Raw genomic sequence first — 72,089 nt, 5'->3', positions numbered from 1 at the left:
TATTGAACTTCTGAAGTATTAAATAGAACAGTTAAGTGATGACTGGAACACTATAAATATGTTAATTGAACTGGATAATAACAGAGACTCATACACTGCTAGTGTTTTTTTTTTGACAGAATCCACAACATGCTACTAGAACCACAAACTATACATTTGACTTTGTAAGAGGTGGACAGCAAATGAGAGCATATCGTGTTTTATATTGTGTTTTAAAGAGGATGAAAAAGTTCTGTTAAATATTGTCGATTCTTCATTTGCTCAGTGTGTCCTTGTGACCATATAATTGAATTCAATGGTGTAAATGACAAAATTAATAAATACATATATTTATTTATCATTATTATTAGTCTTAATATTCTTGTGAGGAGAAAAGAGTGCGTAGGACATTTATTTGACTGTTGTGTAAATATTATCATATACTGTACGTTTGGCACAGTAACACACTGGGTAACACTGTTGCCGGGGGTCCTAGGTTTATATCCGTCGCACTATGGAGTTCCATGTTGTTTCCATGTTAGTGTGGGTTTTCTCTAGGTTCTTCAGAGTCTTTCTACAGTCCAAAGACATGATGTCCGGGTTACATGTTTTTTTTATAAATTGCCCTCTGTACTGTATTTGTTTATGAGTAAATGTTTGTGTGTCCTACAATGGACTGACATCCCATCCAGGGTGTTGTCCTGTCTTGTGACCTCTGTATGCTGAATTAGGCTCCATCTCACTGCAACTTGACATCATTTTGCATTCAATCATATAAAAAGCAAAATATATATTTTTCATATCTAGTACACTTTTGTGCTGAGATGATCCAACACAGTAGTCCAATGTTTTTCAGATCACCTTTTTTTTAAAAAAAAAGAATTTCCATGCAATTGCAACTTAAATTTATCTAGAAAGTAATGACATCATATTTAATGTGAATCCATCTCATTTACCACCCAGTGGGACAATTGAACTGTGTCTCACAATAGCAAACTATAAATCAGTGGCCCACAGGTCAGAGTGATTGCTCCACACCCCTCTACTGTACCAGTACCAGTTTAACATGTATTGACAATCCTTTTCCCCAATGACTTCAATAACACAGATATCTTTAAAAACTGTTGCAGCTAAGTCTTAGTTATTATGAAATAGTAAGCATTGAGGAATGTATTGAATGTGGCAACACAGAACACAGGCAGCAGTATTATCCCAAAGAATGAGAGCTGTGAGGTCTTATTTTTTAAATCTAAGATTAGTTATTGATTTATAGTTTTGCCCCAGGGTAAGTCACTTTACTTCCCCTGTAAAACTGAAAACTAGATATAAAAGACATTTTAAGGACCCTGTATTTCAGCCAAGCAGTTGCTGTTTTCAAAATATAAATGCACCCATTTTATCAAAGAATGATTTTTCTTTGTCCACTCTTTCAGACATACTGTAAAAGGTGGATAGTAACATTTGTTTATCCCATTTTTATCCATAAGGGCAGTAATATGAAGATAATTAAAATAAAATGCAACATAAAATTCAAAATTCTATTACCTCACCCTTTTCATATTCCTTATAAACTATTCACCTATTTTCTTTTATTCAACTATCGGCAACAACTGAATTGTTTTTCCCTCTCTTGTGTCTTGTGTTTGAGTCCATATTTGAAAATTAAAGTTTTAACATTTCTCGTGGAAAATATGCTAATCACATTAAATGCTTTGGTATAAAATATGCTTTAGTTGTTATTGTTATCCCTAAACCTCTTTACAGCCAATTTAAAAGGCCCCTGAATGAGAAAAATAAAGTGCCCTACCTAAATCACAAATTATTTGGCATACAGTAATTATATTTAGAACAAACCCAAAATAACTAGAGTACAAGGAGATGATAAAAGTGGTCTGTGACAATTTGGCCTTACATGAATTTGCCCCAGAACACATTGCTACTCCTACAATAATCCCACCAAACCCCTCACAACTGGTAGCCATGAATATGTAAAATATTGTAAAGTGAAAACACAGCACTGATTTGTGTATACTTACATGATTAGTAAAGCATCTTATACAATACCTTAGCTCTGTCTATATCTATAGCTAGTGATATTTTCTTCATCTAATATTCTGAGCAGGGTTTGCCTTGCCTGATGAACTCTGAGTAGAGGTGTCCTTTGAGCCCTAGAGGTTTTCTTTACCTCTAGCCTTTGAAAATACAGCCTATTATAGTTTTCATAGTTGGCTTTTCCACCCTTTTAACAGAAAGGAACCTTCCAGATCATTCAAACCTGGGTTCCTCAGGGGTTTTGCAGTATTTCAATGAAGACAGAACTCTAACTGCCCACCAGGGCACTCTCACCTCCTTCCCTCTAGAGAAAACTGGCTCCCTACAGAGAGAGTGCGCTGTTGGTAGCTATTCCTCTTCTTTGTCTAAAACTCAAGGAAGCGAATCACAGTCCCTTAAACACTCAAAGTCTTAAAATTCTAATCTTAAGTTTTTTCTCTAAGGCACTAAAAAACCTTCATTTAAGATTTGCTGGCAAAACTAAATATTTTAACCTCACCCAAGAGAACCTATAAACTCAAAGTGAAATCTTAACTGAGTCTCCTGAAAGACTAAACCTACTTACAGCATGTTTGCATATAGAGATCCTCCATCTCAAACCATGGTTTATATAAGGAAAACCATAAACAACTGCATTGCATTCAGCTATTTAAATGTACCTTCCATATGGATGCACACATTTAATGGTCCCTTGGTAGTGCTGGAATCTCAGATGCTAAAGAAACAGTCCTGCCACAACCTCTTGGTAGCACAAGCACTTTATCAATACTTGGTTGCCTGACTATAATCAACAGTATTACCTGCTACAGATGTTAATTTTTTTAATTTTAAGAATGAAGTGTGCACATACTGTAGTTACTCTAATTACTTCTATTTTTCACATTATCTTGCATACATTACCATGTGTTCAGCATGTCTAAAATGCACTTAGTTTTTTACACAAGTGTATGATTTTTGAATACAGCATTATTTATTACAACACCAATTATTTTTATCTCACCTCAAATTAATCCATTTGTTCTTATTCCTGGTCCTATAGGACCCCTGTGTTCCTTGTTGTATTAATTTTTGCTTATTAATTAATTTCTGTTTTGAGCCATTTATTTATTTTTTATTTCTTAATCAACCCTGTCCAAATTCAATAGTTTCTGTACTGTATTCCTCTCATTCAATCATTAGTTTAAAAGTGATCAAATGGACTCATGCAAAAGGAGAAAACATTGTTTGTAAGAGTGTCTGATATTGTCATTTCTACCTACAGTATGTCTGTACATTATAAACTGGTTACCTATTAAGAGCATTTTAGTCAGATATTCTGAAGTGTCAATTCTAAATTAGTTAATTAAAGTTGAGTGTATGAAGTTCAGTATGCCAAGGTTGTTGGGAAAAAAAGTGTTCTAAATATGGCATTTCTTTTTTTGCAGAAAAAAAATCTAAACAAGGATGCAAATAAGATAAAGCACCAATTAGCACCAGTGATTAAGAGCCCAGTTGGAATGACAAACAACAGGGTTTGTTTTGCAAACCAATTAAAAACACTGGTGCATGAGAATAGTTTACAACTGAAACCCTAAAATATAAATGGACTGGATACAAATAAAAAATAAAAGCTCAAAGAAATACTGGAAAAATGAATTCCACAAGATGAAAAATAACCAAAATTACTTCGAATATCAAAGATATCAAAATAAAATTGTTTGCAGGATTTAATTGGAAGGGGTTAGTCTGACAGAAATTTATGAAAACATTTTAGCAATTCATCTGTGGTTCAATAAAGGTTGAAAATAATAATTTTGATGACAGTCCTCAAGGTGTTTACATTTAGTTTTGATGTCGGCTGCTGACAAAAATATTTCATGCTACATTAAATAAGTTATCATAAAAATACATTTCATCCACAGTTGTAAAATATATTCGTTCAAACTACAACATGTTCAATACACTTATGCTGAAACATGGTATACATCAAAACAAATGCATTTTGTTTCCTGAGAATGAACCATGAAAAACAAGATCCTGTCACTTAATTACAAATGCAATGCCTTGCAAAAGTATTTGGTCACTTGCAGTGTTTGGTCACTACACTTTGGAGTAGCAATTCATATTTGTTATATACACAAGGTACTCCACATACTGTATTATATTTAAAAAAAAGATGGAAAAATAACAGGAAAACAGAAAAATCATGATTGTATAAGAATTTAAACCCTTGGCTGTGGTAAACCTAAATTAATTTAGGAGCACACATTACTAATTACCTTAATGAATGACCATATGTAGTTAAGTGATCTCTGTCTGTGTGCAATAATAGAGGTCTCATGATTTCAGAATAAAAACACCTGTCTGTAAGGCTAGTTTTTTAGGTAGTGAAGTTTGAGAACATTCAGTTGCAAAGAGAAAAGAGCTTTCAAAAACAAATTAAGAATAAAGTTGTATAAAGAGATAGAAGAGGAGAAGGGTGTAAAAATATTTCAAAGAACCTTAGTAACTTTTTTTAGCCATTTAAAATAAATCGATAAGTGAAAGGCATTCAGACATTGCCTAGACCATCCTCTCCATACTGAGAAGCCAGGAGAAAACAGGTTGGGGATACCATTGTGAGGTCAAGGCACCTTTAAAAGAATTAGAGTTTAGTGGCAGAGATTGAAGAAAATACCTATGGGGTCAACGATATCCCAGTCCCTCCACAAAGAGGGCTTATATGGAACTGAAAAAATACCAAATTTAGCATGCTGTTTGCAAACAAAAAAACACCTAAATGATAACACACTGTGAAAATGTAATGAAAACCTTTGTGGTCAGACGGGACAAAATAGGAACATTTTGATCTACTGTAGATGCAGTGTTTTGCAACAGATGCCAACCCCATATTGTGTGTTGCTTAGCCAGCACTATTCCTACAAATGATGCTTTTTAATGACTGGAGCATAAATGGAGCAAGGTACTGATATATTTTAGAGAAATCCCTGTTTCTGAGGTAAGGTGTGGATAACATTCACCTTTCTGTGAGAAAATGATCCAAAGAATAAGACCAAAAGCTACATTTAAGTGGCTTAAGAATATGAAAAATCCTTGTGTAACCCAAAATCCAAACAATACAAATGAGCATCTGTGGAGAGAAACTACTATTCATTGGTGATTCCCCAGGAATTTGAGGGAGCTTGAGCAAATCTGCACCGAGACTGTTTGTAAAATTGGTAGAGACTTACTCAAAAAGATGCAATCCTCTAATTGCTGTCAAAGGTGCTTCCACCAAATATTGAGTTCAAGCATGTGAATACTTACATCTGAAGAAGGCTCCTTGGCCGAAACCTTGTGTTTTCTTTCTTCTTTTATTCGGCATGGAATAAACCTTTACTTGTTCCTTTGCAGCCTATGCATGCTGACGCAGCTACCCACCTGAACTACTACATAATATAATAGTATCAACCTAATAAATATGACGTAATATGCTTATGATATATATAGTATACCATTGTAAATGCACAATACATTTATTATTTTTTCAAGGGTTATAACGTGCAGACCATGCATTTACTTTCCTTTCTCACTGGGTCACAGTTTTAATGTGATTTTGTTATACTTTCCATATTCTTCACTGAGCATAGAGTCCTGTTTTGGGGATGGCAGTCATCTATTTCTGTAGAACATCCAAAGGAAACCTATCCAGTCAATAACACTAGTTATATACCTCAGTGTTGACATTAGTTTAATGAGAAATGACATAAGAAGTGGGGAATTTCTGGTAAAAGTCTGACAAAGTGATAACTATAACTAGTCTAAACTAAAAAACAATCATACATCAGTCCTTAAGTATGAAAAAACACAATGTTATGGCTGTTTTTAGATTTTGTCTGGTGTAATAAATGTAGAAGGCTTAACAACCAAAAAAGTTTGGATCTGCAATTCACTCTTAACTTGTTTCTTTGCAAGCAATGCACACTGATGCAGCTTTCCATTAGAACTAAGTGTGACTCTTAATAACTGATGGTAGTTATGCTTAGTTACTTAAAATGAATTTTGTGTGTAACGGAATCTAAAGGAAACACCTCTAGCATGGGGGAAAAAAAGCTTTAATTCCATGTGTATAGCCAATCATGTCATATAGCCACTAGGAGCTTATGACATTGTGTATTGCTGATCACAGGAAAGAGGTCAGTAAATTCAGGAAATTGAATGGTAGGGTGCCTCAATTTTCACAGTACATGAAAATATTTTTTTAATAACTAAGGTTTTAGGTTTATGGCTAAAATACCTGTAATATAATGAATATAATAGCATAACAGAACACAAACAGGATATTTATAAGAACTGTATTAGGCAGAAACTTTCACTGGAAACTTTGACTGGACTAAGAATTGGATTTGCAAATATGACCATACCCAGAACCAGACTAAAGAGTGAATGCAGTAAGATGTATAAATAGCTATTACCAAAAAGAAGGTGTGTTTCATTATTTTGCACATCTCTTTTTCTCATTGCAGGGTACAGTATATTACTGTTAATCTATTATATCAGTACAGTATATCACGCTAATCCACATTCAATGTAAAGTTTCACACAATATTTAATAAGTAAGAGATTCTTAAAGTTGAATTCTTGTACAAATAATATAGATATGTAATAATGTTATTAGATTATTCCTTTTAATCACAGCCCATGTTTCGGCTGAGTAATATTTCTCTTTTTATTTCCTGACATTAATAAGATTACACCAAAGGGAGAAAGACATTAGGTGAACTCATGTATTTGTTTGGATTATTTACAGCTGAAATATTTAATACTGATTAAGTTTATCTGAAGAGGTTATTTTTGTTCCCCTATTATTTTGTATAGTACACATTTAAAATAATACTTGACACAAAATATCAGGAAAAACTGGAGATGCTGAGACTAATATGTATGACACTATTAGTTGCTTAGTTTTGTGCACGGCTTCTGTTGAAAATTCCACATGATTAAATGAAATGTAGTCTGCATGCATTGTATAAATATTTGTGTCTAATTAATCTACTTTGATCTGGAATTCATCATTTTAAAGTTTCCAGTTAAATAAAACATCAACCTATATTACTGTATGTTCTAAAGTTATAGACTTATTATATGTCAAGTTATGAAATTTGTGAATGTTTTCTACAGGATCACTGTTTATTCTGCAGATTGTGTAGATCTTTAAATGTTGATTCATTCAGAATACATGATTAAGGCAATGAAAATTGCTGCCTGCATGCCTTTTTTCCCATATAAAATTAAATTAATGTAAGCTTTGAACTAAAATTCTCAAATTCACCCTTTTGGCAATCCCTAAATCAATTTCTTTTGTAAGATAAAATTTACCATTGATTCAATTATTAATATACAATACTATATACATTTACAAGATGTGTATTTGTTGTGTTTTGCTGCAAAAACACAATAAAAGCAGTGAAATTAAATCAAAACAACCTACATGGATTTTCAATAAAACTCAACTTGAAGTAAACATATTTCCAGATATATAACATATTACATACTATATATAAATATACTTTGAATTTTATTTTAATATAATTTTAATATTTTTTTCCAATAAATTACTTATATACTTACTAAGTTTCCTTTGAGGAATCACTGTTTATGCTGTAAACTGTTGTGATGCCATGTGGGGATGTGACTTGAGAGGTGTGGTTTTCTTTGTCATGCCTCTTTTTTCAGCTTCCCCCTGTCCAAGATGCTAACATGCATCTCACAGTAATTGCTGGAGGAATCATCAGCTGCGCATCCTACTCCAATCAGAATAGAGTGTCGAATGAGGAATGAGGAAGTAGATGGTGATGACCAGGAGACCAAGGACGAACTCTGCCAGATCGCTCCAGCCTCTGCACAATCTAAGTCCATCTCCCTGGCTGAACAATCTTAATGTTTTCCAGCATGATAGCTGGAAAATCTTTTTCCTGCTGCAGTGATGACAAAATATTTTAATTACCTTGCCAAAAAAATACAATCCAAAACTCAGAATCCTAAACCAGTCCTTATTCCACAAAAAATACCAAATGACGCTAACCAGTCCCAATATGCACAAAAGTACAAACACCAAAATTCTGCAACCCAAAACAACCTCGGATGTGCCCCCCAAAATGTTACGACCCCAAGTGTCTAGGGGTAAAGAAGTGTAACATTTAGGATAATTTTGGGATGCAGGTGGGTTCTGGTGAGGGACTAGGAAGCATGATAACAAGGTTCACTGCAAAAGTGATGATTTTAAGGTAAATAAGTGACTGGTTCAAAATAGGACACAATAACACAGGGGTAAGGAACTAGAGTGGTGTCAAAGAAAAGAAAATAACAAACAAATGGAGCTGGCTAGGAAAGTGAGGGAAAGCTAACCTGACTACAAAAGAAAACCCGAAACACACAGTCTTTGGCATCTTCAACACCCTAGCTAACCTCTACTGACTACCCAAAACCATACAAAACAAACGGCACTCACCCGTACTAAACTAGTGTGACTAATACAAGAATTAACTACGTGTGTGCAAAATGTACCCAACAACCTAAACTAACTCTATACACAAAAGTTCACACAAATACATAAGTGAACTACAAATACAAATGAGAGTAGATAAGTAACAAGGTACAAAAGAACACAAAGGTTGATACAATAATAAGTTTGGGCAAGGTAATGGCGAAATGAGGATAAAAACAAACAAAAGTACGAAGAGACGAACAGAAACCGACAAAAGCCAACGCTATATGAAATTACACAAGCGAAACAAAGCGAAAACCAAAGCCAAGCGGGACCGAAGTCAAACGAAAGGCCTCTTCCTTCTGAAAACCTCCATGTTTTATACTGAATAAGATGAGTTGTGATTGTTCGAGAAGCTTATTGAAGATGATGTCACACAGAAACAATAGTGTAATGGTGGGCCAATGGGGGAGGAAGAAAAAGTCAGAAGTGTGGAACATAACAACAAAAACACATAGACCACACACTGGGACATAACACCCAGCTAAACAGCTTAACGAGCTGTATTATGCTATAATGAAAGGTTTTTTTTTCTCCCTAGCATTTAGCTGGGTTTACTGCTATAGTCTCAGCCTAGGCTGAAGAGCAGCTCTGCTAATAAACTCTGGTATTCTGCTATAATTAGGCTGTTTGTTTTCCAGTTTGAGAACGGGAAACCCCATTTTGTACTGCAGCAATGGCAGATATTTCCCCAGCTAGGAAGCCGGAGAGCTATTTTTTTTCTGTCTGAGCTTAGGTTGTTTGTTTCCTGGCTAAAAGCTGGAAGGGTTGTTTACTTTTCTCCTCAGCAACCAGCCAGAACAGACATTTTTCTGCCACAGTGCACGGACGTTTTTTTTCCTTCTGAAGAGCTGTTTTTAACCACAGCATAAGGCTGCCTATTCAGTCTCAGTGTTCAAGCTGGAAGATACCCTTTTTTTTCTGTCACACGTATGGCTCTTCTGTAAATAAAGTAGTATTTCACCTTAAATCTTCTGTGTGGGGTGTGTCTGTGCTCAAGGCCCATCCTAGAACCAGTGACCCTATTGCAGGATTACAATCTTTACTCTCACAATACTATCAGACAATCATTTAGGACAAGCGAAACAGATTATCAGTTAACTTGAATATCGGAAAAGACTGCAACAGGACATTATCCATAATTGAGATGATAAAGCTTTCTTTTCTTTTACTTTACAGCCAGTAAAGTCACTTCTTAAGTCAACAATAGCATTGTCTTCAATTAAACAAGTCCTCATTTCGAGATTGTATTTATATTAGAAATCTGCTACACATATTACCGTATGTATTTTGAAATATTATACACCTTAATTTACCATATAACACCAAATTAGGAATTTATTTTTTCATACAAAATGTTTCATAAGACTGTTTTTTTTACAAAAAGCATATTATTGGATCAGTCCTAAAAATATAAAGTGTTGGACCATCTTATTCCTGGTTAAAAAAAAACATTCAGACAGGTCAGGCTCACATGGTAGCTACAGTAAATAAAGAGCTCAAGCATCTATTAAAATAATTTTCCAACAGTTCTAACCTAGTATTTTAGACATATTCACTACAGGTGTGATATTTATATTTATTTTTTCAGTAGGATGTTTTCAGAGTTTGAATTTGAGCTTGAATGATCTCCTTTAAAATTCCCAATGCTGTTAAATTCCAGATGTTGTGAATCTAGGGAAAACAGTGAGCAGGTATTTCTTTAAATCAGCCCACAGTCGATTTTCCATGTTCCTAGTTAGGAAGCTTGTGCTCTGTTCTTCTTAGCTGAAATTATTTGTCCAGGTGGTGAAAAGTTAGGTTCCTTCCTTGACTCTCCAGCAAGAACTGTTGTAGATCTCGGTCATGAATAGTAAATCAGCGCTCAGGGATTTTCCAGTTACCTTTTAAAAAAGATAAAAAAGTTATTTTAGATGTCAGTTATGTATGCCAAATCATAATAATTTAATATATAATATTATTATTATTAATTATTTTGTTATTTTTGGGTGCTTTAAGCAAGTGATCGATTTAATATTTGATTCAGACCAAATTTAGAGAATGAAAGAGGTGTTAAAGACAAACAAAAACAAATTTTAAAAGACAGTACAGATTTCTAATGTGACTGTTTTTTTTAACCTGAAGATTGTTTCATTTTGTTACAATCTATTTTTTGTTAATGCAAAGAGAGATGTAGTTCAGTTTTACATAATGCAAGTAAGCTATCATGGAATTATCAGTTATCAGTATTTCTGATCACGTAAGTCCATTTTCTCTCCACAAGCTTTGAATTACTGCCAAAAACAAAACTGAGTGTAGTGTCTGTTGAAAACATTTGTATATTGATCAATAAATGCTTTCATTTGCAGTAAAGCCCATTTTCCATGATAGCTCTTTTTCCTTTAACCATCTGCACAAAATTATCATTAAGATGCATTTTGGGTCCCATTGAATGAGCTTTATACTCCAGGAAATAAACTGCGCAAATTATGCTTCATAGATTTTGTTCAAACCTCTTAATAAACCATTATCTCCTAGGTTACAACAAATAAGGCATTTCAAGCTTTTTCAAACATTTTAATTCACCTTATTCCAAATGTTCAACTGGCAACACAAGCAGTTGCTCAGCTGGCAGGGCATTTCTCTGTTTAATACTCCATTACGATAATCGCCTTTGCATGAAGGTGGTAGCATCTAGGACTGGCAGTGGAGTCGGATCATGGTAAGATTGAGGAAGCCATACAAAAAGAGGATTATTATAGTAGTCCACAGAGACAAGCTTTTCCATCTGCACTGTGTCTGATTGCTTTCCTGGGGCTTTCTCTGAATTACCACATTTTACACATTTAATGCCATATTTACAGTCTTCAACATACAGTATGTAACATTCATTCTTTTCTTTCTTTTTAAATGAGCTCCAAAGTATTAATTTTGGGACCGAAAGCAGACAGACAGTATTGGAACCTAAGTGGCCAAGTATAATTCATTGTCACAAGGACACTTTTTTTTATTACAAACACTTCATGCTTTTATATTAGCCTTTTCCTATCTATATTTTTTATATAAAAATGCATTTTATGCTGTACATTCTCTGAGAAAAGTTTTTGATCACTCATACATATCACGTGAAGAGACTCTTAAGCAAAAATATTTATGTCGCATATTGTGGCCTAAACATGTGTTGTTAAAAATAATATATCATTCACATCTTCACTTCATTACGACTTAAAAGAAATATGTGCAACATTTTTGCACAAATGTGTGAAAGAAGAAGAATCCTGCCACTTTTTTTCTGTACTCTTATGCTGTTTGCCAAAGATTCTGGATGCATTTTCTGAGAACAATGATAACACTGTAGGTATATTAACTGGCTTTCTGCATCAACTACAGACAACTGGATCCTTTAATTTGACTGTTAGAGGTGTTGAGTTTAAATATTCTAGCATGAATATTAATATTCTAGAGTGTAGCAGGAATTGGTTGCAGGAATCCCAATTTAAAAACTCAGGATATTATAATCTAGACCACCATGTACCAACTGGACCTGTTGGTGATGCTAAAAGAGGCACATGATTCTTTTAGCATATTAGAGTCAGGATGTAAGCAGTCCAGAATCGTTCTGGATGAAAATGAAGGCTGGCTGAACGATATTCAGAAATGAGAGGAGCTGGCGAGGAAAGTTCATATTCTTATTCTCTCCACCCCACTGACACTTCACAAAAAATGATTCTGTTCGGGAACTCTTACTCTGTTGATGGTTTGGAAATCCGTTTTTATATTCTCTTCTCTGATTATATCAATTTGTGTTTTATTCGCCAGATGTTCTACTGAAGTTTCCTGAGGGTTTATTCATCAGTTGTTTTACTGAGGTCTCTCAGGTTCCAGTATGGTTCTGAGATGTTTGCTTTTATGCTGCCCCATCTTGTTTTAATTGTTGTTATGCAGTGTTTATTCAGTATATTAGGATGTTTTTTTCCGATCATGGAATATTGGAATTGGAAACATTGGAATATTGCATCATTCTTATATGATCTCGTTAGGACTTGACCCCCACCTCCCTCATCTTTTATAATGTCTTTGCAAGCAGAGCCTTAGATTTATTAACTGTTGTAATAACATATAGTTAAAATATTATTTGGTTATGTAACAATGACCAGAACCTTTAGAATTGTGAGAAATAGGTATTGGCTTTAAAAATAACCCATGGTCTTACCTCTTTAGACCAGACATATTTACAAAAACTAACCTTTTAGAAGTCCATGAATTTGCATTGGTGTCATTGCATGGGCATCGAAGGTGACCTGTAATTAGAAAATCAATACTTATTACTGGAAAAATATCCACCTTAAAAAGGAAAAAAAAGCAAAACCTCAGTAACGTTATCTAAAAAAATCTGTTATGCTAGATTTAATATCAGTTATGCACTTAAAGTGAATCTTGCTTTGAAATAAAACACATAATTCTTTTCACTTAAACAAAAATCTTTAAACAATGTCTTATAATAACTTTATTTTATATATAAGTACATATTACATCTATTTATGATTCTTTTTACAGTGGTTTAATGATATACATCTAATTATCACCCAACACAACCCCTCTACCCCCTTTAATCTCAGGATATAAACATTTTAGAAAAATTTAGAAACCTTAATATTTGAAGGCAAAAGCAAAATAACTCTGTTAGTAAACTATTTTTGTTGTTTTGTATTTTTTAATTTTTTGTTAAGGTATATTAAGTGAGGTTAAAATGGTTACTTGCTTTATTTACCTTGGCAAATGGAGACCCTTTTAACGGCTACAGCCATCCTCTTTCAGGTGAGATCAGCGTCATTTAGTCAGATTCTCTTTAATGCACAGGGCAAGGAGGGGGTTGTTTAGGTACTGTGAAATTCTCACCCAACCAAAGGAAAATAAAAAACAAAACAAAAACTCCAAAGTTGCACTACTGGAAAAAATCATTAATAACATAAAATGCTACTTACAGTCTTCACAAGAATGAGTGTTATTTTAATACTGTACTGTAATATGTATTTCGGTGTACTCTTTTTACATTTTATAATTAGATTTAGACTGCTGGAAACAAATTCTGGTATGCAATCTAATCAAAGTTTTGTCTATGCATAGAAAGCTTGAATCAGCTTTACTTTTCAGTCAAAAGTCCCCCACACAGTAATACACCTAAAACTTAAGGAGACCAACTCACTGAGTTGCACACAATTCTGTCCTTAAAAAATAAAATAATATAGTACTTAGCAAGATATGAAAAGAATATTTGATTTTATGTGTTTTAATATACAAAATGAACCAAGACAGTTAAGTGTTTTTTAGGACTACTGGAAAATTAATTTCTTGTAACAGTAATACAAAAATAATAAGAATTGTGCAATGAAAATCAACAGGATTTTTAAAGTTATTTGACCTATTTTAAGAGACTGAGTTACAAAGGCTTCACATTTTAGGCGGTATTATAGTGAATAATAAGAATGAAATTTATATAAGAATATATATAATTTATATAAAGGTTGATTTATTAAGGTGATTTAATGAAAAATCCCAAGACTAGAAATTATTTGTTTTGGGAGATTTAATTTCAATCAAATAATGATTTTATTTTTTCAGGTTATTTATTTTAATCTTAACATGTTCTGCGAAGTTAGAAAGAATAGCGCGCTTAAATTAGAAAATATTGTGTCCTCATAATTATGTAATGCTATTTTTATGCATAGAAGTTTTCACAGAACAATATTCCAGCAGTTATAGGATAAATAATCTCATAATTATTAAGTCAAATTATTTAATTGTTGTAATGTACAATTTAATCACATCCTAACGATTATTAAATATTTTTGGTTTGTTAGTTTAGCTTTATGGCATTTTAATGCAAACCACATACTGTACAATTATTGCTTCAAACACACATTGCTTTCTTTCAAAAAGTTTATTTAGCATCAAGCAGAGAAAAAAATCTTTGCTTAACACTACAGAACTTTGATTACTTTCAGTTACAAAAAAAAGAATACAACAATATTTGCATCTTGAGGTTGATTTTTTTTTCTTTGCCCTGTTCAGGAAGATTTACAAGAGACAAAACTATACCCAAACGCCTTTTAACACCCTTTTCCCACCACCTCCACTCCACCAAATATTAGAGAAAAATCCAAACTAAATCGCTATTGTTTTACACAGTCCTGCAAGGTTAAAGAAAACTACATTAGAAGTTAAAAGTAACATTTTATTAGAAAGAAACTACAACTAACATATCTGTCTTTTCATCCATTAATACTAGTTAATAAGGAATGGTTAGTTTACCTAGTTTACTTTGAGATATTTCTTTTTCTGGAAACATTTTCGCTACAGCTGTTATTGGGTTTTTTTTTCTCGATGGCTTCGTGGCTATGTTCAGTCGAACGAGAATAAGTCGTTATTCTGTTTTCCAACATTTCTGGTGTCACTGTTGCTGTTGATAATCTTTTAGTAAAAAGAAGGGATTGTTCATAGAAAAACCCATTACTTGGAACAGCATATGGGACTTGGTGGCGACCGTTTGAATTCAGAGTTCAGTATCTGGAGTACGGCTGTTCTCTGTACACTCCCTTGGCTGTTCTTGCAGGTGGTGCTTTGTGTCTGTTGTTAGTCCATTCTTCCTGACCTGTTAAAAGTATGAGGAATGGAAAAATTAAGATTTATCATTGGATCCCAATTTTTATTAAATGTTTTACTCAATTACCATATACATGTTTCTACATTATACTATACTTAACTCTATGCAATTAAAGGTCTATATACTGTATGCAAACTTTTATATACAGTACATATGTATATACACACTAATGGAATGATAAAGTAGGTTACAATAAACAGTGTGTAAAGCATTTCTGACTCATAATATTAATAATGTTGGAAGAAATATTTTTAGTTTTTATTGTATACTCTATATACTCATAGTTATAATATAAAATGCATAACCGAATCTGATGGGAAATGTGTGTGTAAATTAAACTTAATTTAATTTAATTAAACAATAATAACTTGTATTTGTGTTACAAAACACAAAACCCCTAAAAAATGCATTTTATGGGTGAAATCCTGTTCATGCTAAACTTACAAAAAAACTAAGATCTTTCTTGCTAGGAAAACTTTAAAATATATTTTTTTAAGATTTTGAAATAATAGCAAGATGACAGCAACTGCATACTTCAGCAATAATTTAATTTCTTCACCCCCTGCTGTTTAGATTAAATAACCCAACAGAAAATGCATAGTCAAAACCTAAATGAGATTTAGGTTTGCATTTTTAATGCTGCAAATTTGAATTGATTTAATTAAGAAACACAGGTCTAACGTGTTTCCATTTTTAACAAATAAAATGTCATAGTGTTTTATTGTAAAAGTATTTGCTATTTTATTGTTTTAAAAGTATAGGACATTCTAGAATAAATACAACCATTATTATGTTTTATTATTTATATAGATTATATAAATCTGTAATGGAAGATTTTAAAAATTAGCATTGTGGGACTATAGCCCAACTATTACTGTAGCCAGTACTGTATGTCATGCTTACAGGAGTGAAATAGCCCATCAAGGGAATTTGAAAAGATGCCACTTGGTTTCTTTTGGTCAGGTGCAAGAATCACCATTAACTGAAATCGGCATTCATTCAGCCTCATCACTGTCATTTACAAGTGCATTTACTGACGGAAGCTTTTGTCCTTACTGATCATATGCCAGCACTTAACAATTTGATACAGTTCTTTAGCTCCATTACATAGTAGAATAGAACTCTTATGAATTTCTCTGCAAGAAAAAATCATTAACCTTTCACAACTGTTTGAGTTATCCTAAATACAATATAATTACCTCTATAATCTCCATGCTACCATCATAGTCATACAAAGGATGATTCAGGATTAAAGACACCATATGCTACCCACAATCTGATGAGTATGCCTTGTTATATAAGGGGTAAAATATATTGAGTCACCTACAGGTACATAATGTATCTGAAGCACAATTAAAACCATAACAATAATCAACTATGGATTAATAAAAGCATGTGTTTATCATCTGAAATGTAGATGAAGCAGAAGCTAGAATATCACTAGAATTCTGTATGACATATGCATATAGTCTAGGGATTCAGTCACACTGCGTTTAAAATAAAACAAATGAAGTTCAACAGTATAGGAGACACTTCTTGATGCCTATGGTGGTGGGTGTATGGATCATACTACTCAGCCATCGTGCTGAAGTCAATACCCTGGCTTCTTTCAAGAACTGGCTAGAGCTGATTTTTAGATTAATTAACCACTACCTGGAATTAATTAACCTACTAACAATTGTCCCCTATTAGAGAATTCCCCCTTCTCACTTACTTATTATTCTTATCATTTTAATTTTTATGTTCTTATTAATATTGGATAGTCTTCCATTATTGTCAATAATCCTTAATGTCCCCCAGAGAATGCAAAAATTTCCAATTTACTATGGCCACCTTAAAAGTAAACATGGTTCCAGCAGGGTATAAAAATTAAGATTATGTATACTACATATTATATTTATGTATAAAGAACCCTCTCATGAGCCATCTGTGAGGCAAACAAAAGAGTTTAGGCCACATAATTAAGATAAACAGAAACACACTGCTAGGTTAACATGATCAGCAAAGACAGCAGTAGGAAAACTCTGAAAGAGAGTACAACACCATCCTGACACAAGCGATTCCACAGTACGTCTCGCCATATCCAAAGGAACTACAAAGTCACAACTCTGAGAACCGATATAACACAGATGGAGACAACTCAGAAACCTTTGTTGAAATTAGGAAAAGGTCAAAAACATCTCAAATGGGCATTATACCATATGCACATAGCACAAAACACATTCTTGCATTGGAAAGTCTTGGGAAAAGCTAGTTTTTAAAAGTAGTGCGTTGCAGTTATATATTACAAAGTAATTCAATTTTGAAATTCATCATGTTAGGGTAAAATAATTTTAATCACATACAGTGATATATATGGTTTGAGTATAACTACTATATAAAGTAATAAATCAACTCTTAAAAGCAAATACCCGCAACTTTGTATTAAGTTAAAAAAATATTCCCCTTCACAAACAACTGTAATGAATTTTTTAAATGGACAGTAACTTTTCCCAACCTTACTAGTTGGTCTCATGACAGCATAGGAACAGATTTAATTGGCGACCAGGGGCTTTATTTACCTTACAAGTGTTTTCAGTAAAAGTTTGATCAAAACATATCATGTGTTGCATCTTCTTTTAAACAGTGAGAAAATCATAATACAAATTAATCATTTAGGCTGTTTGTTCCAGTAGCCCCATCGTTCCGAATGCCCCGATATACCACATGTATGCTGAACGAAAGCAAAAGCAAAGAGCTGCCTTTGGAGTATATGCATGTCATGTCATTACATCACATTACATTATTCTGTATCACTTTAATGTACTGTGCTAATTTAACTGTCACTTACAATATATGTCTCCTAATACCGCCCACACTATGGAGATCAGACATTGCTTTATAATGCTGCCCATGTTTAAAATTAACCTCATTAATCTTATAATCACATTTTGTGACTTTGAAATTAGATTAATTTCATTGGGATTTTTTTCAAAATAAAACATTTATATGATACTTAGAAGCACCCACTGTGTTATCCACTCAAAATTGTTGTGCGTTTCATCTATGTTTTGTTTAACAACATGGCCATCTTTTCTTTAACTTTTCTTCTTAAATTTGAAATGAAACTAAAATACAACAAATACAAGCTATATCTTGTATGGGGGTCTGGAAACTGAAAACTATTAATGCATAGTTTGCATTAAAAAGCATTTTTGTCTTTCCACAGAAGAACATGTGAATGATTCACCTTACATATGATGATTTTGGATATTTTTTTTTTCATGTAAACATCAGTCAGTTACAGAACAAAGGACTGTAATATTATTAACTGGATCCAATACATACTGTATATCCTTCAGAACAGGAAAAAAGCCAATATATGAGCATATAATCTGTCCATCCATTTTTAGTCCAAGTTTCCTGGTGAGGGGTATGATATAATGCAAATAACATAAATTAAAGAGATTTATGTTATAAAATAAAATGTGCTGTAATACAAACTAAGCACATTGTGAGAGAATACCTACCAACATTCATCTACATTATCCTTCATTTTCCACCTAGAGCGCTCAGTAATTCATAAGTTGCACTAGAACATAATTGTACATAAAGTTTTCATGCAGATACATAAAGGAGAAAAAGTATATTAAGTGGGAGTTATTTGTAAATGGTTAAAAAATTTACAGCTGACATGTATTTAAGGGAAGTTATCCCAGTGAGTTACCCAATGACAAAACTTCACGTATTACCTAAGCAATAAACTTGAAGTACTGAGACAAAATAAATGAGGAATGCAGGAAGAAAAGAATTGTAATGTCAACTGAGCACAGATCCAACACTTTAACCTGGAGAATGGTAGAATGAGTAGAATGACTTCCATAAAGACATTCCCCTCAGCATTAGATGCATGGGCAGTTCATTTAAATGCAGCACTTCAGCTCCAGTTGACAAACAAAACAAAGCATCTTTAACAGAAGTTAACATTAAAGTACAATTATAACACACTTTGAAAAAAGGATTTTGTAAATGTAATAATTAATTCAGATGTTTTGATCACATAGAAAAGTGGTTAAGGCTCTGGATTCATAAAGACTAGATGGTTATGGTTTCAAATCCCAGGTGGAGCACTGGTATTGTGCCTTGAGCTGTATGTACTCAGTGCTTCAGTAAAATGGATACAAATGTAACTCAATTTAGATGAACATTTCATTCAAATAAATAAACTCCTCAAAATCAATCTTCTAAGTCCTAACATCTATAAACGAACCCTTGCTGTGGTAGAAAGCTAGAAAAACACAACACAACAATTCTGCATTTAACTGACATGCAGTGGATGTTAATGGTGACAAATAAATAAATGTAAACGTAAAGTGTGCATTTTCAACAAATCCATAACTGCATTCAAACTACAAGTATTTAGTAAATTCTTATATTCACTTATTTCTGTGCAAAATTTTAACTCACCGTATGAATCGTACGAATCTTCACTTATTCCATGTCCATATTCATAGTAATCACCTGAGCTGTGGATGAACAAGGAGAGACAATCAAAACGATGTGTTTCCAGGTGTTGATAGCAGTAATAAATAAATCACAAAAAATCAAAAAACAAAACAATAGTGAACAAGGGGTTTGCTTCCAGGTGATGTGTTGATGTGAGTCAAAACTGAAAAATACATGACAGATAGACTGTAAAGAAAAAAAGTATTACCCAGAACTGAAATAGTTGTATATTTTTAATGCTTTTCTACTTTTGCTTAACTGTTATGTTATGCTTAATCGCTGACTCCCTTAGCTGGGCTTAAACATTTTATTATAATATTATGACTTTAGAATTAAAAAATAATCAAATATCTAGTTGTAACACTTACTGACTTAATTAAGAATACAGTGGGTTTACAAGGAAAGTATGAATCACATTTAAAAATATATAGCCACTGCCCATTGTAACATTCAACTTACACAAATGTGACTTTACAGAAAATGACTGTAAAATAATTTTAAAATGCTATAAGTTTGTACATATACAGTACATGCAGTATAGGGTTCATAAATTAAAACTACTTATGGCTGTATGGGATTTAAATACCTCAAATACCTCTTCCTTAAATTACATCCATTACTTAATTAATCGATGAGTTGTTATATTTTTTGTATCGAGTCTATATTACTATTTTATATTATATAACTATTTAAAAAGAAAAGTGTTTTTTCATTTCATTGCAGAATATGCAATTACATTACATTATTGTATTCATTACATTATGGTTTAAGGAGCAAAACATTTTCGTCGAGGACTATCTGTATTGTATTTGCAATTATAAATTGTTTTAAAAAACAAAAATCATCCTGCTGTTTTGTTAATATCATACAGTAGTTGTTTTGTTTCTATGGAAAACAATCCACATGTTTACAGCAATTAAAAATAATCAAGTTAGTAATTTTAAGAAAGAAACATTTCATCTGAACAGTTTAACATCCAATGTTGAACTCCTAATATATGTTTTAAAAATAATTACTCAGCTTAATTAAAATTATATGGCATGTCATAACTGAAATAAATCAATCATCTGTCAGTGTTGGAGTGGCATTTGCAGGTTCCATTCTGATCAAGCTCATTTTATCTTTCAAGGCCAGATATTGTTTTGAAGACAAACTTTAATGAGTACAAGGGTTTTCAGGATTCAAACAACATCTTCTACATTATATCCTGCTTCTTGCAACTCATCAACCAAGTTTCATTTAATAAAATGTTGCTCATTATAAGTCATGTTGATATACATATCTGAAGCAAGCATGTTTAATGCAGTGTGACCAACACACATTTATTAGCTTTTCCTAGCTTCTTGCTACTTTATTTTAGAGATGGATAGCTCATTTTAGAGAAAAGATAATTGTTATGAATGAGAGTAGACATTTTTGAAGAAAATCCAAGCTGAGCTTCCTTAATACTACTCAGCATTTCTATGTTTACAAAGAATATTGATAGATAATCAGTTACCATGGAGAAAATGTTGGACTAAATCATTTCTAAAGAAGAGATTTTATAAATGAAACATCCATGAAGTATGTAGATCTCCATAGTACATTTTTATTCCTAGTGATATGTATTATCCACTGAAACCTACCTCAACTAAAAAAGTAAACATTTGGTGGATAAGAGAGTTCATCAAAAATAAAAAGAGGTCAGCTGTTTTTTGGTCCTCAATGCTTCGGTGACAAACAATTTTGAACTGACATCTGCCATCATTCAGGACAGAGTCTGATAATTTATTGGAAGACTGTCATCATGCCTGGAAGACCTATTGCAGCTGAGCCCACTTCCTGTGCCTGTCAATCTTTTGTGTGACAGAAAGGTTTTTCCTCTTTTAGAACATGAATCCAGAAGAAAACACTGAAAGTGCAGTAGTTACAGGCAGTTACAATATGAAAAATAAGATTACGTCTGTGCTCCAAAGCTATTCTGAGTAGCTTTGGCTTTTTAGTTATGGCTTTTTGTCTGAAAAGCCATATTTTTGGTACTACACAGAGAACCTATCATTATATGAATGTAAACAGATATTATAATATATCACAGGGAAAGAAAAGGCATGGATTTTAGCAAAGAGAAAAAAATCTGTTTAGGATTACAAACACAGTGTATTTGAATGTAATGCTGCAGTTATAAAAATGCAGACATAGAGCTATGAATAATCATTAATTAAGAAATATCAAATCAGTATCCAATATCACATCTTGAAAGCAGCTTTCTATAAAAATAAACATAAACAATAAAAATTAACATAAACAATAATTACAACCTGCATATGTACTCTTGTTTTCATCAGCACAGCTTAGTAATTAAAAAAAACATGTTTAATTTATTACATTTAATTACACAAATATATACCACACTTGCTATACATAGATATTTGTCATTTGTAATTAGTAGTGTAATAATAATTATTGTATTCAAAAACAGAGTTCTCCCTTAAAGTGAGACACAAATCACCTTGAAAGGCCAAAGAGGGAATGTTTGTCCTACTAAATAGGGATACTGCTCAAGTCTCATAAAATGAATACAAAATGAATGAGAACCTATTCCACTTTTCAAAACAATGCATCACTAAACAATGAGATATTTCTCTAACCAGTGGATTCCGCAAATATGAAATCATTATTTTTCACAAATATGTAAGAGAACAAATTTCTTTACTTAAGAATACAGTATACTTCCAATACTTACATTACCAAGATAGATTCTTGTTTATTTCTAGAATGTCTCCCTCATTGCTTATATACTATCTTATGTACTCTCCTTAAGACTTCCTTCATATTTTCTTTTAATCTCACCTCTTAAAATCTGGCCTTTAAAGGCCTGCTTTATTCTATGTCCAATCCTCATGAAAGCTGGGTTAATGACCTCTCTCATAATTATCCTATTACCATTTAATATTGAAGATATTATCAGATAAAAGGACAGTGTAAACAAATAGTTAACACACACCGTGTATCATCCTTTTTAAAATAAGGTAGTTTTCATGGTTACCTCATTCACTTTCCATAAACAGAACAATAAAGTTCTCCTTCAAGTTAATAACTTTGTAATAAATATTCAGGAGACAATTAAAAAAAAACTTTAGTAGCAAACACACAAAAAAAAATACAACATTACAGGCATACCACAGTTACTGTAGAGCTGCAATGCCCTTTTCAGTACGGTGTGATGAAGGTCCATATCAAGAAAGAAGAGAGTCCAGTGATGTCAGAGAAAGGAATGTGTAGGCCTCTAGCTCTAAGCAAGCATCATCTTGAGAGCTCTAACATCAATCAGTCAGATCCACCTCTGCTCCACTGATAAACTAGGGATGAATTGTCATTCAACAAAAGACTCACTGGAGAACAATGAATATTCCTCACAGAACAGTAAATTATCTTGAAGAAACCTGCCCCAAGGACAAAGTCACATCTGAATGTTACCAAATAATGTCGACAAAGGAGCCTCTTACACACTGAAGGCATATACCGTAATTCTTTGAGACCTATTATGAAACGTCAGCGAGCATTCAAATAAGAACTATGAACAAAATAAAAAACTGATAACCAGTTAAAACAACTGAGCACCTCAACAGATGAGTAACATGTGATTACATCAATCCTCTTTTTCTCTATCTTATGTTTAACAATTTATGTAAGAGATTAAAGAGAAACTCTGTGCCAACAGGAACCCCTTAAACTTGTTTTATGATCATAAAAAGACCCCAGTAAATTAGAGTGATTGGAGATCCAAGATATCCAAAGACAGTTGTCTTTCATGACATGTGACAGAAAGTGATTTACCAGATCAGTCTTCTGCAGATGCTAAAGCATAGTTTTTGAAAAGTTAAATTTTGAAAAATAGACAAATGCAAATACATTCACACCAGTATAGTGCTCTACATAATATTGTAATCCCCTTATTTTCTCCTTATGTTTTACAACAAAACACCAGTATCAGCGATAATACAAACTATGTACAGTATGTGTGCTATCTAGATGTCTGAAAATAAGGCTTGAAGTTTGGTAAAGATAATTCACCTTTTCCAAGAATTTCTTTGTTATGATGCAGCTAGCGTCATAGGTGGCCTGGGGGTAGGACAGAGAATGACCGAGATTGAGAGAGTAAAATGGCATCGGTAATCAGGACTGATCAAATTGCAAAGTGGGAAACTGTTAGAGAACTTGGAGTGACTGGTCAGGTACTCAGCAGGAGAAAGTCTTTAGGCGGACTCGGACAGAGTAGACCTCAGTGGCACAGGTTAAGTACTGCTGAGCACACCTTTGTTGTCATAAAGGAACTCAATGACAGAGCACCACACCAGTGGCAAAACAAGGTTTATATAGTGTGGTTTTATGTTTAAAGCACCCATTAATTGTGCAAGGGAGGCTGGGATAAATGACGTGAGCAAGTCTGAATTGCCCCGGGTGGAAAGCAGTTCCTCGTAGGAATGTGCTCGATTTCTGTAAAAACCAAGGGTTGCAAGTTCTAGTTTACCCTGGCATGACATTCTTTTAGTGTAGTTAATGGGCTCTGCGACATGGCCACTTCTCCTTCCACACAAATTTAGAAATGGATTTATACTGTAAAAAAAATGTGAAACAGTATGCACATTTTAATTAAAAATTAAAAGTGGAGCACATTATTCGGTTGAATCCATCTGTTTCAGTTTTTCCAAGTACTGCTTTAAAAAATGTTAATAGTGTAATAATGAATAGATTGCAACATCAAGATCTTTAAAATGCTTAATCATTAGTACATTTACAGGTATTTGTAAATCATATTTGTCAGTGAATTATTCAAAAGCAACAACAACTTTAGACCAGTGAATTTTCTATCCTAAAAATGGAAGGGAAGGGAATTTCCTCATAACATAATAGACTACTGAAGAGATCGCAGTCTTCCATGTTGTCATGGTCAACTGAAACTAGTTTCTGGAATGTGATCCTTTTTTGTATTTTTTATGTTTCTTCTGTGATCAGTTTTTATCGTATTTTATACCGCGTTCTCAAGATGGCAGATACCAAGACACAGTCTTACTCTTCTTCTCTAACTGAGATAAAATAGAAACAAATCTGATTCTCCTGGTTTGTGTTAAGATGGCAATACTGCTACAGCTGTGTATGGATCAACAAATGAAGCTTGTAAAATTGGAAACGGCAGCAATGACCTCTGAGATTACTGCAATAACAGGGAACTTAAAGGCTCAGATAAATGCTTCGATATATAAGTCTAAACTGGACTTTGTTTTGGTGAAGAATGAGCATAGAAATTATACTGAAAGCCCACATAACACAGCAAAAAAATCTAGGGGAATTAAATATTGCCTTATAATATAATTAAATAGGAAAAAATAAATATTCCGACTGTGGTCATACCTCATGTACTGTATTTGAACATGATTTGTTTGTATTTGGGAAAAAAATAATTTGAGTTTAATTGAATAATTAATTTGAGTATGCAGTGTCATGCATACTAGAAAACAGCCATTTGTGTTTTTATTATTAGTTTAGCTGATGTCTTTACACATTGAGATATAGAGTACAATCAAAACAACCTTTAGAAGGTTGAACTTCAGAATTATAAATGTCAGCATTTCAAATTTTAACATTTTTACCCATTCCCTGTTTTAACAAAATTATTTTCAAAGCCAAAAATAAAAACGCAGAAACAACATTTGAACTTTCTGAGTATTTACATTTTTACAACCTTTTCTGAAGAATAAGAAAGCAAATGGAATGGAATGTGTATTGTACGCCCACATGGCACAGATAAACACCTTCAATATCTATTACCAAACTCAAGCACTCTAGCCGAATAAAAGAGGATTCCAAACACAGTTAGATACTTCTAAGTTATTGTGTGACACTTTGTCAATATTTCTATGCCATTCCTCACCCCACGTCCTTTTCTGCTCAATTACCCCAGTCAGGGACTCCTTCGGGATATGCTGAAGGGCAAGGTTCCAGGTGAAATGAACTGCAAAATATGCTCTTTAGTCAAATACAGCCACATGCTTCTAATTACTACAGCTAAATGAAAGACTTACAATCAGCTGATCAACAAAGCATGTGTGCTGATATATACGAGAAAATGTACGCTATATTAATCCTACCACAATATGTGTTTTCCAAAAATAAAGGCACAAAATATGAGTGACTTTTTGTGTGTCTATTTGAATAATTTCATAACAGGTAAAGGTAACAGGAGATTAGAGAACTGGATTTGTTAATGTACAGATATTCTGAGCTTCAAAATCAAAGTGACTGTTCTATTTTATGGCCTAGCGTTTACCTCAAATAAAACATTACAGAGATTTAAATACATATTCAGTATATTTTTATGAACTACCATAGTTGTATTGAAGTAAAATACTATTATTATTTTTCACTATTTTTCATTATTATTTTTATTTCTAGATCATTATAGATGATGCTACATGAGATACTGGTATTACTGTCACTAGACAATGAAAACTTCAAAGTCAGAATTTAGTTCTAAAAATATACAATAGGAATCTGATTATATTTTGATAATGAGCAAAGCAGCTTTCCCTACAATATTTAAAACTACTATAACTATTATTATTACTATTTGTAATAATAACTATAATAATATTTTATATTCATATTAACTGACCATGAAATCAGAGACTCCTGACATGCAGGCACTCAATTCATGTTTTAATAAATTCCAATAATGCTCTGGCTTTTTAAGGTCAGGTTTGATCTGGCATTCATTAACAATGCCTTTCAGTTTTCTATTCTCCACATCTTCTCAGGGGGAAGCCAAATGAATAATAACCTTTCTTAACAGTTGGCTTAGACCTCAAAAAATAAATACAATGCTTATTAGACAACCTAGTCACAGATTTAGGAATTTAGTAACAAACACTCTTTCCTAGGCATGTTAACTCTCTGAAGCATCTGTCATCTCCATGAATGGCTGATCATAAGTACCTATGTAGTCATCCTGGTGCCATTAAGCAGATGGCAGCGTTAAATCCAAATGATGTAGTACATGTCCCTGGTGGACTTTGTTTCCTTATACCACCCTTACTCTTCAATTCCTGTGTGATAAATCTTTCAAATCTTTGAGAGCATTAAGAAAGGTTGCAAAGACACAAGGTACTGATTTATGGTTAGTATCATGACTTTATCCCATTAGTGAATTTAATGTGGCTAAAATCCTCTTTGCTCATGAAGCCTTTTTCAGAATATTTTAGAGGCCTTCAGGTATTGCTTTTGTATACTTTACTGGAAACTGTAAGCCATGTGTCATCTTTCTCTTTCATTCTTTTCAGAACACAGAGAGTGCAATTCCATCTGCTCTTTGTTTCTTCTGTAGAGTTTGTTATGGTCTCAATTGTCACGAATAAACAATTACATTTAATAACAACTATGTCCTCTCCTGCATTGCAGGACAGATTTGTAGAAAGATAGCACAGTATGATTATATGTACAGTATAGGTCTGCAGAAAAATGAAGTCCTAATTTTCACCATTTTAAAAAGGAATATAGTTCATTTTTTAGATGATTAACATCTACCTGTGCAGAGATCTTAAGGGATCGTTGATACATTTATTTAAATAATAGCTTGAAAGATACAATGAATAGACATAAAAAACTAGTGAATTAAAACAAAAGAACAAAAATATAAAGAAAAACAACACAAGGAAATTAAGAATTGGCCATACATAAAAAACCCTTCAATGCTACTAAAGCAGGTTGTTTGATTAGACAATAGTGGACAATGTCATCTTTAATGCTCCATTTATACTTAATTCCTGGGTTTAAGCTGCTATCCATGGACAGAAAATAAATCGGAGCCTGAGCTGTAAAATGAAATTGCTTCCCCATGGCTGAACAACGGGCAATAGTGACTTACTAATTTATTGTACAATAGGATTACACTCTAATGGAAGTTGTCTCCAGCCTTCTGTCCATAACAAGGGTAAGATTGCACATGATTGCAAATGAAAATGTCTGTGGGGTGTAGAATTAGTTTTCTAGTTTGAAGGTCTGGCTGATTAGGAGATGATCATAGCTGTTGAACCCCACAGAGATGAGAAATATTTCGACAATGAAAATAAAAAAGTAAAGTAAACCATATACAATTTCACAAAGATACAGGTATAAAAAGGGTGCCACGTTTGTACTTACAAGCTAAATGCAAATTGGAAACATACAAACATACAAAACCACAAACATAACTGTGGTTTTGTATTTGCCAGGCTCTTCTTGCATCTACCTAGTACAAAACTGCCACCAAGTAGTGGATCTGAATTTTGAGTTTGGCAAGTAGATTAATATTTTTTAATTGTGGGCAAGACTTGATTTACTGTGTATGTGGTATTAACTCCATGGACGAACTGTGTCATTTTCTCCAATCTGGGCTCTTGAGAACAGAGAAAACTAAAATCTATCTTAACTTACTGATTTGAGGAAATTGTTACTTTAATATTGATGTACTGTATTATGGAAAACACATATGACCTGGAAATGTTGGTCAGCAGTAGACTTTGGTAAATCTGACATGGTTATCAACTTTATACTGCTGAAATCTTCAAAAGATGTAAATTAAAACAGATGGAGATGAGAAAAGAGGGTCAATTTGGTATCCTATCTATAAGAACTTGCAAGTGCTTTTGTAGAGAATACAGTGAAAGCTGCTTTGAGAGGTTGGCTGACAACACTTTTGAGGATAAATACATTGTAGGCAAACCAGAGCTTCGTCAGTCACTTTTTATTAAGTACATTCCTAAGATGTAAATGGAAGTGATCTGGATGAAGACATGGCTTAAAACCACCCCAGACAGATTGTCTAACACCTTCGCCGTGAGGTAGTTAGAGGAACAGCTTTTACAGCAAGGGACTCAAATTCACTCTGACAGCCAAAAACATCAAATGGAAATATTAGGAAATTGAATTTTAGATATCTGGGCACAGGTCAGAATGTGGCATCTTTAAAAATAATTATACATATAATAAATGTCATATACTGTACATACAAATAGGGAAATAATTAAATAAATCAGGAGATGCATCTGATGCCCACATATTACAAGCTTCACAATAACAAATATGAATCACTGATTAATGAAACTGCAATGAAAGCAAGTTAGACACTGCAAAGCACAATGCATTCTTCAAAATTTAAAGTGGTTAATAAAGTTGTTCTATGTCAGTGATCTGTTCAACCAGATGCAAAGCATATTTAGCTGGAATACCATCTGTTCTCCTAAACGTTCCTTTGGATTTTGATTTTGTAACAAATACAGTATAATTGAAAATATATTTTTGTACTTACAATACATTCCTATTTATATTTTTAGAACTAAATTCTGATGTTTTTCATTGTCTAGTGACAGTCATACCAGTATCTCATGTAGCATCATCTATAATGATCTAGACTTTACCCATCTTTTGTGAAAAATAATAATAGTATTTCACTTCAATACAACTATGGTAGTTCATAAAAATATACTGAATATTGTGGAGCCTTCTTGGGGTGTGAGGGGTGCTTGGGTAATTAATATAATTATAAATTATAATTAAACTACTGTAATCAGTATCAGTATCAGTACAAGAGATTGATCTTACTTAACTTACTTGTTAGACTTCTTTGAAAAAGCTTCAACAGTAATGGACACTCCAATTTGATAAGATGAGAATTTCAGAATGAATAAGGATTTAAAAAATAATTAATCAAAATAAAGGTGGTAGGCATGAAAAATACATAAAACTGAAATAAGAACTTAATTAACAGAAAACACAAAGGTGTCAATGCTCAAATTACATTACCACAGGGATCCGTATTAGGATCTCTTCTTTTCTTGAATTACATCAGTGATCTAGGTTGTTGTATACTTGTTGTTGTATTGAGTAAACCAATCATTTTGCATGATTACCAGATTACCAGATTAAGAAGATTAGCAAACTCTGTAGAAGATGCAATGGTAGATTTAGATAGAACAATGAAACACAAACTAGAATATACAAACGGAAACTTGGGAGATGTCTTTTTAAAACTGAAAACGGGAAACTCTTCTTAATGGAAATAATTATGCAGTCATGTTTTTGAAACTCATGCTATTGCCTTTTTTTTTTCCCTGAAACGCCTAATGGAATTGCTCAGATCAATCAGAAGTCAAACGTGCTAGAGCAGGTAAATCATCTCTTGTCTTTAGATATCATGTAGTTTTGTTCTGCTGTATAGTCTAAATGAATGCTACCAAGTGCAATTTAAACATCTGTTCGGCTATGTTAAAAAATGTGTTGGTTCCCATTAACAAAATACTGTATATATACATTGTATATGAGAGATAATGCAGTAAAATGCAGACTAAGGTCTCTGCTTCATGGCATAATAAATTCACAACAAATTTTAGAAATATCTGATCTTAATAATGTGATGGAATATTTCAGAGACATCGGCCAATGAGCCTTGTCATGGATGAAGTGATGTCATCACCAGTGAGGAATGCGACACATCAATGATTTTTACTGAGCTAACTTTTCATATCAGTTAAATGGAACCCTTCCATGTCTTCCAGCCTACCCTTCTTTGCATAGAAAATGTTTGAATCTACTGTATATCAGTTTAGACAATGCTGTCCCAGTCCACTGGATGCTTGAAAGTGTGTGTTCTTTACAGCCCTTAGTGACTCTGAACCTTTGTTGGCTTGAACCTCAATGGTCTTGGGAATACTACTGTACATGATGCCATTCAGCCTTTTATTTCAACGTCCATGCTAGCTGAGATTCCCTTGAGCACACTGCATCCCTGCTGACTTTTTGACTTCCGTAGCCTCTATGGTCCCCATAACCTAAACATCAGCTGCCTGGAGAATTCTTTCTCATCTAAGACAGCTTCTAGCATTCTGTACAATCTCCCTTTTTTAAGTCTCAGCTTCTGACCTCAAGTAATCTCAAATGGCCTCATGAGATGTGCACATTGTTTTTTTTGTGCTCCCACTAGCTATGTTATAAAAAATAAAACAAACAGCAGGAGAGAGAAGAGGGAGGAATCTTGCTTTAAGCTTATAATACATCAATTGCCTTTACTTTTATTTGGTGCTCTAAGTTGCACACTCATTGCAGTGCACTATTCATTTATGTTAGGAACTTACCCCCTTCTTTGAAATGCAATGCATCTTTTCTGATTATGGGCTCCCATGTGCTGCCACCAGACAATATCTTTGAGTTGCCAAAGTATACAACTGCTTCAATTGGATAAGGTACATGCCTTCTGGTTTATTACAGCATGTCTCGTGTTGGAAGGTGGAGTGTCTGTCTGCTCTACATGTTATAAAGATTGAAGGCCTTATCATTATTCCCTTGCTGGTGAAGCTGCATGGGTTTCATGGATGTGCTCCTATAATTGAACCCCTTAGTAAAGCTCCAGTACATCAAAGCAAGTACCGTTGAACATTGAAGATACCTGATGTTTCGGGGGTTTTGTGCATAGATATGCCCTGTCTACACATTGCGTTTTGCAGTGTATCTTATCCAGCAAGTGTTGAAGCCAATGCCTTTGACTGGTCCATTGTATGAGACAGATTGCTGAACGGAGTTTTGTGATCTTTGTGGCTATCTAAAAGCAAGGTCCTGGAAGCCAACAAAGCATCACTACCAAATGCTCCTATCAGGCTGGGCCACACTTTCAGTCCTGCATTTGATGTAATCCTCACTCATTATCAAAGTTCCACAACAGCTGTGTGCCCTGATGTGGTGCTATGCTCCATCAAAGCAGGGTGACACTAGGGCCTATCCTCAAATGTCTGGCCGCATTCCAATGTTTCATAGGCAAATGACTTACAACACATTGCCCTACCCCACAGACATTTATATATCAAACCTACATACCCAAATACTGTAAATCTCTCCCTCACAACCAGCCTCAGAATTTAGTCAATCTGGAGTCTTTAGGATTAACTGGACACATCAAGATCAAGTATTTTATGCAACATACTTTCTTGGTGCGAAAATGTATGACTTACTATAGCCCATTTAGAGTTTGCAGCTTGTAAATCTCTTGTTGCAGTCACTCAAACACAGGATGCTGACTGTTCTATTCGGTCCAGCAATTAGACTGCATCTGTTTATGCCACTGTGTTGGAAGAGCAAAAGTACTTTCCCAGATTTGCCCTGGGAGGATGGCTCTTTACGTTGTGTGCCATCTTAAAACCTTAAGAAATGCATTGATGCTGGTCTGGCCCACCTTTGCTTGCAGAGCATGTGAATCCTCAGCTGATTCTTTTTCTGTCACTCTAAGGAGGAACTCAGCTCCCACATGTTTTCTTACTTTGGGAGTGAGTCTGCATTCCATCCACACAGTAGTAACACTTCTGGAAGACTGGGGATGAGTTCTAATTTCTGCTGGGAAATCTAGTCTTGGCCCTAGAAATTTTGCCAGATTATGGTCACAGTATTGATGTTGATACTGGTGGACTACTTCCATTCTTGAGTGCTCTAGCAGTGGTTTCTGTTGTGGTTGTTGAACCTGCTGGTGGACTGTTACTGCCTTCTGCCAGTCTTCCAGTCTCCAGCTTGAGATATGGTGCTCCAATAAGATGGGGAGCACAGAGAATCTGAACCCCAACATACATGGCAGCTCACATAACATGCTGAAACAGCAGGTGCTTTTTTGAGGAGATCCGGCAATTTTTACTTGATTAATATGTTGATACTGACGTTGATAACAAATCATATAATCATGGTCCATGGTTAAACCATTAATCTTTCCTGAGAATCTAAGTAGGGTTAGGATATATATAATCTACAGTATGTGGTCAATCTCAGGAAAACTACGCCACTCAATCACAACTTTAAATGCCCAACCTAACTTTCCTGGCTCAAGGATAACAAACAGCACTTTAAAATGAAATCCCTTCAGTACCATTTGAAGGACACTTTTAGAGGAAATTTGGAAGTCATCCAATTAAAATGGTAATGGATATATAGGATTTTTTGGCTTGAGAAATAATTCCTTTGAGCAATGTAGGGATGTTATTTTGACCTGCTGGAGCATTATAGTTCTTTATAGAATTATCCCTGAAGTGGACAGATGTATATTTTATCCTAGATAATGAAATGTTCTGATTTACAAAAAACACTGTGAAAAATGTTAACATCGAGCATAAAGTTTACAATTGAATAAACACATCTCAGTGCAATTTTATGTACTGTACACTATACTCTTTTTTTATTTTCTGAACCATAGGCCATATTGATTTAATTGATTTTACAAAAAAATGTATTGCTAACAAAGTATTTGCATTAGCATAACACATTTTTTTTAGAATTAGAAAGGCTGAACCTGTTTGTAAAAGCAAGTAAAAATTCTAAAGAACTTTAATTTAATTCAAATCCCGTATTTGGAACCAGCTGGAAGAAAGGTCTAATTTATCACAGATAATGTAGAGGCACATCTTCTATCCTCTCTCCTCAGTTTCATTCGATTATTCTGTTTTGAATTTTTTAATCTTTTGTCATATATCCTCATCTGTCAACATGTATACTGTTCATCTAAATGCATCTACACTTCCACCACCTCAACAGCAATTTGACATCAGTGCCAATGTAGTGACTGTCTTCTCCATGTCTTTGCATTATCTTTGGGTGTCTGTTCATCTTCTTTGTAAAAACACCAGGGAATGTTTTCTGCCTACCTGCTTTCATGTGCACAACATTTATCAAAATCTGTGATTCAACTAGCATAACTAAAGGTTCTGAAATGTGTTTTTCACATAGAAACTTTCAGTTATTGTTTACTCTTGGGATTACATTCTCTTGGTTGAATAATTTGAATAGTATTCTTCTGCAATTCTTGAATCTTCATAGAAATTCTGCATGAGTCCCAGATAAACATGCTTTGGGATTATGACACAAATGAAGATGTTTATCCAATAAATTGGGTAAATTGTGACACACCTAGAGACAAACTATCCATAAAAGCTCCCCTGTCTATAGTTCCAAGAGGTAGACATTTGGACTCAGAAGTCCAGATGAAGGTCACCTGTCCATAATACACAGGCAGGAGAGGGGAAGCACAGTATACATAATGACATTACAATCAATCACCTCTTATTGTGTGTGTTACTATGAGCATCCACAGTGATTTTTTCTTCAATGGTATTCCAAGACTAAACAAGATTCATATTCATACTTTATTGCACAAATACTTAATTGTCTCAACCAGAAATCTGTAAAACATGCACTTAACAAACTTACTGTTTCTTTCCGTTTATTTAGTTTTATTATGTCGTTTCCTCCCTGTGCAATACTGTGTATCTATGTGTATTTATGATGGGGGGTATATTTAGGGATACGAAGGGATTATAGCAGGTGGTCTGTCAGGAAAATAACATTTCGGCAGATGTATCACAATTCTCCAAAAACGCTACACTTGTCCATTCCCATTTTCATGTTCCCAAAAAAAGCAGTGTTTTTAAACACAATGCTACACCAGTACACGGCATACTGTAAATGCAATACATGCAGGGAGAGTCAAGTCAATACAAATCTACCTTGCCCTGACCCCATAGACTTCAAAGATCAAGTCTGAATTTCCCTTAGGGAGATTTGAAAGCCTCCTAGTCAGACCCACTTCACTAGGACACTGACATACACAATTGCAATCTGTTCCTGGAATAGCATTGTAGCGGCGAGGCTTAATAATAAGGCAGAATTAAGTGTTTCTGAGCTTCCCAAATGAGGCCCCATTTCTCTGTTCATCTCTGTGGTGCAGCCACAGAGAGACCATTAGTGCAGGGTGATTTAAGGTCCTAGGACAGCTCCCAAAGGGGGATGCACTTAGCTAAGTCTGGCTATCATGATCAATGGTCATCCATTGGCGCCTATCTGTCTAGGGAGTGCCAGATGGACATCTGGACTGCATTCCTAAGTGTCAGCAGTAAGTGACTCATATCTCACCTTGATCAACCAATCAGGGACTGGTAGGGCCGAGTAACCCACGTGGGACTCTGATGCCCATGGAACTTTCAGCCAATGAATGAGCTGAAGTTCCTCAAAAAAAAAACAGGCAACACAGAGAGCCTGAGAGATTCAGAAGGGGAGATTCAACAAGATTCAGTAAGATTCTGGAGAGGATTCTGTGGACTGTTCTAAAGGGAATTCAAAGGAGAATTCCAGGGCAGGACGGCCCAGGAGCAGAAGGCTCCCAAGGGCAGGACATTCTCGCAGCGCGCCTCCTGACCATCCTGAGACTCAGCCCGGACAACCACGGAACGGCCAGTGTGTCCGAGTGCCAGAACTTTCCTTTGTTCTAAGAGTCTAGAGTGGAGGTTGCCAGAGAGTAACCAGCAGCAGGCCTCGTGAACAGGTCAGAACTGTGGACAGCTGAATCACTATTCAGAACTAGCTCTTCATCAGGAACGAACCGGTCCTCTTCCTGACTTGCTGGGATCCACAGTCATCTTTTCTCCTGTGCACAAACTTTGCTAGTTAAAGCCAACACTAACTAGCCGGTCAGTGAGCATCAGCAGCGCACCGTCGCAAGCCGCACAGCACAGCCTGGCACGGAGCCAGAGAGCGCGGATTGGACAGCAACAGCCTGCAACTGTTTCTTTGTGCCCGCTGGAGATCTGAATCCCCAGAAATTGGATGAGTATTCAACTTCACTGCATTACAGCTCGAGAATTCAATTGTTATCCCAACCAGTTGATATCAATTTAATTCCTAAGAGTTATGTACTTGTTTTGAGTATCTAATGTAGAAGTTATAACCAAGTTCATTTACGAAACGGTCTTAATGAATGATATACTGAACGTATGTCCTCTTGATATGTGTAACTCTTCGTAACTGATTGAATATATATCTTTTGTATTCTGATAACCCTCTCGATAAGATCTGTTAGGTTTACATGCATATTCTATGTATTAATAAATGTATCCTCGTGTATTAGTACCTGTGTGTGTGCGTTGTTTGAGTTATGTCGCATGGTTGGATTCTAAAGCCATCAAAAGAATCAACTTTGTGATTTACTGCTACAATTGATAATTGTCTCAGTAAATGCCCAAACCCTACAGAACTGGTGCCTTCAGAGAGCCACAACGTTACATATTTGGCGTCCCTGAATGGCTATGAAACACTACAGCATATAATCCTGCAGACTAGGGCCATAAGGCTGATATCCAAACTATGTTGCAACCTTGCTAAAAGAAATAAAAGAAGGATGATAAAATATGACCCCGACTTAAATTCTGCATTTTATGTTTCCTGAATAAGCACATTTTCTCTAAACTTTTATGTCTTTTTACTACATGCCATTGTGAAATTCTGGAACAAATAACAATACAGTACTTGCTTTCTTCATGTAAGCATCTAATTGCTTACCAATTGCTAACTGATCTCTTTAACACTTACAGGAATGAGCAATTTAAGTGCCACTCAGCTGTTGTGAAGTAGGCATTTACAAAGCTTTATGCACTATTGTAATTAAAGTCAAGAAACATTATCTGGGTATCATGTATTAAAAAACTAAGACTCCTTTTTAAATATTAGTTTTTTGAATATTATATATTAATCTTTTAGAAAGCTGTAAGGGATAAGTAGTGTTCATGTGTGCATCAGGATTTGTGTACATCACTGTGCATGCACTCACACTAAAGGCAAAATGTCAAGAACAAAGGAAACAAAGCATCATGAAAAGAATACAGAAAGCCTTTAGGAATTTCAATCAGTATGGAATATGACAATAATATTTTGAGTCATGAAAAATCCACACAAGGCAACAACTGAAGCTTTTGACAGCTGCTATTATGCTGCAGCTATTTAGCTAAAACGGGTGTCTTTCTGCTCTGTTGTCATATATAATAAAGATTTTTGAGAATCTTATGTCCAGGAGCAAGAAATGTTTCCTTTTGTGATATTCCTTCAATCCTTTTTTTTACAAAGAGCTGTAGATCTCATTCTCAGAACTGTGTTAAACACAAGTTTCCTTCATATAATTTTTAACATGACAGACTATAAAAGTCATGAGAAAATGTTCTGTTTACGGCCAAAATGTGTGACCACATATTTCATGACAACCTCCCCTTCCAAACAAGATTATGTTTTTAAAAAGCAATTGTGGGGGAAATATCTTCCCCAACCGCATCCCAAGTTGTGAACAAACCTGAAAAAATACTTTCGTTTTTCCACTTTACTCCAGGAAATAATAAGAACGCAAAAATTGCTTTTGACTGATTCTACAGTTCGACCCAGTTAATTTAAACTGTGGAGTTTATTTTGTAATTATCTGTTACATCATAGTAAATGTAACACTGTAGACTGTAAACAGACTGTAGTAAATGTAAGCTAAAGATTAGTCTAGGGCTACTTCTCTTGTTCCATTACCATTTCTGCTTACATACTGTACTGTATACAGTGTAATACAGTGGTTCTCAAACTGTGGTACGCGTACCGGCAGTGGTACGTGGAGTGCCGCCAGGTGGTACGCCAAAAGACCCTGGAACTGTGTCGTGTGCGCTGAAAAATCGGGACGGGTTTTCATATTTTGTATTTTGTATTTTAAACTCGAATACGCAGCCTGCGTACTGCGATACAGTGCGCGCTAATACTTCAGTGGACACAAGAGATACTCTGTAATTCTATACCACTCTATAGGAATGCCTGCTACGGATGCAAGTGACCAATTGTATTTTAAAAAAGCTACTGTATCTCCAGCAAATAGGGAGGTAGGAGAATGTGCGTGATTTTGGAACAATGCCAAGTTGTAAACACAGGAATGCATAGAAATACATGCTACGAACGCTGGTAATCTTGTGAGCACAGGAAAGTGTGATAGATAACAGAAAAATATTTAAGAACTGTTCTAAGTTAATTTGAGAAAAATACACCGAGCGTCTCTGTGTTTTGCTCCCATGCGCATGAAATAAAAACTTTAAATAAATACGGAAATAAAAACGGAAACCCGGAAAAATGCAAGCTTGCGGATTGCTAAAGCAGGTAAGCCACACTATTTTTGAAGAACCGTATTTACCGTTGGCAAAAGAGCTGACACGTATTATGTGTGGAGAAAAAGCTGCTAAACAGCTTGACCTGCTGCCCCCCTCCCCCTGAAAGACACAGTCACTCATATAATTATTGAAATGAAGGATTATATCAAAAGTACACTGATAGAGCGCGTTAAGATGAGCAGATGTTTTTCACTGCAATAAGATGAGTCTGTAGTCGATTTGGCCAATTTGCTCGTTTACGTTAGATACGAGTTTGAGGGTACGTCCCATGAGGACTTTCTGTTCTGTAAGCCGCTACCAACAGGAACTACAGGAGAGCACATATTTCAGCTTCTGAATGAATTTATCGAAGAGAATGGCATCGACTGGATAAAATGTGTCGGAGTTTGTACAGACGGTGCTAGAGCAATGACAAGCCGACATAACGGTGTAGTTGCACGAATTAGAGAGGTTGCTCCAGAAATTAATGGACGCATCACAACATCCACCGCAAGACCTTTGCCGTCAAGAAAATGCCTGACGATTTAAAATCTGTTAGACTCTGTTGTGAATTTTATCAAGGCTCGAAAAATTAATTCACATTTGCTTTGCTCGACTAAACAGGCTCACCCCTCTCACTGAAATGGTGCTTTTTTATTAGTTGTTGTTACTGTTTTTTTTCTGTAAAACACTTTGAGAAGCCACCTTTAAAGGCACTATATGAAATAAATTTTATTATTATAATATTTATTATATGTATGTGTGAGTTTGTGTGCACGCGCGCTCATGTTGGTCATTGAGAATTTCTGGGGTTCCTATGAGATGATGACTTGTAGGTGGTACTTGGATGCTTTGGTTGGATTAGGGGTGGTACTTGGTCCAAAAAGTTTGAGAACCACTGGTGTAATACATACTGTATACAGTGAAGCATACACATTAGGTATACAGTGCAATACATATACAGTGAAAGTCTACACCCCCTTTCAATTTACACTGCTTGTTGTCTTACACCTTGCAATTATTTATTTTTGAATTTATCTACACATCCTGACAACTTCCAAGTAAAAAAATTATTCTAGATTTTTTAGAAATTAAAAATTAATACTGAAATATCTTGGTTGGATACAGTAAATGTCCACCAACACTGTTATAGCAAGTGAATTAGCTCAGGTGTAACACATTGCCTTTAAAGTCACATACCATGTTAATTGGTCTTAATCTTTGTTAAAATTGTAGTAATCCACATGATTTCAGGAGAAATTCCACAGCTCCTGTAGGTTCCCCTGCTGGGTCGTGCAATTCAAAGCAAAGACTCAACCATGAGCACCGAGGAGCTTTCAAAAGTACTCTGGGACAAAGTTGTGGAAAAAGGCACAGATTAGGGGATGTGTATAAAAAAATCAAAAGGCCTTGATTATCCCCTTGGAGTATGATTAAGATTATTATTAAGAAGTAGAATGCATATGGCACAAGCAAGACCTTTCCTAGATTAGGCCATCCCTCCAAACTGAATAACTAAGCAAGAAAGAGACTGATCAAACGGATTGCAAAGAAACAGCTTTTGAAGAGCTATTGTATTGTAAAGCTATTTTATGCTTACAATCTACAGGACATTACCTGAAAACATCATCCCTACTGTAAAGTATAGTGGTGGTGGCATCTTGTCATGGGGATATTTCTAGCCAACAGGGTCCGTGGCACTTGTCAGGATAGTAGGGAAAAACAATGGAGAAAAGGTTTTTCAGGAAAACCCTACTGCCCTCTGCAAGAAAGTGGAAATGGAGATGGAAGTTCATTCTTTAGCATGACAATGACCCAAAGCACACAGCCAAATCTACACTTCAGTGACTAAGAAATAAAAAATACTTGAGTGGGTCTGTCAGAGCCCTCATCTAAATCAGGGCTATCAAGTCATAAATTGATGCATGACTTGAAGTTTGTTGTACAATGATGTTTCCCCAATAACTTGAAGAGCTCTGCAAAGTAAATAAAAAGTCAAATATTGCTTCATCTTCATGTGCAAAGTTGAGAAAAACCTATTGCAACAGACCAAGTGTTAACTCGGGGAGATGGAGACCATTCTAAATAAATATCAAACAAGGCGAATTAGGCACTGTGTGGTTTTTTCATAGTGACTTTTTAAATATGTGACACAATTTGGACTAAAGCAAAAGAAAAAAGAAGCACTCCTGTACATTTCTAACCTCTAAACTAACTACTGTAGAAAACAAATACTCTGTAAAGGGATGGCTGAGTAGTCTTAGTTCAATTAACTACCAAGTCTATAGCCATATGAAATCTTTTTTTAGTCTGTTAGGCCTCTAGCTTTTTTATCCTTCATGATGGAATCTATTTTTTTTTGCCTTAAGCTACTGCCATTATCTGAGATGCTGCTTTTAAAACAAATAGCAGAATACTCCGGGCATGGTTTTAGCAGCACAGTTTGCACATCTAACAGCTAGCAATTCCAGATGTGCCCCTCAAACCTACACTGTATAAAATGAATCTTTTCAAAAATGAATCCATGGAGAAGGCCTAGAGACACAATCCTTCAGAAATCCTGTCTCCAACTAGACTCTTCACAAAGAAAACATTGAAAATCACGCTCAGAAAAGCACAAAACAAGGCAATACAGTCTTTTGGTTTAAAGCTTCCATTACCATTGCAGCTCATCCTAATAATGTCTTAGCTTAAGTACAGTTTTCTTGTTGAAAGCTACCATGAAGTCTTGAGCTGGAGCACACATAAAAACTCAATTGATCAAACAAAGAAACGCACTGAAACAAGCAGGCCTCAACCCAAAACAAAGCCATTGACCTTATATGACACTAAGCAAATGATAGCTTCCTGGCATTTGTAAAGAAATCAATACTCCGTGACAGCTCCCAAGGAAGTACAATCAAATGTAGTAAGGTATTGGAAACTAAAATGCAAAAAAAAATACACAATATCCTTTGTTGAAAATCATGTTCCATTTAAAATCTGTATTTAAAATAGAGGATCTGTAACATATTTTAAGATATACTGTATAGTTGTAATGCTTAGGGATTTGCGGGTAGCAACAGGCTGGCTTTTACTACTCTATTGTACATATGAAATTGTACACAAAATCTGGCATTTCTGGATTGGTATCACAGTGTTTATTTACAATCTTGCTTTTTGTTTTTGCAGTGATAGATTTTATTCTGGTCAGAATTAGAAAAAAAACATAGAACTATCTCCCACAGGAGTCCTAACTATACTCATTGTGAGAATCCTATCTATTGAGCCAGTGGGGTTAATCCCTTCACTGACTATAAAAGGGAAGATTTTTAAAAAACAGATTAACATTCTGTAGCATTTTATTTTCTTCTGCTTGTAAGCTACAGCTGTCAACATTACCATTATTGTGCCTTTTTTCCTTCTCAGACATTGCTCCAGGTACAGGTCTCAAACAAAAGAACTGTGATTTCTGCACCTTATTATACGCAAGAGATAGAGAGAAGTAGGAAATCACTACATATCACTAAGTGTAAATGATCAGTTGTCCCCAGTAAATGCCAACTGGCAATTAAAATTGCCAGGGACACAAAACGTTCCACGCTATGCCCACCCCTTCTATTCTTTCCCCCCATTCTGTTACAAGGTGTATAAAATATTCATACTATATGTTTTGGCGGTATACTGTTTACAGTCTCTATTCTAAATACACTCTATTCAAAGCTACTTAATCTCAAATGGGATAATACATGAGTGCGGAAAAGGGGAAATATCCGAAAAATTAAAAATCATTAAACCAAGTAAATGTAAACAGTCCTCTTTCAATTTTGGTTTTGGTCAAATATGGACTTAAAATTCCAAAATCACTGATGTCTTAATACCTGATATAGTTTGACATGTATCCCTGATAAGAAGCACAGTAAACAGGTAGTAGTGATAAAGAAAGGACTTCACGATAATCTAGTGAGGATCTACTAGACAATTTACAACATAACATTCCACTGCAGATGGCATTGGGATACAACTATCAGATTTACATGTGCCTATATGTGAAATGCATTGGTGATCTTCAGAAATACCATTCAATAATTTATTTATGTTTACTACATCCCAAATTCATTTTAATCTCATTCAGCATTTGACTTGAACCACTTTAGTTTTATCATGTTTAAAATTAATTATTCACTTCTGAATTGCACTCTTACATTTTCAACAGTTACATTAAAAACTGAGTAGGAACGGACCGAATATTTCAGTATTTTCTGATGCAACGCATCTCTCAACTGCCGAGCTAGTAATAACAAAAAATAATGACTCTCCATGGGAAGTGAAAAGCGATTTTATCTGGCACTGCTTAATAAAATCAGATGTGACAACATTCTGAATTCTTAAACCTTTATAATGTAAAAGTAAAGCATTTTAATAGAAATGCCTTTTGAAAAAATTACACTATATCAAATCACTATTGAAATGAAAGAAAAAAAATATTTTAATTTGTTCCTCTGTAGGTTATTATCAGTTCCAAAGATCTAATTAAAATATGTTTAGTCAAAAACTGATTGCAAAGTACAGCACAATATTATTCTCTTTCATCTCTGTGCATTTCTTGATGTTAGAGATACAAAAGCTGAAGACACATTCTAAAATAAAAGAAATGAGGAAATAAAAAATAAAGAAATATTGGAAGTGAGTGAAACAAGCTACCTAATCTTACATATTCATTCTAGTTCCATTTCAATTCATTTTTATATCAAACAAGGAGACCATAAGTGCAGCACAATAAATGAGAGAACAATTCATATCTTCATAGAAACACATAACACATAAGATGCCACAGATGGCATCAAGACCAGAAGAATACTCTTATTTTGATCTCTGAAAATCCAGCATCAAACTTACTTTTGTCCTTGATTGTTGTAGCTGTTGTCATAGTTGTCATATCCTTGGTCATCATAAGCTGTTCCATATCCATCATCATATTCCTAAAGGCAGTAAAAGGGAAAAAAAGAACATTATTTTTTCATATTATGGATATGTCTTCAACTTAACATTTTTTCAAGACATAGTATATTCAATATACTGTATATGACCCAAACATATCTTGAAGTTGGTCATGACTACAAAAAGAAATAAACTGAACTTTCATATTAGTTAAAATGAGAATGCAATGTAATTTGCGTAATGCTTGATTACAGTAATTGGGTATGTTTCAGGGAAATAAGTACTGTATGTTCACCATATGTGGGAATTCAATACACACTGCTCCTGAAATATAATGTTCTTGAATTCATAGTAATGTACTGCAGCTGCATCATTTTACTGAATGTTAAGTGCCAGTCTGTCATGCCAGTCCACTCATGTTCTTCTTCCACAGCCCATATGAACTTGAAATTGTCTCATTAAGGACCTGAGTTTCTGCTCAGCAAAAATAAAACGATACTCATTACAATGAACTTCAAAATCCACTGTTGTGTAGGAAGATCCTTTCTCCTCTTAAAGTTGGTTGCAGCCCTTCCTAATGGTAATGTTGCTTTTTAGTCATCTGTGTCTGAAATATTAAACTGACAGCAGAGTGGCAGACATTTCTATTGGAATAAGATTCTTGTAAAAGGAAGCACCACATTGTTTAAAAAGCTTTTTTGAATTATGCAAAGATATTTCTTTAATCTTGCAATACTTCACAAGCTAAATATAGCTAAATATAGTGGGCTCTGGTAATTTCAGTTTACCACTGCTGAAGATTGAAAATGGAATCAAAATTCAGATTTATTATATTTGATTCCGTCACTTGAAAACATGTCCCTGGACATTTTTTGTTGACTGATGGAAATCAGGAAGTACCTCTCAGATCTGTTTCTCAGATTAAATGTTGTATTTAAAGCCATTTCAGCTACTGTAATACCACACTTCAGGTGGTGATTTTAATTCTAAAATCTTTTAATTTCAGATCAATTAATAATACAGTAATAGCATAGAATAAAATATAGAAATGAAGTATACAATGAATACAAGTGAGTCTTATAAGCATTATTTAGTTCAAGCCAAAGAAAAATACTACATTGTCAGTACTCACGTTATGTAGTGAAAAGTTAAACCAAATACTGTAAATGTTAATTGACTGGGATTTATTAGGACCTAAAATATTTGACCTACACAAGGTATTGCTACTATGAATGACTGACAGACTAAGTTCTATCCCTGGTGTCACGATGTTTGATTATAATTGGTAATTATATACTGTATGTTGCTCTCTCAACATCTGTTTGCACTTCAACATTACCCCCTAAGTCAGACATCAAAGAGTAGCTGAAATACATCAATCCTAATTCGGAATAAATGAGATTTGTATTCAATAAAATACAGTACATCAGTCTTTGTGATGCATCTTTGTGATGATAGTAGATACTTATTAACCAGATCCATCTGTTTTGAAATATGTACTTTAAATTAATAGTTTGGAGACTAAGCAGAAAAAAAATCCCCACACGCAAGATTTTGAATTGCATTTACCAAATGACACAATTAGAATTTATGTACTTGAATACTAATCCTGCTGCATATTTTAGTACAAGGTGCTTGTACTAACCTTGGAATACACATACAATAAATGCAAATGAACAAAGTACACATTCTATATTAAGACACTGTCTTTTATTAAAACTTGCCACAACTTCTCAAAGCTCTTTACAGAAAAGTACAAACAAGATAAAGGAGATAAAATTAGCACAAAGAAATCGAAGAGTTTAGAATGTAATAGAAGATGCAAAGAGGCAGACAGATGTCAATTAAATAAAATTGTTTCTAAAGAACAAGGTTTTGAGTCTATATTTAAAATTGTTAGCAAAGTAACAGAATGGAAAACGTACATAACACGCATCAAATAATTTGTCAAGTCAAGCTAATTTTAATGAAGCTAACTGACTTTTAAAAATAAAACAAATACTTTTAAGACTTAATATTTTACATGCACTCACTGCTGTTAAATGTTCAAATCTGATTTTCTTCCATTCATTCAACATGTTTCTTTAGAGTAACCAGTCCTTCCTGCTGCGGTGTGAGGTGTAGTTATATTGTTATATATGAAATCCACTGTACCTTAATCATTAGTCCTTAATTTTAAAAAAGTATCGTTACCATCCTAAACTCATTTTCCAACTTTCCTTGACTTTGCTCTCCAGATAGGCTTTTCCTAGAATAAATCCATTCACATCATCACTGAGCTACTCTTTGACTTCTTGCATCCTACAGGTGCCCCCTATTTTTGGTTTTAAATGCACTTTCATGCAGTTTTTCTTTGTGCTCTTTGATTCATGTTTCCCTATTCATTTGCAGGAAATCCACTGGGTTGACTTTGTCCGTTCCTTTGAGGATTTTGAATAATTGTATTAGGGCCCTTTATTTTCCCTGTTCTGCACTAGCACTCTAACTCTCCATTTCTTTTTAACTATACATTAACTCTCCTACTTTATTTTCAAATTCAATTTCAGATACCTTTGTTGGCATGACCAATGGACTACAGTGTTGTCAAAGTAGATGCAATAAACAACTTTCAGATATATACTGTACAGTACATGTATATTATTGGACATTTACACACACTGTCAGACAGACTCAGCTTCTGTTCCTCAGGTTGTGACAGGAGATCACATACTGGGCTGCTAATTTTCCTGCTCCAGAAAGCACCCCTTCCTACTGTACAGAGCCTTGACTCTTTCTATTAAAGCTGTCTGATTGTTTAGGGATGCTCTGCCATAACAACCACTGGTGTCCCTGAAACGGCATAAACCAGTTTGATGATCCTGCTGTTCTAGAGTTGTTTTATTAGTCTCTTGATTGACACTGCCATGGGTGTGAAATCTCTCCTTTCCCTCCAGTGGAATTCCACTCACTAGTGCTCTACACTCAGTTGTGTCTAATTCTGCAGCTTGTTCCAGTTACTCAGTGGCTATCTCGAAGTTAAGATATGGTTTGGAGCTGAGAGAGTGGCTTCCCAAGAGAATCACCTCTCACTACGTTACAGTCCCCTAACACGTTCATTGGTACACATCCTAAAATATTTGAAAGTACAACAATAATATGTTTTGCATGTGGGATGCACAGCTGCATTCTTAAAAAAATAACTTATAGATAACCTATAGGACTCTATGTAAAAAATTTCTATTGAAATGTTTAGGTTATTTTTGTAATGGCAAAACTGAGCTTTTTCACTATCAGGTAATTTAGCAAAGGCCACCACAACTTTAAAGATTATGGTTTGTAACTAAAATTGGAAATGTTTAAAGACAAATTGTTTAAAAAATTACAATATAAATGAGCAATTCCAACTGTATTAACAAAAAAACCTTTAACCCACAAAGGAAAATATGGACGTCTTTTTTAAAAATGTCCATTCTAACATTAAAATGTATCTTATAGTGTAGCAAATAGTGTTTGACTTTTTTAAAATAATTTGTGACGGAAAAAATATTATAAAAATATCAACCTACAGTATTCTTTATGTCTTTATATTGCCCACCATCTGTATTAGGATACAACCTTTTAAATAACGATTGCACAAAAGGGCTAGAACATGGTTAAATGACTGCCAAGTTTTAAGAACAAGGATAACCATGAGACAGATCTTTTGAGACAACTTTAATTTTTCTGCTACAACGTATCTGAAAATCATGTTGTTAAAAAATTAGGATTGCCCTTATATACTGTTGTGGACCAAACCAAAATGTGCTAGCAAAAAAAAAAATGAACATGAGTAACTCTGGACATCATCACTGTTGTTTTTTTGTTATCATTCAACTGCTGAAAAGGTAAAAAAAAATGTTCATTTATGCTGTGTGCGAAGTGAAAGGGATACATGTGAAGAACTCTTCATTAAGATAAAGCATATCAAGCTGAGAATGACGCTGAGTTTGGACAAATATCAGGAGTCGCATTACCAGTGAAATGTGTTGTGTTGGCTCAGCAAAGCTGAACTAAAACTGTGATTCAAAGTTATCAAGCATGTTATAACCATTGGATTTGTCTCTTTAATCTCTTATCAGTGTCATTTTTGGCAACATACAGTACTTCTGTTGATAAGGATAATCAGAATATCCTCTGATATAAGGCAGAGAAACAGGAGGGCAAAAAAAAACAAAAAGGGATGGAGGACACCAAATAGTTACTGACAAGACAATCTGTGAGTTGTTGAAAGACTAGAAAGACTGGACTGTATACTGAAGAGTCTGGAACACTTCTTGTTGGCTGCTAAAATTGCTGATTGGAATAAAAAGCATTCAATTTGTTAGAGTGTTTGTGGTGCTAAAGCTTATAAATCAATGGACAACATGGCAGGCAAGCCAGGAGGAATGGTATATAAAGGTTTAAAACAACCAGAGTCAGATACATTACTTTTTGAAATTGTACAGCAATTCAAATATTGCAGCTGTTTCTATAATCTAACTGAACGAATCAGTGTTCAAATTTGTTGTTTAATGTTGCTTAATACATAGCACAGTGGTATTTATAGGCTCAGTCTAGTGTGACTTAAATACATGGAGCAAATGATGCTAAGAATGTCCAGCTAAGAACGAACAGGATTTTCAGACAGCAAATGCAAAGCCCAGTATACTGCACAGTTAAGAAGCCAGTATGGTGTTTACTATAGCTTTAGAGTATTAAAGGTGTGGAGACACTCATCATGCAAGAAGCTATACATTCAAAATACTGTCATATTTAAAAAATTTAGAAATAAAAATTGAAGCTGTCTACGTATGAGGTACAAAACTGTTAGGATTTGTGGCATTTGATGTAAGAGACAATGATCAGAAGATGACCACTGTTTGCTCAAACGTAAGGCTCAATCCACTTAAGGCTGAAGTGTTGTCAGCAATTTTCCAGAGCCATAATTCACAATCTTCTCCAAAGAATTAAACATGTTGCTTTTTAGGTCAGTGACATGATGATTGCTGGAACGAGTGAAATAGAATCTTGACAATCTGGAAAACGTGCTGCCAAACATGATATCTATGACAATTGGTGTCTCTATATTGGTATTTTTATGAGTGAGTGCACTGTCATGGACTCGTCCCTTGTTTACATTATAACACCAAGGTATACTATTATGCTTAGAATTAATATATCTGAGAATTTTTAATAAACCTTCTGTTTCCTTGAACAGACATTTACCCTGGCACAGTTTAGCTCAAACCAGGACATAATACGTTGGGTCCATCTTGACACTTCTTAGTGATGAAGTTTCCATTTAGGCCTTTTCTCTAATTGGTCCCATCTGGACTGGAACCCTAGCTGGTGGTTACTTATTAATCATTGAAGGAACAATCATGGGTGGAAAAGAATACTACACATGGTGACATCACAAACAATCATGGACCATGATTACTGGGCTTAAAAGGCAGTGCACCACAATGAAGGCTTGACTGCTCTCTCTCACTCAAAAACCTTGCAACCAGACAAGCTACTCAATTAAAAGACTGGGACTACCACTGTCTGTACTTAAAAGAACCAAACTTAATTTCAAGTAACACCAGGCTAAAAGAATGAGACCATATGACCGGGACGTTTTCTGAATCAAGACGAGTCTTGTGACTAACTAATTGTAATTTTGCTTGAATTTTGATTGACCTCAATCTTGACATATACCGTATTCAGCAGCAGCAGCAGCTATAACTTAAATTAGTGAGCTGAGCATTTCCCCACCTCTGTCTCACTCATGTTTGAAATCAAGTCAGACCTTGTGCACACATTCTAGACAAGCCAAGCTCAGTTAGCGAGAAATTCTTTCCCTAAAAGAGCCATCTTTTGCACAATACCAAACAGAGTATTCACTTGGTTTGGAGCCAGAAGAAGAAGATTGGACAGCTTTGACAAACTGAGCTTTAGCTCTGTCTCCTTGCTGAATTACACACAGAATGGTCTAGCATTTGCTTTGGATGAGAATAAAATGCAATATTCACATTACAAACTTTAAGTAAACTATTATTCCAGTACATGTTTGATAAAGTTTTATTCATAACACTAAATAAATATGTACTTGTCTTGATGTGCATGGATACTGAAATACTATAGTTATATGGGACTGATTTAATAATGAGGTTGATAATAACAGGGTTTAAAATCAATAACTATACATGATCCTATTAAAATCTTTGTAATATATGAGTGTGTGATCAGTCATGTATATCAAGGGAGATTGTTATATACGGTATATATTTTAGTCTTGTAGGTTTGTTTTACACATTGGCTGTTGTATTAATCAAAATTTAAACAGTATACTTTGAATCTGTGTGCATATTCTATGTTACTTTTTGTTTTGTATGATTGACTCATAGTATCCATAGAAGCACTCATGCAGTTTACCATTTTAATTTCTAACTGTTACAGTAAATTCAAACCACACATCACTACAAGTGTCACTTGCACTCATTGTTAGGTTCTGGCTCGCTGTAACACTCTATTACAATTAGTGGTTATTGATAATGGAAGTACTGTATGTTATGTGAAATAATAATAATTGCTTACACTTATATAGCACTTTTCTGGACACTCCACTCAAAGCGCTTTACAGGTAGTGGGGACACCCCTCCACCACCACCAATGTGCAGCATCCACCTTGATGATGCGACGGCAGCCATAGTGCACCAGAACGCTCACCCCACATCAGCTATCAGTGGGGAGGAGAGCAGAGTGATGAAGGCAATTCATAGATGGGGATTATTAGGAGGCCATGATTGGTAAGGGCCAATGGGAAATTTGGCCAGGACGCTGGGGTTACACCCGTACTCTTTTCGAGAAACACCCTGGGATTTTTAATGACCACAGAGAATCAGGACCTCGGTTTTACGGTATAGTGTCCCCGTCACTATACTGGGTCATTAGGACCGACATGGGCCACAGGGTGAGTACCCCCTGGTGGCCCCACTAACACCTCTTATAGCAGCAACCTTAGTTTTCTCAGGAGGTCTCTCATCCAGGTACTGACCAGACTTACACCTGCTTAGCTTCAGTAGGTTGCCAGTTGTGATTTGCAGGGTGATATGGCTGCTGGCAATAAATAAATATGTACAATGTACTCATAAGACTTCATTTAGGATATTGTGTAATGATACAAATAAAATATCATAGCACTGAAATCAGTCCAGAGGAGCCAGGTACTGTACATTCTTGAGCCTATTCTGTCCAACTCTGATAGGCTAAAGAACCTTCATTTTTTGTGAGGTTTTATTTTCAATTTTAGAGTCCATCTTTGAGAAGAAGAAACAATAAGCAGTAGTTGTGTAATCCCCATAAAACTTTGATATAAAAACAGAGTAGGAAAAATATCGCAATATACAGTGTAGCACCATGTACAACAAAGGACAATAAACCTAAACTTTACAGAACTTTATGTAGCAGTGCTACTCATCAACAGTAGTAGAAGCACCGTTTGTAGTTAGTGGATGCTGAATGCAACTGATCCGGTGATCTTTTAAATCTAAGATGTCATAAAAATTGCTTAGCCAAACACTTGAAAAAGAGAGACTTCTTCCAACCCTTGTTTTTCTTACTGTAGCTGCTGTCATCCCTGCCAGAAGAAAACTTTGAGATTGTATTGAAAATGTTAGCTGAGCATCATCTACCAGCAAAAGTACCTCTGGGGAGAGGGGCGCATTGATCCCCAGTAGAGAGCCCATGTTAGACACTACTTGTCACCAAAATGTATTCATTTTAGGACACTTCCAGCATACAGTATATGTAAATACATATCCATAACCGCAGAAAGATTTTTATTATTTTAAATGTATTTCACCCTATTGTATGGTGTAGCATGAAATCTCTGGACCAGTTTAAAATTAATAACTGGTGTGCAGTGTCTCTAGATGTTGTGGAAATATCCTCTTGTATTATGTCCCAGTTAGGGGTATGATTGGAGAAGGAATAAATGGTTAAACGACCAATAAACTAAATGATTTTAGCCTTGATTAAAGAAGGCTGGGAGGGGTATTCAAGTATTCAAAAAACTCCAATTTAACCCCATGAACATTTTCAGAATTAACAATGAACTATGCATCACAGGACAACTTTACACAGACTTCTTTCTAGGAACAACTGAATTAGATCAGATCAGAATAAAGAAATGAACTAAATGGGCTGAATGGCATCCTGTTTGTAAACCTTTTTATAATTTAAATGGTCTTTTAAAGTCTCAATTTTTATTCTGCTTCATAGCGTCAATGTTGTATATTAACCATCCATTATTTTAAAATCTGGAAGAAAAAATCTGATTGAATTACATGAAACAAAGGGGTGTTTTCATGTTCCACATATGGTATGAACTAATGTTTCAATCTAATTACTGTGCAATCAGATTTAGAAATCTGGTCAGTAACACAGTATAATCAGATTTGAGATTTTATTTTTTCTGGAAATTAGATTTTCAGCAATCAGATATGACTACCTGCACAACCTATTTCTGAAAGGATTCAAAATGAAATTACCATCTGAGTAAAGAATGACCAAGCAACATGATTATCAGACAACTGTGCTGACGTCTGCTAACTTTCAACCTACTCTATACAATACATAAATCAGTTGGCTCCCAAACATCATATTCAGTGTGTCCCACATTGGTTTCTGCATATTTTACTTCCACTATAGCTATATCATATTTTGTAATGTCACAGCTTGAGCTGACACCCTGTAGTGACAAGTGAAAACATCCACTGCAGCTATGGTTCTCCGTTACAGTAACATGCACTCACAAACCTGTACATGTTGCTGTTCATTAATCATGTCATTGCATTTCACAAGACTGAAAGACAACTTTGTACAGATGCAACAAGAAATTTGATCTGTTAGCAACTGTAATAATTACTGAATCCTATTAATTGAAATCTCTATTAATTGAAATTACTGAGCATTAATTGAAATCTCTATAAGCACATGAAAACAAATAAAAAAAAAACATCCCTAACAATGTGTGAAATTGCAGAACACTTGTATGGATGGTGTTATCTTACTTGTGTTCTACAACAGTAAAACTAACACTAATCATTCTATAATTTCTTAATAGACTCTTTTCATAAGTTATACATATGCACATCTAGTTTACATCTACTCTTTCTCAGAGTGGAGATTTCATCCTCTGCTTTCATCCCTTAAGCAGAATCAGCTCAAAATACGTCTTGCTCGTACCCCATAAAGGGAAAGATACTGCCTTCAGTTGGTTACTTTGGTCATTTTACATACTCTGGATTTTTCAATCCCTTTCATAAAGATTCAGTCATTCATTTTATAAACAAATAATAACTATACACTATGTACACTGCTTCCCTTCTTAAACACCCCAAACACACTATACGCATCACATTATTCAATAAACAGCATTAGGCTGACAGTTATAACACATCTCACCATCGAATGAATATGGCACTTATTCTACCAATAATTTGCAGTCATTTCAACAGATTTATCATCTGGCAGATGTTGCTGCTATCTTTGATGTACAGGTGCTAGTGTCTTGGGAGCAGTTTACAACTGCGACAATGATGGGGAACAGCTGGTCTAAAAGACATTTTCAATGACCTCCTGCCTTTGTGCACTACTTCTGAATCAATCAGTCAGATGTTGTCAGGTACGGGCTTGCAGATCTGTTTCCAGGTGAGGTAACGTTTATCAAAAGCTGTCTATTAAATAAGCAGTGCTTATGCCAGGACCTTTATTTCAGGCCAAAGCAGACTCATTATTAACCTCTGCAAAATGATGTACAACACGTACAGTGCTTAAGTGATCTTACATTTTTTACAGTTATTGAATATTCAAAACCAAAATATATTCTGTAATCTTCATGTTCATTTACTAATACAGAAGTCTTCTACAACTTAAGCGATGTATAAATATGATTTTAAGCACATTGGCTTTTAATGACACAGGTTGTAAATTGTGTGCATGTGTACCATTTGTATTTTTGCATCTATGTAAAAGAATCATGCAAAACTTTGGTAGAATTATACAGCTACAGTGCTAATAAATTTGTAAATCCCCAATACAATATAATTATGTCAATTACAATTTCCATGATACCCTCATTTAATAGAAACTGGTCTTTTATTAAATAACCAAAAGGGTTTATATTTACTGATTCAATGCTTATTGAGATGTAATGGCGTATGATGCTGAAGAAAATTAATAATTAAGAATCAGTGTACATGAAATAATAAGTTAACCCCTAGTTTACTTAACATATTGAGGGGATAATTAGAATCAGTTAGATATAATTGAATTAATTAATTAGAATAGTAGATATTCAGCAGGCTGAAAAGAATGACAAAACCATCCGGGGCTTCAATCATTCACTGTTAGACAACCTACAAATAGGACTCTACCTAGGACCAGTTATTCTGCCAAAATCTCCCTAAACTCAACTTCAGAAAGAGTTACAGAAAGTTACAAAGAACCTCAGAGTAAAAAACCTCAGAGTCTCTGTAGGTCATTATCCCTGCAGCTAATGTCAGCTGTCTTGCCTGAATGGGAAAATACTGATTGGGAGGATTGACAGGAGGAAACCATTACTCTCTACAAAGAATTTAGCCACCCAGAGTGCTCATGGATGATTCACAAGACTGCAAAAATGCCCTCTGGATAGACATTTAATCTTTCTGGCCACAATGAGATTTTTTTTTGTGTGTGGCGCAAGTCAAACACCGCCTTAAAACAGAAGAACCTCATTCCGACCATCAAGCATGGTTTTGGGAGTATCATAGTTTGGGCTACTTTGCTTCTTCAGGATGTAGGTCACTTGCCATCATTGACAGAACCATGTTTTTAGCATTGCATCAATTTATCAGCATGTTTTGAAGAGAATTTCAGGTAATCTTAGCTGAACCTGAGATGAAATTGGATCATGCAGAAAGAATATAATTCCAAACATACAAGCAGATCTACAATAGCATCACAGAAGATGACGCAATTACAATCTTTTACTTTTATCTTTCCTTAATAGACTGTCAGATCCTTTCTTTCACAAAAAGCTTACAAAGGTGAATGTGTTTAGTGATCTTCAAACCTTTGACTTTCCTCTATAGTCCCATTTCTTACAATATGACTGTTCCATCTTCTGCATTAAAAAGTGTTAAAGAACAGTTGTTCTCTCAATGAGCACACACTTCCTCCCTACTTACAAAAAAAGAATTGTCTGAACAGCACAGTCCTGTAGTCAAAGATCACTGAGTGGTATGCGGCACTCTAACATATGAAAAACAAAGTCTCATTCGTGGTCAAGACACCACGAATGTGGTTTTTCCTCAGAAGATTTCAGGATCCTTTCTTTCACAAACAGCTTTCAAAGATAGATGTCTAGTGCTCTTTAAACCTTTTTTTCTTCCTCTGCAGTCCCATTTATTACAATATGACTGATTCATCTTCTGCATTAACAAATGTTGAGGAATCGCAGTGACTTTATAAAAAAACAAGAATTATCTGAACAGCACATGAAGACCACTGATGTGTCAAAGATCATTGTAGTTAGAGATCACTGATGTTTTTGACAAATTGTAAAACAGCTTGTATAAAGGTTTATTTACAATTAAAGGGCAGTCATTGTGCATTGTTTCTACAGATATAACACTGCAAAGTAGGCAAAGAACCTTATAAGAGTTCTGTAATATAATAAATGCACACTATACATTCCTCCAAATAAAATATGCCAAGGTACAGAGGTTTGTGAAGTTTTAAAATCAGCATTTAGGAGTGAATAGGCATAGCAAAGTTATTCCAATACAGAGAAACCTTTCAAAATACTGTATATAATAAACAGCAGCTAAATTAAAATTCATGGGTTCACGTGCATTTTGCAAATAAATATGCAAATCTCGCTTTTGAATGTTCCTCTAAGCAATGTCTCATCTGCACCTGAACGATGTGCCTTAGCAGGTTAGCTTATGGTTTATATAAATGGAGTATTTTAACACCTCTGAGGAGTTGAGGGCACCAGTTTACAAGCAAATAATTAATTTGCTGTGTGTCGCAGAAAACTGCTGTCTGTTAATAAAGTGTATACATTCTTCTACATTAAGACAGTATTGATATGATTTCAAAACATGTGGGCTTTGTTATATATCTCACACAAAAAATAATTGTCATTATTTGTTATTTTTTATTAAGGTTCAGGTCAAAGTTCATGGTTCAAAGTTGATTTTCCACTGAATCATCTAATATGTGATTAAAAGCTCTATTATACAAAAACAATTCCATTGAAATATACATTTAAATAACTTGCAGACACAGAATTGGGAAACTGAAAAACTAAGAAACAATTAAAATTATGTCTTAAACCTCATCCAAAAAGACAGTTTAACAGTTCAGCTAAAAACCAAATCACTTGAAATAATAGTCTTTTTCCTTGACAAACACATTTTTTCAAAGGTTCAGCATATATTTTAATCATATTTACCTAAATGGAATTATGCTGGGTGGAACGGTGGTGCAATGGTTAGCATTGCTGCCTTGAAGTGCTGGGGCCCTGGGCTCAAATCTCAATCCAGGCTCAATCCAGGGTGTTATCTCCCTGTGTTCTCACGGTTTTCCAAGTTTTCCTACTTGGTTTCTGGAAAAATTGGCCCTGATACGGTAGTGTGTGTGTCTGTGTGTGCCCTGTGAAGGACTGGCGTCCAGTCCAGGGTGCATCGTGCCTTGCACCCATTGCTTGCTGGGATAGGCTTTTGCTCCACCGTGACCCTGAATTGGATGAAGTGGTTAGAAAATGGATGCTAGTGCAAAGTGGAACTACTGTATTGTAACTAAAGCAAAGCATAATCATATAAAGGTACAGAAGTTCCCCTTATACAGTAAATCCATAATACAGCTTAGAGCGAAACAACTTATAAAGTGGAATTAATATCCATGTGGAGTAGTGATATTAGCTTCAGATACATTCCCCACATATGCAGTTCAGATATATACTGTACATACAATGTACTATGGAACATAACAACAATAAATAGAAATAGTTAAGACAAGTTTGTTATTATTCTTACCTTATAAATTGATCTGTGTGATGTGCTTGAAGTGCTTTATCATGTCTATTTTCTCAGCAGTCCTCAAACTAACATGTTGCATCTTGCAAATAGCACTTAACTTTGCACCAACACTTGATTGCCCAAAGTTTAATGGATAACACATATAACAGTTAGTTGGAGGAGATGCTAGATGGAGGACAATGCAAAGGACTGTGGTATAACGTCATGGTGCACTACAGTGCCTGCTACAAAACTCTCCCAGCCTATGTCGCTGGCTTTTAGCACCTCGAAAAGTGATTTAAGTGTTCTGTATCTAAGGATCTGTTCATCTTACAATGAATTTCTGTTTCTGTAATGAATTGACGAAGCATCTGCGAAGTGATAAATTTCATGGCAATTTAAAATGTGTACCCACATCTCCGACTTTGGGTATTGAATTAAAACCAATATTAGCTGTTCATTTGGTTAGCACAGATTTAAGCACAGTAGGTAAATTGGCAAGCACTCACATATTCCCCGTATGTATCCTGTGCTGGGGGAGGCGGAGGTCTGTATCCTGCAGGTGGCGGTGCCCCTCTTGCTCTCTGTGCAGGTAGGCCCCGTCCTCTGGCCACAGTGACTCGAGCAGGAGGTGCTCCTCTAGGGGCAGGGGCACCCCGGGGCACCACAGCCTGGGGTGGGGGGACCCCTCCGCGACTTCTAGGATGAGATTTTAGGATAAACAGAGTGAAAGATAAGATTTTACCACTGTATTTAATGCTGAGCTTTGTCAGTTGAACACAAATCGCCCATAAACCAATATAAAAATGAGCATTGTTAGATTTAGGAGTTTGTGCCATTAATTACATCGAAGAAAAATAAAGTGACTGCAGCTTTAAGCTTTATGAACATCAATATTAATATAGTCCAACAAAGGTGCTCTTGTCTGAAGCTGCATGCTCCTGAATTCAATCATATTCTAAGTGCAGCATGAGCACTACACATCACAATTACTAGGTAGCTAAAACAGCCCTTGATGTTTTCCTGAAATATTTCAACATCCCACTTATGCCAAAAGAAATACCTATTAATCTACTATTTGGTCTCACAGTTTCAGAATGCTGAAAGGCAGAACCAACTAAACAGACTTCTAAATCCAATAGTTGATTAAATGGGCATTATAGGAATATAATTATGGAAATTAATATAAATTCGCTTTACATGACTGATAATTTTGACTTTACATATATGAAAGTGGAATTAAAAGTCTATTTTATTTGTTCTTTCTTCAGCGGTACAAAATGGAGAGAGCTAACTAAAACACATTCACAGTCTTCTCTCGACAGACACATGAGAGGTTTTCTTTGAAATACACGCACAATCTTTTTGGAATAATCACAAAACCAAAATTAAAAGTGTTCATTCATTTCCATTATTCTATTCAATAATGTAAGAAATAAAATGATGTGATGTTGAAGATTCATACCTGGGCAATCCAGGGGCTGGTGTTCCTCTCCCTCTTGCAACTGTTTTTCCCCTTACAGATGGCACTTCTGCATCTTCAGACCCTCCATTTAGATATGTCAGCTCCTGAAGTTGTGCCTGTCTGATTTCATCATTGTAATCCTGAAGATGGAGCACAAGCATAGAGTACTGAGATTAAATTACACCATATTAAATTACTTAATTTATCTACAGGTTACAGCCCAGCAATATTTAATTAATCTACTTACTGGAACAACATTTCCTAAGGCAACAAATATTTCTGATTCTTTGCTGATATTAGGATACAGCAAGTTTTAATATCACAGATAACCATACTCATTACAGTTGCTTCCCAAATACGAAGTGCAGATACATATTTGATGTTTATTAATAGTCTGTAATCACAGCTGAAAGGAAGGCATTGACATAGTTATTTATACAATGTCTTAATATTTAAGCCTGATATTTAAAAAGAGAAGTACAAGAAAATATGCATTCTTTTCTTATTCTATTACCAGTATATATGTATACATTTTTAAATTTCAGCAATAAAATAAATTGTGCTAGTATGTTTCAATATTTTATACTTTTTTAGACTGAGAGTGGGTACATATTAAATAGATATCATAGGATAATTCTGACAAATTAACAGTTGCCATAACCATTGTCCTTTAACACTAAGCACTGGTATCTATTGCTCAAAAGCCAGACAAGATACGTACTGGGATGAGAAACTTTTTGATTTCTTCAAGTGCATGCCCCATTCTAGCATAGGCTTCTGCTGGTGGAGCAAACACTTCAATGAGCACATGAAGGTCCTCATTCAGATGCTGGTACTTAGCCTCACCACTCTTTCGAAGCTCTTCTTCCTGCAAAGCACAACAATATCAGTGGCTCCACATAATAAAATGCTACATCGGTTGTATTGGAAATCAGCCTCACAGGACCGGCTTTCTGAATTCACTGTGTGGTAGAGATAACATACAGTATGTCAATAATCAAGCTGGCTTCTTAAACTGGCTTTGGTGCCAGTGGAATAAGATCAGACACGTCTTGGCTGTCTATCTATGACCAAAATCTATTGTTTTCCTATAAAAAGCAGACAATCTGTTTATCCAAGCATGTAGCTTTCAGAAAAAAAAATTAACCAAGGAAAACAGGAGACTTTTCATTCATGTGACCATTGTAAGCACTCAAGCTTTATTTATTTCATGTAAATATACAGGATGGGAAATCATATTTTCAAAAGTTGTGTTTACAGAACCTAAATCAACAGATTTTGATCACGATGGCCTCACACAGTGAATTAAAGTGTTCAGGCAGAAATATATGAATAGCAATTTTCTTGTGACTGAAGAAGAGAAACGGAATTTTAATTCACAATTTTCTGCATATTTTCATTCATTCTAGTGTTGTTTCAAATTGAATCAATTCCACTACAAAGACTAAGCATCACCATCCAGTTTTGAAGATTTAATTGTACCAGTTAAACTATACAGTAAGTTTAGATTACTGCAATATTTGTCTTGAAAGAAGCATAAGACATTTAAAAGATTTAATAAAATAATCGAAATATAGAAATAAACGGAAATCAAGGAACTTTTGATTGATAAAAAAAATTGTGATACATTTCCTTTATGAAGCATGATACACTGTACAAATCAAGTTAGTGTTGGGTATGATTTTCCTTAGCATTAACACAGCACTGTCTTCACTGACACATAGACCCGATCAGCCATCTGAGAGCACAGTATTTGTCTCTCAGCAGTCAATATATTACGTGTGAACAGCCCCTGACTTTGCATGTTCAGATGTGTAGGTTATTTCTTTCTGCAATACATTGGGCTTTAACCTTTGCAGCCTGAAAACGATTACGCAGATTGAACAGGAAATTTTTATGGTTTCTATGGAGTAGTCTGCTGGTTATTGAAGCCTATCATTCTGCAACTTATCTTACAATTGTGCCATTAGAGCCAGATGTTCTTGTGGTAATTAAAAGCTTGTCTTTTTAAATGGCTATTTATACACATTTGTAGTCTATTGAATTTGCCAATTTTAATTCAGCTTAAGAAGCAAACACAGACAACCTCGATGTTTTTTTATGTAATCACATTACTTGAGTTCAGTACTTTGTTATCCCAAAGAATACTTTAACTTTAAATTTCAACAATTTCTTGTATTCACTATTTAAAAGGAAAAAAGTATTAACCACAGTATGGAACCAATGAGCTACTGATGTGAGATGTGGATGGCTGCGTTTTCATTTTGCATTGGTATGAGATCTAAAAGTTTAAGGATAATTCAAGCAGTAATTTAGTTCTAAATTCTTTAAAATACAAAGTATAAAGTAACAGCTTATTACTTAGAGCAGCAGAATTACCATCTTTAGTGTGAACACGTCAGGTCTCAGAAGCTAAGCAAGGATGCATCAGTCCAGTACAGGAATGGGAAAACTCTTAAGAAAAACCTGTTTGCTGGTTTAAATGATATTGTTGGGAGCAGTGGGTGAGACTCTTCCGTCCAAGACAAAACGTCTGAGCAAAAGTCCCTTTATGATGACCAGGAACAGTGTCGTATACTGTAGGTGGTGCCATTCATTAGGTGGCACATTAAATTGAAGTCCTAAGTACATGTACAGGATGCAGTCATGAGAGAAATGTATATTTTATATACACTCTATTCCTCACATTCAAAGTGAAAACTAAAATGAAAGAAAAATAGATTATTAATATGAAAGAGAAATGGATAAGTCCTGATTGCCTAGGTATTCAAACCCTTTGTTGGTAACAGGTAACAGAAGATTTAGTGGAATCAGTGTGCAATAATAGTTGCTTTACATGGTTTTACAGCAAATGCATCTCTGTAAGGTCCCTTGGTCAGATAGTGAATTCCATTAAACCATTCAACTATGAAGACCAAGATGCTCTTAAAACAACACCGATAAAGTTATTGAAAATTACAAAGAGAAAGATATGAATGCTTCCAAAACGCTGAATCTCCCCTTGAGGACTGTGAAGTTGATCATTAAAAGCTAAATGTACATCATACAGGTACAGTATCTCTCAGACATTGTCTAGATCTGGCTGTTCCTCCTATGGGAGCAACCAGGCAAAGAGAAAACCAGTTAAGGATACATCTGCGGGACCAACAGTGATTTTGAAAGATCTAGAGTTCAATGACTGAGATGGAAGGAAAATGCACTTGACTCAGCAATATCACAGTACTCCAAAAAGCCGGCCTGTATGCCAGAGTGGAAACCCCATCACAAATCTCACATGTAGTTTGCAACTAACTACTGTATTTAAGTGGTTCTGCAAACATGTTTTGTGGTCAGGGTAGAAAAAGTTTGAACCTTTTATTTTAAATGCAATGTTTAACATGTGATGCAAGCCCAACCTAAATACCCTACTGCCCAACATGGTGGTAGCAGAATTATGTTATAGTTTTGCTTCTCATTAATTGCTGAACACTCTTTTTCAATAGTACAATAGTAGAATTTTTTCTGCAGGTGATAATGTATGGCTAATATAAGGTACCGGATGTTCCTCTCCATCCGTCTCAGTACTGTAAACTGTAACACACTGGGGAATTGGTTGTGGTTTTCTAGGCATCTTTGTAGAGGTGGGTCTCACCAACAATGTAAAGTATGTTCATGAAGTTGAAAATTTATAATGAAAGATCTTTTGTATCCTTGAGTCTTGAGCCCTTATAGGGTTTTTCCTTCAAGAAATATGTGTTCTTCCAGCAGTCTAAGTTTAAGCAGTTTCCAAATTATCTTGCAAAAATAGGTTTGCATTTTCATTTATTTATGCATTAAGGTTTGCAGGGAATGCAGAGTCTAGGAGTTTATTATATCTAGGCAAGCAATGAACGTAAGACAGGGTACACGAAGGATGGGACGCCAGCCCATTGTAGGTCAATACACACTCACACCAGGGCCAATTTTTCCAGAAGGCAGTTAACATACCAGTGTATCTTTGGACTGTGGGAGGAAATAAGAACACCTGGAGGAAATTCCATAAACATGGGGTGAACATACAAAGCATATATACTGTAGCACCCAACTGATATGGAGCTAAATATTAAATCACATTGTTTTGTTTCATACTCTGCATGCTAAAATGGGCAAGGTGATTTTTTTCATATGTTCATTATGACTAAAATCATCTTCAATTGTATTTGTATATATTTCAATTTTAAATTACACTGCACATAGTGCTCATCTACAGTATGATACACTAGACAGGGCCTATGTAATTGTAAATGTGTATGAAGTGTTCAGTTGCCTTTAGATCAGAATTACAAAAGCAAAAAAAGATGTGCAGTAGCTGTATAAATACACCTAGACTACATGGACAAGCATTAGGGACTCATTAAAATGATGAAGACCCAAAGTATACAGCTTAATTAACCTTTGTTTACTAGCTTTCACCCTCCCTCCAGCTATTCAAGTGTATTTATACAAGTACAGTGGTAGGCAGGACACAGTCGTGTAATTTGTCTACACCAGGGATTAAATTCCATCCTTTCGTGTTCACTAATACAGTGTTTCTCATGCTTCTCATGCTGAGAATACTCTTGTGCTCCATGTAAAGAGCCTAGAAGTTAACAAATCTTGGCCTCATTGAAAGGATACACAGCGAACAGGGAAGCATTACATTAAAGATTTCAGTGGGATGCCCATTGTGGATGTGTTAAACATAAATCATTTTAGAATAATACAGTATATGATGAATATCATTTGAATGGCACACAAGGCATTAAAGGAAACATAGAGCTGGACATTAATTAATTGAAGCAATTATAAAAAATCTGCCCTTGACAGTTTATTTATCTCTTTGTACTTGTACGTAAACAAATACAACAATAATACATTGAACGTTTTAATGACTTTAGAGATAAAGACATTGATGTCATTCATATTTGAACAGAAAAAAATAAAATCTAATAAGTTCAAGACTCATTTGTTGCAATGAAGGACGTTGTGTACATTAGTCCAGCTTCAGTGGAATTAGAATTATAAGTTAAATAGATGTATTGAAATAATTCTCATTATGCATCCCATTTCAAATGTTTTCCCACTGACCAGAAATTTTTAATATACTTCCAGCAGCACCATTTTTGCTGTAATTAGTTTTGTTTTGGTAACCCACAGATGACCCAAGTGTACCCATTTTAAGGGATTCCTCTGGGTGTTAGTGTTTTCCTATTGATAAATAAAAAGTACTCATGCTTATTGATCACATTGATCAGAACTGCATTTTCTATTTTCAAATAAAAGGGTGTTTCAATAAAGAAGTGAACAAAAGTTCCCATTGTAAAACATGACTGTACTTGTTCAAACGTACAGAACAATTTATACTTAATAGCAAGGCAGAGGCACCAAAGCCAATCCTCATGGGGCAAGGCACAGAGGAGGGGAGCCCAGCACTCTTTGTCATTGAGATCAAATAAACATTTAAAGCAGGACAATAATTCTCAAACCTTCTGAGGCTGTGTTCTGCAGGGGAAACCAATAATAACATTGTACTATAATATAAGACACCTTTCCACTTGATCCATTAGCCATGAATTAAACAGTGACACCAACGTGGTCTGAAGAATATAGAAATTACTAAGTGCCAGTTCATACCTGCAAGGTGGGTGGTTCACACTAAAAATGTAAATACTCACAGCAGGTGACAATCAGTGACCTTGAACTGCACCCTTTCTGCAGTAATATGACAAATGCTTCAGAGAATTCCAACCCGGTGGATTTGTGAGTGGCTTTAGTACTGAAGGAATGTTATAAACTTTATAAAAACGAACAAACTGCTTATTTTATTTTATAAACTGCCCGCCTACCAGCAGGTCCAGGAGAGACCCAACGGCATAGGCTTCATCACGGCGTCCTGATCTGAGTCCGGGGCTCAACTGAATCTGGGGCCTCGGAGCGCCTGGCCTCTTCATCCTGTTTTTATTCCCTGTCCCTGTCAACCTGCCCTGATCCTCGTCATCTCTTCCCCATTGTCCTACTCCACTTACTTCCGGATTATACCATCTGCATAGGGTCCTGAACTATGCTGGACCAGCTCCCTTTACAATTACATGGGGTCCGGTGATCTCCAACCATCCATTTTATAATTGCTTCATCCATTTCAGGGTTGCAGGAGATGCTGAACCTATCACAGTACAAGGCAGGACACACCCTGGATGGGACACCAGTTCATTGCAGGACAAACACAGACACAAACACACCCAGGTCAATTCCCCACAGGCTAGTTAAACTACAAGTATGTCTTTGAACTGTAAAACGAAACCAGAAACCAGAGCACCCGTAGGAAAAGCACACAAACACAGGAAGAACATACAAAACACCACGCAGATAGCACCCCAGGTCAGGAATTGAACCCAGGACCCCAGTGGTGTAATTCTTCTTTCAGGTGTCATGCACTTTGATCAAAGAAATTAAATCATATGGTGCATCTTAATATTTTACTCTTTTTGCAAAAGCCAGGTATGTTTAAGTTACTACGGACAAGTAATATGCTCCCATGAGCTCAGGACAAAGTAGACAATCGTGTTGGTCACATGCACATTCAAACCTGCTGGGATAACTTGTTTTCAAGTGTAAGTGGTCTTGTCGTCTTTCATATGGAAACACAGTTGTACACATTATTGTTTGTGAGTTTAGAATAGGGAACTGTGTCAGGGTACAAACTGTAAAGGAACTAGTAGAAGTTAATTCCAACCTAAAAAGTAAAAACATTTCAGCTGTGGAGCGTTCTCACACATCTGAAGAAGGCTGCACACATTCAAACACATTGTGTTTTTTTTCTTTTTACTTTTTAGCATGGAATTAACCTCTAAATGTTATTTTTATTGTATAAATTGTATGGATCCTCATCAAAAAGCAAACTAAAAAAATGCAGACTAAAAGTTGAATGTTTAATATTTGATCAAGCTAAACATGGAAAATGAATGTCTTATGATTAAAAGCAAATATTATGGGTAGAAATATAGGTGTTTGCTTCGCAGAGAATTGGATGTTGAGCACTTAGGTTTATTTCTCACAATAGAAGTAATGTACAGTCCATCTATTTGTTTTCAAGCTGCTTGTACCAGTATCTTAAATGTTTAATATACATTTTATTACAAAAACATAAACCCAACTAATTGTGATTTGTTTATGTCCCAATATAATACATCAAAAATGTTACCTTAGCAATATTGGAGCACTGTATTATATACATTTTATTCATGTTTCTATGCACCAATATAAAAAACTTTTTTTTTTATTTTACTTGTTTGCTACAACATAAGTGAAAATGGGTCTTGAAAAGGTTATTTGATTTCTCTAGGTATTTATAGGAAGCAACATATACAGTATAAAGGATACTGCAGCTTAATTCATTTATTGGAAGTGAAATGTATATTTTTAGATGTGAAAATTGATTAAGCATTTGAAAGCAAACTTTTCAAGAAATATATCAACTCTGTCACTTCAACCATTCAGTCATACTATTGTAAGTTTTCAAGAAAACTGTCACTGAATTCTAAAACTGTTTTTTATGGAACAGGTTTTCTGACATCTATCATTAAAGACTATTGAAGAGATGTATCAAATGTAGAAAAAAGCGATACCTGAAACTGGTGTGGCTACAAGTTGCTGGTGAAAGACCAGCATAAAAGACAAGTTGTGTCACAGATGGCTTATTCCTCCATAAGCTCTGCATAGTCAGCTTATGCATGTATTACATCTAAAAGTGATCTGTTACCACCATGAGAAGATCTTGAATGGGTAACGGTGAGATAGCTTCTGATGCTTACCTTTTCTTTGTCTCTCATGGAACCTTTTCCAAGAATCGACATCTTTGTGAGAGTGTCTTCCTGCAGCCTTTTTAAGGAGTTTCCACGTGGCCCAAGGAGTTTTCCGACAAAGTTAAACTGAAAAAAAGCACACAATACAAGAACGGTGCAAAGAAATCTTTAGTCCACATCAAATAAAAGCACCGTACAAAAAATATAGTGAAAGAGCACTGCTTAAAACTTCAAAAACAGCAAAAAAAAGTAAGTCCTTTGTATATTATAATAAAAAATGATTTTTTTTACTTCATAGTAATCAAGGGCCATCATAAATTCTAAACATCGTTAGAATTAATACACAAGAGGGGGCATTTGTTTTTAGCAGGTTATCAATCTAAGCATCTCCTCCAGCCACTTCTTGAAATAATCCAGCTTCAGCAACATGGCTGGTTAGTGTAGATGCATTATATTGTTCAAAGTAAGTTATTAATGACAAAATTATTTGTGATGTATGTATAATGGAGTTAAGTAATTAGAACAATATAAATATAATATTTTAAACATTATTTCAATTTCATATCAAATGAAAGATCCATAGTTACTTTTTCTTAGCCTTGTAGAAATGCAGATATTTCATCGATATGCACCATCATTGTGCTGTTATGATTAGGCTCAGTTTGAGTCCATGAATGCATAAATGGCAATCAAGTCAAAAGCTTTGCAAATTGGGATGGAATAGTAGGGCATGCTTGCTGAAGCTGGTTTCCGTCTTTCCTAAAATGAAGAGCATTAGAGTTAGTGCTTGCTGAAGTTGTGAGGACATGGGTTAGAATATTGCCTTTGGGACAGACCAGGAGCCTTGTTTTAAATAGAAATGAAAACCATTTAGCAACCTTTTGTGTCAAGCTCATTCATACATATATTGATTTTTAGTAATTTATTAGAAAACTCAAGGAGCAAAGATTGGAGCAAGAAAAAGCTAAAAAGAGACAGCCACAGAGAAGAAAGAAATTGTTTTGCTCTGCAGTGCTCCTGTTGGGTTAATACCCCTGCCTGGGAGAGCACTGCTAGCTGTTAATTAGCAGCCACACAAAGAAACATGCTTTATTATTTTAGGTCTCACCTGTGCCTGCTCTGTCTGTTTCTTTGCAGTTCAGTTAATAAGATTTCCTGCAGATAGCATATCCTTGAGATCAGGAACATGGAATAACAAGCTTTAGGGCTGTTAGCCAGCAGGCTGCAGGGCAAGTGGTGAGTGGTAACAGTTGCTTTTAGGATCTGAACACTAAGGGCACTTTGTAATTAGGTTTTGTTCTTTTCAATGTTTCCAAAGGAAATCTTTACTTCCTTACATTCAATAGTAATCTTGACACAAAAACTAAATTTCTGTTTCTTTATTAAAACAGAGGGGCAAATGTACTACAGTGCTGCCCCTTTTGCAGCTATTGCAAAACACTGCATTGAATGAGTAATTCTAGGGCGAGATACAACTAGTTAAGCACAATATCTGTTAGCAGCTTTTTATTAGAATGCTTGTAGCCCTTAGTTCACATTTGTTCTTTAGTCTTAAACAACTGTGTAACTATAACCATTTCAAAAGAACGCTTGATATGAAAAACACTAGGGTGTAATACTAATATGTGTAAGGAGCTTTTTTAAAATTAAAAAAAAGTTTGCTGTTGTACAGCATGAACATGAACAAACAAAAAGAAAAGAAATGAGAAAACAGAAAGTACTGTAGGAGAGGGAATCAAAAATAAGAATCCTGAATTTACATTATTTTAAAATAATTTTAAAATACTATTTGGGACAATACTGAGAGTAATAGAGAATAAAACAGGTGACATTTAATAGCATGTTCATATCTGTTAACAACAAATCTGCAGGGTATGTGTATTTCTAGTAGAAATTCCCAAATACAGTAGATAGTAATGCACAAAGCAGTAATTACACCTCTGATTTCTGTTAAAATGTAATAAAACTGCAGGTTAGAGTACTGTAATTCTTTGCTTATTGGGTGTCTTTGAAGGTACTAAATAGGCTTCAAGTGTTCCAGGTATTTCTGTGGATCTTGAGTCAACTAAAAGTAAACTAAAAGTGCTCTGCATCAGCAGCTAACACCCAATCTCTGTAAATTGCAATGGGTCCCTGTGAAATTTATTATAGACAATAGGGTTCTCTTGCCCATTTATAAGGCAATCTTTGGTCCAGCTACAGGGTATTTTAGGGATTTATTGCATGAGTATACTCCATCTCTTAATTTGATTCTGGCCTTCTTACTAAAGAAGATGCTCCACAAAATGCCAGAGAAATGCCTCATGTGCAGTACCATATCTATACAAATCACTGCCCTAATCCATTAAAGACTGTGGAACTGACATTTGTAAAAATCGCTTAAAACCTACATTTTCACTAAAGATTATAATGTATAATAAAATCTTACTCTTGCTTTTACTGTCAATTTGTTGTGCATTCTTCTTTCTTTTTTCTGTTGTTGCACGTTTCATGTGTGCTATTTCAGAGCAATTTGAGTTTAAGATTGCTTATAAAAATATGTCTAGTACTGTATGCCTGACATTAAACTGGCCACCAATAAAAAAAGCAATTCATAACCATGTGAATTAATACTTTAAAATGAAATTTTATGTTAATGTTATATTATCAATAAAAAAAATATTTATTTTAGGTGGGTAGCTGTGTCAACATGCATAGGCTACAAAGGAACAAGTAATAGTTTTAATCCATGCTGAAAAGAGAAGAAAGAAAATACAATGTTTTGGCCATGGAGCCTTCTCCAGGTGTGAGGAAGAAGGCTCCACAGCCGAAGCTTTGTGTTTTCTTTCTTCTCTTTTCAGCATGGAATCAACCTATTACTTGTTCCTTTGCAACTATTTATTTTGTTTGTCATTAACCATGGAGTAAGAGTAAAAAAGAGTCAAGAAGGTCTTCCAGAAATTGTTATTTAGAAAGTCTACATTTCATGATTTTGAAACTGTACACAAAACTTTAAATCTAAAATGCTAAAGAAAATAAGGAGAAGAGGAAGAAGAATTGTTGTTATTATGTGTATCACTACATTCAGTATATTAAAAAATATAATAATTATTATTTCTTGAAAATGAGTCTGTAAGAGGTTGTTCAGATTTACACAGTTAAAGTTTGTGAGTTTAAATTAAGAACATAAGAATTGCTACAACCAAGAGGATGCCAAGAATTTCATCCAGCTGTTTCTTGAAAGATTCCAGGGTATTAGTTGAATCAACATGGCTGGGTATGTTGTTCTATTATCCTACAACCCTGCCTCCTGTTTTCAATTTTATGTGCACGTCAATGTAGTATCCACTTCTGTCCTCTGGTTTGTGTTTCACTGTTTATTCTGAAAAAGTCTACTTCTTTTACTTTGTCAGTGCCTTTGAGGATTTCAAATACTTACATCACATATCAATAAATAAATGGTCAGAAAATGTGGCACTATACAGTATAATGTAATTTGGTTTTAAAACCAACATATTGACTAAACATGACTATTAGTCAAGTGGAAATGTTTTGATATCGATGATAAGCACAACTTTAATGAAGATTAATATAAAAGAGATTTATTAACTATATTTTCCTCTTCATCTTGCAGAAAGAACATCAAACACGTTTTTTTTTCTCAGGTTGAGAATGTATTATTAAAATCTTGGCTTACTTTTATACTTCTCCAAGAGTTCAGAGACTGAAATGGTTTTCTAGTTTACAGGGGTAAGCAGCAGCACAGGCAGGCAAAAAAAAAAAACACTGACTGAAGATGAAAGAATGGGACAAACAGAAACAAAAACTTAAAAATACATACAGTACAGTACATTGAAACAACAGTGTTACACACTCCTTTATGACTGTTGCACATAATGAGAATATATGGTGAACAAGCATTTAGAATCTAGATTACAAGTTATTATAAATGTGATATACTGAAAATTTGAACCACATATTTTACCTCTAATTATGATGCAATGCAAGATTATCATATCCTCTAAAATGTGTCACGATTGTCATCCCTCCTCTAGAGGTCACTCTTACCTTTTTTCGTTGAGTTCCCCAGCTTTATTTGTCCCAGCTGTTTCCTATCCCCGTTTCCCTATTTAAGCCCGGCATCTCCGTAGTTCTGGGCTTAGCTTTGGAAGACAGAACTCTGAAGACCCACCTATCCACCGGGCTCAGGAGTAGTCTGAGGGCAAGGCCTTTTCCCCAGACATCCTGACCTACTGAGTCCGGGGCTCAGAGCGCCTTATCGCATTATGGTTTTAACCTTTCGTCTTCCTACTTCCCTGTTCCCTGCGTCTCTGATGGATCTCCCGGCACCTGGACCATGGACTGCGCACTGATTTCCCCCTTTGGACTTCCTTTTGGACTCGTTCGCCTGCACTCCCCCCATGCACGGGATCACATTCTTCACCACCCCCCTGTCCGTCATCCCGTCTATTCCTCCCCATGTCTTCCCTGATGTCCTTTTCCAGTCACTTCTGGATTATACCATCCCGCATAGGGTCTTTAAAAACGCACTTCACGGGAGTCAGAACCGGCTTTCGTGACAAAATGTTACAGTTTATGCTTCCACGTTGCACTCTTCATTGGCTCTTTGTAAAAAATAACATTTATGACAACGTGTGGTAACATGCTATGAATTTACACGTGCAAAAGTGATGCTTTATTTTTAAATCATGTTAGTAGCAGGAGTTGGTCACCAGTTTTAATCACGCTACAACAATGCTATAACTCAGTGAAGTATAAAGAAAAAGGCTTTCTGTAAATGTTTACAGCAAGAACAATGCTGTATGAACTCTCAGATATTCAAGACCTATACCTCCTTCCACAGTAGATTCTAAAAGAGCTACATGCTAACTGGACACAGTTAATTAATTAACTTAATTAACTGGTTAACCATGAGTAGAAATGATTTCCTCTATCTGGAGTCGGTAACCCAGGTTGAGCATTAATTTATCAATTGTTACAATCTGGCAAAAACAAAGGACTTTAAGAATATAAAAATTAAAAACACACAAAGATGTCATTGATTCCTTTTTAAGTGTGTGTTTGAAAAAGTAACACATAGAAACATTTTTAATGAGTTTAAATTCCCTCAGGTTACAGCAGTGCAACTCTAAAAATATGCAGAGCACCTTTCCATTAAAATAATTTAATTATAAAGTTGTAACAATGGTTTTTATTCTGCTTTCATAACCATATCAGATATTCATTCAATGATGAGTGCATTATTTACAGGACCCACGTACAAAACGTGTGACCTGTATTTGAATCTTTCAGCTCTAAGATGCTGATATAGTCTCCTCATTAAGCCATCAATTGAGCAATCCTTAACAGGAAGTCATGGCATTATTTTAATCATTTCAATTAAAATTTGCTACAAATTGAGAGCATCAACATGTTGATAAACAGAATACTTACAAAACTATTGACATTTATTTAATCAAGCATTGCTGTGTTTTTTATTCAAATTCTGAAACTGTATTTCAGAAAATGTTTCAATAAAACATTGTGGTGTTTGCGTTTACCAAGGAAAGCAGTATATAAACTGTCAACAGAAGATTGAAGATAGTTAGAGTATTATAAAGATTTCTCCTTTCCAGCATTTGTTCCTGAACAATTTGTATATACAGTAGATACAAATAATATTTAAAGCTGAAAATTAAACTAATGCTGTAAGGTATTTTTGTTGAAAGGCATATAAATATAATGCAAAAAAATACACAATAGAAGGTTGTCTGCTAGCAGCACCTAAACATCACATACTGTATGTATCATCAATGCATAATATTTCACAAGCCTTAGCTTCAAGGGTTGGCTGCCCCAGCATTCTTTAGCATTCAGGGAATGTGAAAACCTGTTCATATGACAAAGGTACTGTACATCTTTTATAGTCTTACACCATAAACAGACTTGGTAACAGCTAACAAATAAAGCTTATCATATTCTAGTAGGAAATAATCTGATTCATTCCAAGCTTCAGTCAAATACATTCCCCTGCTGTTTTACATGTCTCCATTTCCTGGAATAGAATGTAAAAGAAGGAGATCCAGAGCACACTAGGCATGGGGTTGAATATTTTTACGGTCTTTAGAACATTGGGAGCTGGTTAAATACAATTTGTTTGCTTTTGTAATTTTAAAATTTCTAGTAATTAGTCAGCATTTCAGAAAATCCATAGAAGGTTTTCTCAGATACTGTTTACCTTTCTTGGCTGTGCTTCTTATGTATTTACTGTGCTGACTTTCTTATAAGCTAGGTGTACTCTAACTTAATTTCTTTCAAACCACAGCACCAGATTCACCAATTTCTTACCATACAGTACCTCACAACCACAGAGAGCTGTGAGTCTTTACATTGTATACCTCTAAGCAAATTCTTCTTTAACACCTGTGACAGTGAACCACACCTTACACTGCACTCCCCCCTCCATGGCGCATGGGAATGCGCAGCTACCACACCGGAGGCTAATCAAGGCTGCGCTTTAAAGATCCCCACGCTCCCGCAGATGGGGTTCACGGTAGAACCGAATGTGTTCCCCTCACCGGCGACACAGACTAATTTCTCCGATCTGAGAAAGATTTCTCTCCTGTACCAGAGAACCGAAACCTCTGCAGACAACTACACGCCAGCACACCGCATGGAAGACAACATGCGCTCTGCCGGTGCTCAGGCATCCTCCTACCCCTACCGACACTATCACACACCATTTGGTCAATGTGCATTTCCTTTTGTTCATAGGCACTGTAGAATCATTTGCACCTCAAATAGTATTCATCAGCAGAATGCCAATTATTTCATCATTTAGTACAGCCTTATGGACACATTACAGCTTTCCTGTTTAATTATATCTCTCATGTAGTCTTTAAAATTTGATTTTCTTTGCCCAGCTTTAACTAGCAAGGCTATTATGTAGGCTTTACAAGTCAAGTACAAGGCAAATGTTTAGGAAATCCAGAATGGCTCCATAAGACGTTTTTATCATTTGTCTTCATACTGTTTCATGAGACAAACAGGGTTTCATTAATGGTACACATTGTAAAATTCAAATGTAAGCTACAATCTAAATATGTAGAATAAATTAAAGGCACTGGGCTCTAGAATAAGCTACTATACAGGCAAGAATGCTGAAAAATACTATCAGAGAGAATGCACAATGATATATGTTTTATTATTTAAGAAGCAGAAAAAAATTGATCTTGTGT

The 72,089-nt window shown here is 35.0% G+C and overlaps 1 protein-coding gene across 1 annotated transcript; it reads right to left on the bottom strand.

Annotated features, from left to right (window-relative positions):
- Positions 1-14,851: 14,851 nt before the first annotated feature.
- khdrbs3 (KH domain containing, RNA binding, signal transduction associated 3) lies at positions 14,852-69,313 on the bottom strand. The gene is made up of 8 exons (XM_088929497.1): positions 69,164-69,313; positions 64,882-64,998; positions 57,795-57,941; positions 57,074-57,213; positions 56,118-56,307; positions 42,518-42,600; positions 19,626-19,684; positions 14,852-15,167 (listed from the first exon to the last, which is right to left on the bottom strand). Exons 1-8 carry the CDS (start codon positions 69,311-69,313, stop codon positions 15,076-15,078), a joined length of 978 nt encoding a protein of 325 aa, XP_088785623.1. The 3' UTR covers positions 14,852-15,075.
- Between the last annotated feature and the right edge of the window lie 2,776 nt (positions 69,314-72,089).

This window comes from Atractosteus spatula, chromosome 12 (assembly GCF_055471065.1).
Source record: "Atractosteus spatula isolate fAtrSpa1 chromosome 12, fAtrSpa1.hap1, whole genome shotgun sequence".
NCBI lineage: Eukaryota > Metazoa > Chordata > Actinopteri > Semionotiformes > Lepisosteidae > Atractosteus > Atractosteus spatula.
This window is presented reverse-complemented; position numbering and strand designations above follow the sequence as displayed.

Coding starts and splice junctions, on each gene's coding strand:
- khdrbs3 (XM_088929497.1), bottom strand. CDS start 69,313: ATGACGGACAGGGGGGTGGTGAAGAATGTGATCCCGTGCATGGGGGGA. Junction 57,942..64,881: donor CCATGAGAGACAAAGAAAAG/GTAAGCATCAGA, acceptor TGTGCTTTGCAG/GAAGAAGAGCTTCGAAAGAG. Junction 42,601..56,117: donor AGGATACATACGGGGAATAT/GTGAGTGCTTGC, acceptor TACTGCCTTTAG/GAATATGATGATGGATATGG.